At 40.6% G+C, this 72089-nt stretch overlaps 1 protein-coding gene across 1 annotated transcript; it reads left to right on the top strand.

Annotated features, from left to right (window-relative positions):
• The first annotated feature begins 36274 nt into the window (after positions 1–36274).
• On the top strand, positions 36275–65066 carry LOC124595098. The gene is made up of 2 exons (XM_047133692.1): positions 36275–36350; positions 63266–65066. Exon 2 carries the CDS (start codon positions 63266–63268, stop codon positions 64262–64264), a length of 999 nt encoding a protein of 332 aa, XP_046989648.1. The 5' UTR covers positions 36275–36350; the 3' UTR covers positions 64265–65066.
• The last annotated feature ends 7023 nt before the right edge of the window (positions 65067–72089 follow it).

Below are 72089 nucleotides of genomic sequence, written 5' to 3'. Positions count from 1 at the left end.
CATCCATTCTTACAAATGTACTGTTTCTGATGGACACACGTCCAGATCATCCGCTCTCAAAAATCCGCCATCTCACTTCCCCACATCCACCACTGCTGGCGGCTCACTTCCAACTGCGCAACGCTACGCGCTGTTAACAGCCAACTGCCCAACACTGCAATAGCAAATTCCAACAATGCCACCCAGCCACAGACTGCACACAGCACAGCCAGTGATTTTCATACAGAGCTCTAGGTGACGGTGGCGTTACCAATATAAGAACCTAAACAGCCTACTTACACATTTACACACAGACATACAGATTTACACAGACATCCACACTCAAAAGCACTCACAAGCATGCACACGAACACACATAAGCAGTCACACATGCAGCCGTGCCATACATCACACACACAATATGTCAACTATGATAAAAGAGTCATACTGTCAGGTACAAGCTCTCACTCAGCCAGTCACTCACTCACTCACTCACCCTCTCTCATTCACACAGTCGGAATCCCCCACCCCCCTCTCGTGCTTCAGTTACATAGTGTGAGTGCAGGAGGGTTTCGATCCCTTCATCAGAAATGGGTCTTTTATCGTCATTAGGTGGCAATCCGACTTAAGATTGCAGCACTGTGTACACCTTGTGACCTCGCTATCGAATACCACATTTGTGCTCATAAATTAAGGATAATTGCAGAATGTGGTGCCACACAACGTGGCACTACACAAAACTGGCGCTAATGGCATAGGCACATAGGGAACACACACGACACAGATCTGTACGTCCACGGTATTGGTGATAAGTTGAGAAAACCGTCCCGAAACACATGTGCTACAAAACGCCACTGTTTCCTGCGCATGTACCCCGACCTCAATATGGGATATGATCACCATGCACACGTACACAGGCCGCACAACGGGTTGCCATATTCTGTATCAGGTAGTCGAGCAGCTGCTGGGGTATAGCCTCCCATTCTTGCACCAGTGCCTGTCGGAGCTCCTGAAGTGTCGTAGGGCTTTGAAGACGTGCAGCAATACATCGACAGAGAGCATCCCAGACGTGCTCGACGGGGTTTATGTCTGAAGAACAGGCAGGCCACTGCATTCGCCTGATACCTTCTGTTTCAAGGTACTCCTCCACGATGGCAGCTCGGTGTGGCCGTGTGTTATCATCCATCAGGAGGAAGGTGGGACCCACTATGACACTGAAAAGGCGGACATACTGGTGCAATATGACGTCCCGATACACCTGACCTGTTACAGTTCCTCTGTCAAAGACATGTAGAGGTGTACGTGCACCAATCATAATCCCACCCAATACCATCAAACCACGACTTCCATACAGGTCAATTTCAAGGACATTAAGGGGTTGGTATTTGGTTCCTGGTTCACGCCAGATGAAAAGCCGGCGAGAATGTAATGCTCATTATCACCTTCAGAGAAGAGCAGCATGTTTACACGAGATCACGCTCACCTGCGTATTTCGAAAAATGGAATGGTCTAACTATAGTATGCTTGTTCTGCTCATCTGCCTTGCTTTTCTGCTCCTTCTTCAGGCCATAAACGTGAACTGATACTCCGGGATTTTGTGCCTCAAATTTTGGTATGTCCTGAATCTTTATGGGGAACTAGATACTGTCAAAGCTATAACATCCACGAATGTTAAGACCTATTCCGTATCGAAATGTGCGCTCTATATGCTGTTTAATTTTTCTTTCACTAGGCAGGATTGACCATGCTAAACAAGCGTTATTTTTTTCATTTTCAACTTTATTGCAAGCCCGCTGCTTCTTAATATCCTCAGGGAGTTTGATATAACTCGACCCTCCATTTAACAAATCATAGGCATGAATAAGGATGTCGAGGTGCGGTGTTTGGCTGAGTGCTTTAGCTGACCCTCTTACTTCCATCTCGCAAAACTGGGCCACTGTAGCACCGAAGGAGGGTTCACTATACCACTCGGTGATAGATGTACTCCGAGATATAATGCCATTATAACCCCAGATGTAGTGTAAGGTTTTCTCCTCAGCAGCATCCTGCTGTTTGGGCAGGTGGGTCGACTCGCAGCAGAGCACAGCATTACATTTAATGGCAATACATCTCGGATTGTCTAGGGCTTTTAGGAGCTCTGCCTCTAGCACAAGGAGGCACATTTCTATAAACCTGCCTGGGTCACGATACCCTGCAGCCGGATTCTCAATGCTAGTAAATGAGATACGCCACTCAAAGGCCCTAGCAACCGCCGAGTATTCTAGAGGGGTCATGGCGCCACTAACCTGATGTCCTTTGCTATCAGGATGGGATAGAACACAACCGCTAGCCACAGGTTCGTTATCATTAATACTACAGCTAGGTGATGACTGCAACCAGTCGGCAGATGAGGGCGCTGGGGATGAGCCGCCTTCGGGAGCAATGGGTATGTGCCGAGGCACACAAACCTTTTGTTGTTGGCGAGAGCGAGCATCAGGAGCTTGAGTAGTAGGAGGCGGTGGCAGTGACCTCCTGTGGAAGCACCCAGGCTGCGGCGAGGGCGCTGCTTGACGCTCCTGCGTATCTGAGCCTTCACCATTACCAGCCTGGGAGGTGGGAGATCGTTGCTCTGACTGAACCACCCACGGACGGCAGATGGTATGCGTTGCTTCGGGGGTGGGACTGAAGCAGCCGCAGCCGCCTCCCATGCAGCAAAGAGCGGGGCTATGCATGGCGGTGCACGCTGATTGGGTGTGTGTTTGACACCCTCCCCCACAACTACTACTGTAAGTGCACGTGCCACAGAAAGCTCTTGTTGTGGTGGTGTTGGTGTCACCTCTGTAACATACGACTAACGGGAAAAAATGAAGCACAATGCTCATGCATTTTTTTCAAAATATATGCTGTAAACAAACCTGGGGACCCTCCCCAATAACGCTATGGGGGAAGATGCTAACCTTGGAAAACAACTCTGTTGCTGGTGGTAATGACCAACAAAGCGTGCGTTGAGAGTGGCATTGTACAATTGTACACCGATTTCCAGCTGCTGGCTGCCACCCCCCTGACGGAGGCACATATGTGGTCATCGCGGTTGGGTCATAAGGCCACCTGAGAGTTAAGAGCTCGCCCGGCTTTGCACCTTTCGTGTCAGAAGACCCGCAGCTGGTCAGGGGCGGGTGGCAGTGTCCCGCGAAGCGGCCGGGTCGGCAACGAGCCGCTACCTGATGCGAGGGGATGACGGCTGCGAGGAGCCAGCCATGCCAGTATTATACTCGAGACCTGCAGAGCTACATGGTGCGTCTTCATGATTTTGCGATCACAATATACGAAGTGATGAAGAGATCAGAAGTTAAACAAGGATATCCTTGTCCTACTAAATGCTGAGTATGTCATTCTCATAGCACAATTCTCCAATTTCCCGTCTTCTGAATTATATTTTTTCCCGATTTCTACCACCTATCCCCTTTTTATCAACAATTTCCATCAATAATTTCCGTTACTATTATGTCTGCTGAACTGACAATCGATTTGTACAGCGAAAATTTGGGATTCCCGCCAAAATTCGAAATTCCCGCCAAAATTCGAAATTCCCGCCAAAATTCAAAATTTCCACCAATAGAGTAGGCTGGGTGACTGGGAGGGCGGGGAGAGAGGCTAGGGCCCACGTGCAGGCTGAGAAACACGTGTCATCATCCAGGGTGGGGGTGGGAGTGGGAGTGGCTGGGGACGGCGGTTGGCGTGGTCAGTGGGTGATTAATTGATCAATTTAATTAATTTGCATATCAATTTAATATCAAAAGTGGAGTGACGACCCCACTACCCTACTACTGTTGGTAACTATTCTCGTCCGCTCGAATTGCTGAGAGAGTACAAATGTTTCTTTCAGTTTATGCAATGGTTTTTTTAGGCGATCTTCTGTTTTGTCTTCAGATGTCGAATATTCATGGTTCACACGAAATAACTTGGAGTGCTGCCATACAGTGTTGCAGACTAGTTGTTGTGGTAGCTCACTGTCAGCAATAGGCTGTAGTAAGTCCTGGTACTAGTGTCACATTTATAATAGGAATCCTCGCAAAACGTGTACATTTTCTTCCTTCGCGACGTAATCATATTATTGTGAACTCCGTATCTGACGAGTCTTTGCTCATTGTGAATCTGGCACTGACATCTGCTGCCATATGTCCTTCCAGGTGTTTTATCTACAAGAAAGAATATCTTTGACTCCACATAAGTAATATTCTGTTTAGAGTTAATTCGTGATTTTGTATTTCACACATTTGTATGCTGTATTAGAAAAATGATGCAGGTATCACAGACCACCAAAAGATGAGGCGAATTACCTAAAATCCATATATGAGTGTATTAGAATGACAGTCATAAATCCAGTGTGTAGATGCAATTCTGTCCTATTTGACCCAATCTCGTTTTCAAGCAGGCTGTACGTTACACTGCACGAGCACTTCGTACAAAAGGTATATACTCACTGATTGTGAGTTTCAAGTATGATATACGAACTGTTCAAATGTACAAATGTGTGAAATCTGGGACTTAACTACTAAGGTCATCAGTCCATGACCTTACACACTACTTAACCTAAATTCTGCTAATGACAAATACACACACCCATGCCCGAGGGAGGACTCGAACCTCCGCCGGGACCAGCGTACATTCCATGACTGCAGCCCCTAGACCGCTCGGCTAATCCCGCGCGGCATATACGAACTTCTAGTAGCAACTGAAATCAAAGCTTAATAAAGATACTTCCAGAGAAACATAGTCCCCAATCTAGCTATCCTAATAATGTACAATTCTTATATACACTGAAAATCATTTGGCGAGGGACCAAATTGGGTTTAACCCTGTATTTTTTATTTTACATTTTATTTTTTGTTTTTTGTACTTGCTATGCAAGTTTCTCTGTTTTCGTGAGGGACGTCATTTCACCAAACGTCGTATATCAAAGAGTGTAAAATCCTCTGTTGTCTTCTGTTGCCACTTTCTTCTACAAATCCGTGCTTTTATGAAAACAAACGTCGATATCTTTCTTAACTGTTTACCACACGTTTCGTCAGTTTAGCTCTATTTTCAGTTGAGAGTCGCAGAATTCAGATACCACTGCTAAGTTTTGCAATCGATATAGCCCTACCGGCCGGGGTGGCCGAGCGGTTCTATGCGCAACAGTCTGGAACCACGCGACCGCTACGGTCGCAGGTTCGAATCCTGCCTCGGGAATGGATGTGTGTGATGTCCTTAGGTTAGTTAGGTTTAAGTAGTTCTAAGTTCTAGGGGACTGACGACCTCAGAAGTTAAGTCCCATAGTGCTCGGAGCCATTTGAACCTTTTGATATAGCCCTTGTGGCTGGATCGAAGTAAACTTACACCTATTTAACCCTTCCATAGCCAGTGAGATATCTGTGTCCAACGATAGGTTCCCAGAGATTCAGTGGGAATTTTCTGCATGTTATTACCATCCACCATGCCCCAAATTGCTCTGTACAAGAACTGTTTCACACTGTACCACAAATAGGAAGACTGATTTCATTATCGCCGGCCGGAGTGGCCGAGCGGTTCTAGGCGCTTCAACCTGGAACAGCGCGACCGCTACAGTCGCAGGTTCGAATCCCGCCTCGGGCATGGATGTGTCTCATGTCCTAAGGTTAGTTAGGTTTAAGTTGTTCTAAGTTCTAGGGGACTGATGACCTCAGCAGTTAAGTCCCATAGTGCTCAGAGCCATTTGAACCATTTCATTATCAGATGAGACTCCCGAATTTGCATCTGTTGATAAACAGCTTGTGATTTTGAATCAACTACGCAAAACTCAAATATTTGTAATCATTAATAGGACGTAATGGCTTTTACGAAAATACGAGTATGTATAACTCGTGATAATACAGATGATCATTCATTTCATTACTGCAGGAACATATAGGTCTCACGTCATAATACCAATGAGACAGAATTGTCCCACCTCTCCTAGCGTTGGAAAACGAAGATGCGGAAATATTTTTTCGTATTGACACTTCTGACGACAGCATTAACTAAAACCACCCACAATAAATTTTATCATTACGAAAAAAAAATGGTGGTGATGTGACGAAAGGGATGGACTGCATACGTAACATGGAAAATGGCTTAATGATAAAGCATGCAAAGTTGGAACTGATAAGGAACAGAAAAAATTGAATAACGGCTTCCTTAACGTCAGAATAGGGAGCGCCGCAGTAGTGGAGGAAGCGAAAGAATACCACAGTCTAGGGGTCGAGACTAAAACAGCGTGGACAAAGCAAAGCAGGTATTGGAAGTACTGTAGACTTTCATGGGTGAAGAATATTTTCTGAAATAAAAGAGTTCTATACATATGAGATACGAGGGAAATTCAAAAAGTTACACATTATTCTTCTTCTTTTGCCACAGCCTGCGTCCCGCTTTGTGTGCAGGGTCGGCAGGGTTAAGTACGGATTTGGCAAGGTTAATTTTTGAGGGGTGGCCAGATGTCCTTCCTGCCGCCACCCCATACCCCCCGGGATAGAATTAGTATACCCCAGCTGCCTGCATCTAGTGTAAATCATGAAATAGTGCGAACGTGTTTCAAATGTCTGTGAGTCAAGTAAATGAGGCGGAACGTGAGCACCAGCCCAGTATTCACCCAGAAGGATGTGGAAAGCCGCCTAAAAACCACATCCACGCTGGATGGCACACCAACCCTCGTCGTTAATCCGCCAGGCAGATTCGATCCGGATCCGGCTTGCCTACCCGAGTCCAGGAAGCAGCGCATTACCGATCTCGACTAACCTGGCGGGTACAAAGTTACACATTGTTATGGCAGGTTAAATAACTTTTATTGAGTGCTGCACTACACGTCAGAGTGACACAGATACATGACGCTACCTTTCCACAAAATCGGGACATTCCACCAATCGTTCAATTCCTCGACAGCAGAAATCCGCTTCTTGGTCATGAGGCCATTCTAGAACCGCTGCGTGTCAGTCCTCGTCGTTGGAAAATATGGGACTGCTGAGAATCAGTTCCTCGACTGCCTGAATCATCTCTTCTGTGGTCGATATCGATGGACTTCCTTCCCCACCAGCATCACACATGCCTGTGCAGTCTTGGTCAAATCGTTGCACCATTTCACTACGGTTGGATGGGACACTACATTTGGTCCATAAACCACCATAATTTTACGGTGAATCTGTGTGCAATTTAGACATTTTACCCACAAGAATCGTACTGTCGCGCCTACCGCGTCAGCTTTGTGTCAAGTTTCCAGCTGCCGCCTCATTTCAGTGAAACACTGTGATATATCTGTTAACCGCACCACAGCAGAACTCCATATGAAAAAAAAAAAAAAAAAACTTTCTTCTGGCCGAACTGTATCACAGCATTCTAAAACGCAAGTCGTCGGATGTCCACAGAAAAAGAGATGAAAGCATCTGAAGTGTGCTGCTATCGAAGAATGTTAAAAATGAAATGACAGGTGAAGTACAAAATGAAGTAGTACTAACAGGAATATATGAGGAAAGAAGTCTAAGGAAGACTCTTACTAGAAAGGAGGACTGTTAAGTGGGTCATCTACAACGGTGTTCGGGAATAGCGAGCTGTTAAGGTCCAGTGCAGGGAAAAAGAGTAGAGCCAAACAAAGACTACAACAAAGCAGTTTATAGTACAGCGAGTGTATAAGTTTCGTTTAGATTAAAAGATTAGCTAAGGATGGGAAAAACAGTCAAATGACGGACGATAACCAAAAACAGAAAGTGTCTGATGTCCTGAGTAACAGCTTCGTTCTTTAGCAAGGGAAATTTGTGCTTTCCGACCACTGAGACACGAAGTTTTTGTTCTTTTACCTGTCAGGCATCACCAGGATATTGTCACTGATTCAGTAGGCCTGTATAATATCGCGCGTGGAGGTCAAATACTGGAGGCCATGAATGTGTGTGCGATGTGGGCTACAGTAATAATGCATACCTGTTGCAAATGGCAAGCAACTGAAACTGTCGTCCAAAATATACCAGGTAGTGGAGAAAGAAATAGGTGTTAAGTGATTTGTGTAGTTGTAAATTTTATTATCGTAGGCATAGGATGCAGACTGCTATCACGCAAACGATGTTCTGCGACTTGAGAAAATACAGTAGTAGTATCGCTCTAGGGTGTAAAAGCCATCCTCTACAAGTTGAACAACAGAGCGCCACGATGCGAGGTCAACGAACTTTTCTGGTCACTAGGGGTTAATTCCAGCAGCATTCCATCGGCAGCCGGCCACTGAAGGAGGGCAGATTTGAATCAAGACGTATGGGTATCAAGTTCGGAGATCAGTACAGTCGTAGCTTGGAGCGACGTGATCTCTGCTCTGCAAGCTACTAACACAGCTGTGCAAAAAAAAAAAAAAAAAAAAAAAAAAACAAAAAAAAAAAAAAAGGGTGACGTTAGATTTATTTCGTTCTTTACGTGGGCAGAACAAGACACCAAGACACGATCTTTCATTGATTTATATTCAGTTAGATTTTACATTTAATAACTTCTAATTTATCGCCGGCCAGTGTGGCTGAGCGGTTCTAGGCGCTTCAGTCCCGAACCGCGCGACTGCTACGGTCGCAGGTTCGAATCCTGTCCCGGGCATGGATGTGTGTGATGTATTTAGGTTAGTTAGGTTTAATAGTTCTAAGTTCTAGGGGACTGATGACCTCAGATGTTATGTCTCATAGTGCTCAGAGCCATTTAAACCATTCTAATTTATCGAGCATTGCTTGTGTACTGAACAGTCCCATGTCCCTGGAGAAGAGCGTATTCCATCAGCACAGATTCAAGGAAAGTCATGTGTGTGAAATACAGTTTGCTTTATTCTTATGTATAAGATCGTAGCAACGGCAGAAGACTGTATAGGCTTTCCTGGAGACGTGCAGAGGATCAATGATCGGTGTGATAATTGGCAATAAAGTAAACAAATGCAACTTGTTGCGCATAAATAGGCGAAGTACTATACTAGCGTTCGATCACTCTGTTGGTGACATTACACTGGAAATAGTAACTATCGTAAAACAACTAGGAATAACCATAGGGAGAGACCTAAAGTGAAATCAACACATAAAACAAATTGTTGGGAAAGCAGATTCCAGGTGCAAGTGGAAGAATCTCCAGGACAAGTAACTCACCCACGAAAGGAGTGGCTTTCAACGGGTTTCTTAGACCAGTTCTTGAGTACTGCTAGTCAGTTTAGTACCCTTACCATGTTGGATTAACACAAGAGGTAGAGAAAATCCATCAAAGCACTGCGCATTTCGTCAAGGGATGATTTAGCCAATGCGAGAGCGTTACGGAGATGCTCAACATACTCCAATGGCGGCCCCTACAAGCGAGTCGTTCTGCATCGCAGAAAGGTTTAATATTGAAATTCCGAGAGAGTACGTTCCGGAAACAGCCTGACAACATATTACTTCCTCCCACAAGCTTCCAGCGTAATGACCACGACGATAAAGGCCGAGAGATTAGAGATATACGGAGGTTTACCGACAATCATTGTTCCCACGCACCATTCGCGAATGGAACGGATAAGGCGAAAACGTATTGGTACCACATGTTTCCTCCACCACTCACCTCAAGGTAACTTGTGGAGAACCGGATCAAAAGCACTACCATATCCTTCGCTGACAATGCTGTTGGCTACAGGAATGTAACGTCGTTGGACGATTGTATGGGAATGCAGAAAGATTGGAATAAAAATTCCTCTAGGCGTAACGAAGTTAAGCTCCCTTTAAAAGTGGATGAATGCAAGATGTTTGTTGTCGTCGATGTGAGAAAGTAAGGAAGTACGAGCCGATCACATTAACAGAGAATTTGTTTACGTAATTACGACGTTAGTCACGATATTATGCATATGAAGATATGTACAAAGATAAAATGCTCAGGAGTACGATGTACAACGTAGTTGATCTTCCACCTCCTCCAGGGGGGGGGGCCTGGTTGACTTCCAGAGGGACCATCACCTGGACTGACCGGGTAACATCTCTTACATCAGGGGTAACGAGAACGACAGTTCGAGGTACTCCATCTTGACCTGTCCGTAGTTCTTTCACCCTTGCTCTCTTGCGCATGTGGCGGGGAAGTACATCCTCTAGAAGAAGTACAACATCTCGAATCCGGACCTTCAGTCATTTGCTAATGTTCTAACACGCCGGAAGGTCTGAAGGAGCAGTAAATACTCTTTGCTTCATCATTTCCGAAAAGTTGTCAAATATCTTCTGCAGCAGCTTAAATTGCCTTACCAAATCTGTTGTTTTTGGTGACATAGGGCGCGTGCGTAGCGTGGTTTCAAGTCTCCCTTTCACGAGAAAAATAGCCGGTGTGAGCACTTCGTTCTCAGTTTATGTGAGGGTTGCCTGTATGCTCACAATCATAGTTCATAGGCCCGCCTCGCTCATGCTGAAGCGCCCCAGAACCTTGTAAAATGTTTCGTAGGTGTCTCCGTGACAGTTTTGCTGAGTAATGTAATGCGTTAGATGGAGGGTAGGCTTGTGGTGGCAGCCACGCTTTTGCACGATTACAGGGGAATGTTATAGGCACATCTGAGCCAAAATTGAATCTTAGGCGTCGCTATGGGAGGCGATTAAGGGTTTTAGAAAAAGTAAGCTCCTAATTTTGTTGCGCAGTGTACATTAAATAATTTTTCTTTAGCAGTCGACGCGGTCCTAAATACCCTGTGCAACAGATCACTTTAATAAAGTGGTACGTTACACTACACTTGCGGAGGCTTGATCGAAACATTCACTCCGACGATCCTTCCCACTAAGCCAATCGTGCGTGGTGCTATGAACTGTAATGTGACACGCCGCGCGCGCCGAATTGGCGTGTCTTGTTAGCTGAAATGGCAGCCCATATTTCTGTTACACCTCTCGTTTAGCTGCAATGAAAGTTTGGGCCTTGTCCCTACATACAGTATGTGAAATACCACGCCGAGCAACACACCTTTGGATGGCTAACTGGAAGTTGTCCTTTGTCGAGTTGATTGTTAGTTCCATATGTATCACTGTAGTTTCAGCACAGGTGATTAGGGTAATGTAAAAGTTATCGTGATGCCTAATTTTGAGAACAGGGGTGCCGCGAAATCATCTTCCAGAAACTTCAAACAGCTTGTAAGGTTTCATGCTATTAGCTGGTAATGCTTCTGTCTGTTGGCCAATGCTGTTATGTGCATTTTTCCAGGGAAGACAATTATGTAGGAATGTTTTGGTCACACGACGGGAGTGAAGTATCCAGAAGGATTATAGTACAAGGGAACGTTCCCAAGTGTCAATGGAAATGGAAATGAGCGTTTAGCGTCATTGGCCGGGAGGCCCCTTACGGGGCAGGTCCGGCCGCCTTGGTGCAGGTCTTATTACATTCGACGCCACATTGGGCGACCTGCGAGCCGGAAGGGGATGAAACGATGATGAAGTCGACACAACACCCATTCCCTGAGTGGATAAAATCCCCGACCCATCACGCTGACCATTCAGCTATCGGGGCGGACCCCAAGTGCCAATAAAGTATCTTAAATAAACTTGGCGGGTATGTAGAGGGGGAAAAATGGTACAATACTTTTTTTTTTTACTTGTAAGGGTTTCAACGCACCCCGAAAAGCAGCTTGGCATTTTAGGTTTAGAGAGAGTATCTTCGAAACGATGATGTGTAAAAAAATTTTTTAATGTAAAGTTGATATGTAATTGACGTTGTTGAAAACAATTAAACCTAACTAACCTAAGGACATCACACACAGCCACGTCCGAGGCAGGATTCGAACCTGCGACCGTAGCGGTCGCTCGGTTCCAGACTGTAGCGCCTAGAACAGCACGGTCACTCCGGCCGGCGAAAACTGTATAAACACCTTTTGTAATAATCTGAAATTTAGCAAAATACTACATCATTATTAATTAATTTTGAAAACTTTTCGTACAAGGTAAGTTAAATAAGCTTTCAGCTCACATACATCCCTGGTTTTTTGTTTACCTTTCACATGTCTATTTTGTTAATTGAAATAGTAATTAATTCATTATTGTAATAGGAAATAATTATAATAGTGGTAAGATATGCTTAAAACATAACGTTTGAGACCATGTATTTAAGATGAACCAAATTTCTTTGCGTAATATACACGATGGAGAAGAAAATATAAAACAAAATTCAGCAGGATTTCAAATTGTCGCAAGTGATCCACTAAATAACCTGATTAGTATTAGGTGTATTTCAGTACATTGGTAAGCCTTGGCGAGCAGAATTGATTATGTACCAGCACTGCAGCCTGACTGCATTGTTTCTCAGGTAGAACTTGACATCATAAGCATTCAGCAGAACTAGATCTGAAATCGTCTCACAAAGTACTTCCAACATCGAAAGCCGTATTTGCTCCATGAGTGCCATCGAGTCCTTTGGGATAACCAGATGTGTCTTGTCCTCATGTACGATACTCAAGACTGTTTCTTTCACACTGATCACACGCGTTTTCATAGTTTTAAAACAAACTAATGGTGAGTTTGGACCGAGAATTCGAGACTCTTTTTCTGAGGCACCAAATGTCCTTGTGACAGCTACAAACACAAAAGTATGACCAGGTTAAAAGTCATTTGAAAGATATTTTCTTCCCTAGTGACTGAGAAATTTCTCTATTTTGTTCGATTCTTGCTGCGGTCAGTGTGTAAGAACCGTTTAGAGCATGCACCTGAGGACAAGGAAGTTTTTCATTTGGTGATTCCAAAGGGCTCAACAACACAGGTACAGTCGTGGGATGTATACGGCTTTCGACTTTCGAAGAACTTTGTGAGAAGACTTTCAGATCTAGTTCTGCTGAATGATTATGATGTCAATCACCACTTGGGAAACTATATAATCAGACTGCAGTCTCTAGTATCTAATCAGTTCTCTTCGCTGAGGCTTCCTCATGTACTGAAATATACCTGATACAAATCATGGTATTTAGATGATCACCCATAAATTTGAAATCCTGTTGAATTTTGTTTTGTGTTGTCTTCTCCGTCGCACATATTACGCGAAGACATTTCTGTAAATAACGTGGGGAGCAGCTCTCCAACCCATTCTGTTGCAGTTTCTTGAGGTATCAACACGCGAGGTTCAGTGTTCGGCAGTTACCGCCATTTAATCGCTAGTACTTCCACCTGCCTTGGGAACAGCCTGAGTTGGTCGTCCGCGAACCACTCCTGATGTTTAGAGTTACTAAGCACATCGCAATTACAGTGGTTGCAACTGTGCTACTGCTTGGCGCTGCAGATCGACATGTAGCGTGGTAAGCTGTTTTGGCCGACCTCTGTCACTGTTGTCGTAAGGTTGATCCATAGTTAGTTTCTTCTGTTACAGTGATACACGTTATTTCATTTCTGTGCTCTCTCTGTGGACTGGTCTTTATTCTGAAGGCAGTTTTGTTGTGTAAAGTTGTGTGGTTTGTCCTACAGCAAGTCTATTGCTCGCCAGCGGCAAAATTCCGTGAGCTATAATTTATGGAATCTTATGACGTGTTTTCATTTTTGAATGGATCTTCCTCCAGATTATTCCGACATTCATTGTCTGCAGCTTTCCCGCTCTAAATCAGTTAGTTAGTAGGCGATGAAACACCTGCCGTAAGCAACGAAGTCCGACGCCTTGGGCAAAAGATCGGCAAGGGAGTGATCCGCTCTAGTAAACAATGTTAGCCGGCCGGTGTGGCCGTGCGGTTCTAGGCGCTTCAGTCTGGAACCGCGTGTCCGCTACGGTCGCAGGTTCGAATCCTGCCTCGGGCATGGATGTGTGTGGTGTCCTTAGGTTAGTTAGGTTTAAGTAGTTCAAAGTTCTAGGGGACTGATGACCACAGATGTTAAGTCCCATAGTGCTCAGAGCCATTTGGACGATTTTTGAAACAATGTTAGTCTGTGCTTTTTTGTTAATCTTCTATAATTACATCCACCAACACCCAAAGGCTATAGATGTGGCAACCGTGACAGGACCCACCAGGTTTCACAGCCACTATACTTTCTGTTCGTCCCCGTAATTTCTCCCGAGGGCATGCAGCTTTACTGTATGGTTATACATGGAAGAATCCCGGAGATACTAAAAGGTATCAGATAGATTATATAATGGTAAGACAGAGATTTAGGAACCAGGTTTTAAATTGTAAGACATTTCCAGGGGCAGATGTGGACTCTGACCACAATCTATTGGTTATGAACTGCAGATTAAAATTGAAGAAACTGCAAAAAGGTGGGAATTTAAGGAGATGGGACCTGGATAAACTGACTAAACCAGAGGTTGTGCAGAGTTTCAGGGAAAGCATAAGGGAACAATTGACAGCGGTGGAGGAAAGAAGTACAGTAGAAGAAGAATGGGTAGCTCTGAGGGATGAAGTAGTGAAGGCAGCAGAGGATCAAGTAGGTAAAAAGATGAGGGCTAGTAGAAATCCTTGGGTAACAGAAGAAATATTGAATTTAATTGATGAAAGGAGGAAACATAAAAACGCAGTAAACGAAGCAGGCAGAAAGGAATGCAAACGTCTCAAAAATGAGATTGACAGGAAGTGCAAAATGGCTAAGCAGGGATGGCTAGAGGACAAATGTAAGGATGTAGAGGCTTATCTCACTAGGGGTAAGATAGATACTGCCTACAGGAAAATTAAAGAGACCTTTGGAGAAAAGAGAACCACTTGTATGAATATCAAGAGCTGTCAATGGCAAGGAAAGTGTTTTTGAAGAAGAGAAATTTGTTAACATCGATTATAGATTTAAGTGTCAGGAACTCGTTTCTGAAAGTATTTGTATGGAGTGTAGCCATGTATGGAAGTGAAACATGGACAATAAATAGTTTGGACAGGAAGAGAATAGAAGCTTTCGAAATGTGGTGCTACAGAAGAATGCTGAAGATTAGATGGGTAGATCACATAACTAATGAGGTGGTATTGCATAGAATTGGGGAGAAGAGGAGTTTGTGGCACAACTTGACGAGAAGAAGGGACCGGTTGGTAGGACATGTTCTGAGGCATCAAGGGATCACAAATTTAGCATTGGAGGGCAGCGTGGAGAGTAAAAATTGTAGAGGGAGACCAAGAGATGAATACACTAAGCAGATTCAGAAGGATGTAGGCTGCAGTAGGTACTGGGAGATGAAGAAGCTTGCACAGGATAGGGTAGCATGGAGAGCTGCATCAACCCAGTCTCAGGACTGAAGACCACAACAACAACATATACTTTCTGTTCGTCCCGATCGCAAGTTTCAGCCGCTCACCCCAGCTATTTGAGCCAGTCGCTGACAGCGATTGCAAATCAAAGCTCGGGACTGCGCGCACAATTAAGGGAGTTAGACGCACAAAGTGCACAACTGTGCACTTGTTTGAGAACGAAACTTGATTCCCAAAGTGTAGAATTGTGCACTTCATTCAGTCCGAAACCAGACTCTCGAAGTGCAGAATTGCGCATGTCCTTGAGTGCGGAATTGCGCGCATAACACGATAAACTAAGGCAGGCAACTACGATAGCATCACGGATTTACTTCAAACGTTGTACACCTTTAGTAGGCCATTAAAGCAACATAATGTGCAAGCAGTAAGGTACACTAAACTGGCAATTCAGAGAAAATCGCAAAAGTTTTTCGTTTACATTATGTAACTGAAGAACGCTATGTGATCAAAGGTATCCGGACACACCAAAAACATACATTTTTCATATTAGGTGCATTGTGCCGTCACCTACTGCCGGGTACTCCATATCAGCGACGTCAGTAGCCATTAGACTTCGTCAGAGAGCAGAATGAGGCGCTCCGCGGAACTCACGGACTTCGAACGTGATAAAATTTGGAAATTTGTGGTGAGACCTTATGGGACCAAACTGCTGAGGTCATCGGTCCCTAAGCTTACGCACTACTTGAGATAACTTACACTAAGGACAACACACACGTCCATGTCTGCGGGAGGATTCCAACCTCCGCGAGGGGAACCGCCCGGACCGTGACAAGACCGAACGTGGTCAGGTGATTGTGTGTCACTTGTGTCATGCGTCTGTACACGAGATTTCCACACTCCTAGACATCCGTAGGTCCTCTGTTTCCGATGTGATAGTGAAGTGGAAAGATGAAGGGACACATACAGCACAAAAGCGTACAGGCCGACCTCGTCTGTTCACTGACGGCGACTGTCGACAGTTGAAGAAGGTCGTAATGTGTAATAGGCAGACATCTGTCCATACCATCGCACAGGAATTCCAAACTGCATCACGATCAACTGCAAGTACTATGACATTTAGGTGGGAGGTGATAAAACTTGGATTTCGTGGTCGAGCGGCTGCTCATAAGCCACACACCACGCCGGCAAATGAGAAACGACGCCTCGCTTCGTGTAAGGAGCGTAAACATTGGACGATTGAACGGTGGAAAGGAATCAACGATCAACTTGAACGGATATAATGTGACGTCCGCCCAGTGCAAACGCAACAAACAGTACCGAATAACAACAACTGACGCCAACCACATCGAGAAGAGTAGGTATGACCTAACTGCTAAATACGTAGCGAGTATTAAAAAGCTGACTAGGAATACACGTATCTTTCTCAGACTTTTTAATAAGAGGTCAATTATTCCGATGAACCCATCGGCTCCTAGACTTCGTGGTGTAATAAAGCTCCATAAGGAAGGTTTGCCTATCCGACCTATCATTAACTCCAGGAATGGCCCAGGTGTTCAACTTGAGAAGCATTTGGCTGATCATTTGAATAGGAATTGCAAGCATCCATCACATTTCAGTATCTCAAATAGAGAGGAATTGATTAGGAAACTTTTAGCCTTGACAATCCCAAAGGGTACTTCCCGGGTTTCATTTGATGTAAAAAATATGTATGCAAACATCCAAACCCATCAGCTCCACGAAATAATTAGTGACAATTTAAAGAAAAATAGTGGCAATCCATTAGAAGAAATAGAAGAGGTATTGCAGCTTCTCAAATTGGTATTAGGTTTTAACTATTTTAAATTTGGGGATGGTACATATATCCAAAAACAAGGCTTAGCAATGGGATTTCCACTGTCTTATTGCCTTGCCAACATTCTTATGACGTTTTTTGAGCATAATACGATGGTCGACTTAAGCAGGTACTCTGAAAGGTTGATTTTTTGGGCTAGATATGTGGATGACATAATTTTGCTGTATAACGGTTCTTTCCAGGATTGTAACGCTTTCCTAGTGAACTAAACAAAATACAGAAGAGAATCCAATTTACTATGGAACAGAGCATTAATGGCACCTTTCCCTTCTTAGATCTATTGACCAAAATCAGTGGGAACTCGGTTAATTTTGATATTTTCAGAAAACCCGTCACTTCCGACGTCGCGATACATAGATCGTCTAATCATCCTTTTCAATTCAAATAGGCCACATTCAGGGCCTTACTACACAGGATGCATACGGTCCCATTAATCTCAAGAAGCCAGGGATCGGGAATTTAAAGTAATACAGTTTATCGCCTTTTCGAATGTATACGACGTGGATTTTGTTGGAAAGATTAACAGGGATGTATTACGGAAGATAAACATGAAGCATAACACTGCTCGCACCCCACTCACACCTGGAACATTCACTTCCCTAGACCCGGCAAGTAGCGTATTAGCTATTGGGCGTAAATTCCACAGGATACCTTTTTATGGTAACATTTCAAGCAGAATCCGCAAATGCGTAAGTTCTAAGGGAACAAATCCGGCATTTTATATTCCTAAAATCAATGGGCAGAAGTTCAGGCACAAGGAGGCTGCAACATGGAATAGTTTCAAGTCGTCTTGGGTACATAGTACCGCCTGTGATGATTGTGATGCGGAGTACATAGGCCAGACAGGAAGAAGTTTTGAGACCCGCTTTAAGGAGCACATCAGCGACCCAGGCTCAAAATCGGCCGTAGGTGCGCATTTGGGGGAAACGGGTCACCATATCACCGATATCCAGAACAACATGCGGGTGTTACACTCGCCCCTCACTTAGTGCCCAGACCGATCTGAGGCATAAGGGTCTACTAGAAAATTTTTGATTACTTAAACAGGTAGCCTTACCCCTACAGCTTACTTGTTCGCAGGTTCCGTCCTATACAGGGTAGTCCATTGATAGTGACCGGGCCAAATATCTCACGAAATATACATCAAACGAAAAAACTACAAAGAACGAAACTCGTCTAGCTTGAAGGGGGAAATCAAATGGCGCTATGGTTGGCCCGCTAGATGGCGCTGCCATAGGTCAAACGGATATCAACTGCATTTTTTTTTAAGTAGGCACCCCCACATTTTATAACATATTCGTGTAGTACGTAAAGAAATGTGAATGTTTTAGTTGGACCACTTTTTTCGCTTTGTGATAGATGGCGCTCTAATAGCCACAAACGTATAACTACGTGGTATCATGTAACATTCCGCCAGTGCGAACGGTATTTGCTTCGTGATACATTACCCGTGTTAAAATGGACCGTTTACCAATTGCGGAAAAGGTCGATATCGTGTTGATGCATGGATATTGTGATCAGAATACCCAACGGGCGTGTGCCATGTATGCTGCTCGGTATCCTGGACGACATCATCCAAGTTTCTGGACCGTTCGCCGGATAGTTACGTTATTTAAGGAAACAGAAGTGTTCGGTCACATGTGAAACGTCAACCACGACCTGCAACAAATGACGATGCTCAAGTAGGTGTTTTAGCTGCTGTCGCGGCTAATCCGCACATCAGTAGCAGAAAAATCGCGCTAGAATCGGGAATCTCAAAAACGTCGGTGTTGAGAATGCTATATCAACATCGATTGCACCCGTACCATATTTCTATGCATCAGGAATTGCATGGCGACGACTTTGAACGTCGTGTACAGTTCTGCCACTGGGCACAAGAGAAATTACGGGACGATGACAGATTTTTTGCACGCCTTCTATTTAGCGACGAAGCGTCATTCACCAACAGCGGTAACGTAAGCCGGCATAATATCCCCTATTGGGAAACGGAAAATCCACGATGGCTGCGACAAGTGGAACATCACCGGCCTTGGCGGGTTAATGTATGGTGCGGCATTATGGGAGGAAGGATAATTGGGCCCCATTTTATCGATGGCAATCTAAATGGTGCAATGCATGCATATTTTCTGCGTAATGTTGTACCGATGTTACTACAACATGTTTCACTGTATGACAGAATGGCGATGAACTTCCAACATGATGGATGTCCGGCACATAGCTCGCGTGCGGTGGAAGCGGTATTGAATAGCATATTTCATGGCAGGTGGATTGGTCGTCAAAGCACCATACCATGGCCCACAAGTTCACCGGATCTGACGTTCCCGGATTTCTTTCTGTGGGGAATGTTGAAGGATATTTGCTATCGTGATCCACCAACAACGCCTGACAACGTGCGTCAGCGCATTGTCAATGCAAGTGCGAACATTACGGAAGGCGAAATACTCGCTGTTGAGAAGAATGTCGTTACACGTATTGCCAAATGCATTGAGGTTGACGGTCATCATTTTGAGTATTTATTGCATTAATGTGCTATTTACAGGTAATCACGCTGTAACAGCATGCGTTCTCAGAAATGATAAATTCACAAAGGTACACGTATCACATTGGAACAAACGAAATAAAATGTTCAAACGTACTTACGTTCTGTATTTTAATTTAAAAAACCTACCTGTTACCAACTGTTCGTATACAATTGTGAGCCATATATTTGTGACTATTACAGCGCCATCTATCACAAACCGAAAAAAGTGGTCTAACTAAAACATTCATATTTCTTTGGGTACTACACGAATATGTAATAAAAAATGGGGGTTCCTATTTTAAAAAACGCAGTTGATATCCGTTTGACCTATGGCAGCGCCATCTAGCGGGCCAACCATAGCGCCATTTGGTTTCCCCCTTCAAGCTAGACAAGGTTCGTTCTTTGTAGTTTTTTCGTTCGACGCTTATTTCGTGAGATATTTGTCCCGGTCACGATCAGTGGACCACCCTGTACGTGTTTATGTGTACTCCGGGCCTTATGCACTCAGAACCACCACATTTATTATTCTTATGGTTTTAACTAACTGCCATGTTTTATATTGGGCACCTAGTATGGTATTAGACTTGTTAAAAATAGACATAAGGAATTGTTCAGCTCCCCCCACTCTTCACACTTTGTACACGTCATCCGGCTTCTGGCGATCCTCGCGCCACTGCCTGAGCGCTTTCCGGGTTTCGGCCAGTCAGTCAGGTCGTGTCCGCTGCCGCGTGGCTCCTCTCAGCTTGCCCGCTAAGTTCTAATATGTTTACATGGCCCTAATTCCGATGTTTGTTCATGCTAATGTTTGCACTCTTCGTCGTTCGTGTTTAGGGGAGTTTTATCAGCATCGTATTTTACTTTTATTTTCTATGTCATTGCCGCTCCCATCATTTTAAAAAAAATTTAAAAAGATTTTTAAATTTTAACTACCGCTTTCACTAGATGACGGTATATTGGACGTGAATGGTGGGGAGTGGCTACAGGGCAATATTCTACGTTACCATGTTATAAATAGCGTATGTGAGCACTTTCTTGTCTCATTCAAAAAACTGGTTGTTTAAAAGTTCAGTTTATACCTCAGAACTGGGGGATCGAATAGTTTATATGAGCTCTTATTATATTATTTTTTTGCACAGATTGCCTGAGGATGCACCGATAAGTGGCGCGAAACCGGTCGCAGATTTAATAAAAATCATTGATACAGCCAGTGCGTAATTTTCTTTGGAAGAAAAAAATCAGGAGAGTTTGGAACAAGGATTATAAACAAGGCACCGTGCAATACGCAGAATTCGAGTTAAAATTAGTCTACAATGGGTAATAAGATTGCCATTCCAGTGCATGCCTCGGACGAGACAGCTGTTTTCCCACGAAGCGCAGGGGAGGGGAAAGGTACGAGTTCGCTCCGAGCGCGCATTATCAGAAGAGAACTGCATCCTGCCCGTCACACACGCTGAACCTCTCACCCCACACTGTCAGCAGCGGCCGCTATGTAAGAGCACAGGCCACTTTAACACCCTAACTTTTGACACCTTGCGTATTTATTGGTTACTTTTCTTTGAATACTGTTAAACGTGACACAGATGCGTTGATTCGAAATACACGACACTAAATCTGCCCACTGTGCTACATTGCTACTCCTCTAGTCTCTGTGAAACTTGCCGTCATGGCAGCGAGCACATCCTCAGTTGTGCAGGTTTTAAGGGGCCTTCGCGCATGCGCAACTGGCGTGACGTAATTGCCTTACACAGATTTGATAAACAATGTGCACGGTTCACAGTATGCGCAGCTAGTCCCTACCACTCAACTACCAGTTTACAACAAGGCCACTAGGTGGCAGCACAGTGCAGCAAATTATTTTCCTCATTCACCTGGCATGCGGCTTTTCGCGGATGATGCTGTAGTATACAGAGAAGTTGCAGCATTAGCAAATTGTAGCGAAATGCAGGAAGATCTGCAGCGGATAGGCACTTGGTGCAGGGAGTGGCAACTGACCCTTACCATAGACAAATGTAATGTATTGTGAATACATAGAAAGAAGGATCCTTTATTGTATGATTATATGATAGCGGGCCGGCCGAAGTGGCCGTGCGGTTAAAGGCGCTGCAGTCTGGAACCGCAAGACCGCTACGGTCGCAGGTTCGAATCCTGCTTCGGGCATGGATGTTTGTGATGTCCTTAGGTTAGTTAAGTTTAACTAGTTCTAAGTTCTAGGGGACCAATGACCTCAGCAGTTGAGTCCCATAGTGCTCAGAGCCATTTGAACCATTTTTATGATAGCAGAACAAACACTGGTAGCAGTTACTTCTGTAAAATATCTGGGAGTATGCGTGCGGAACGATTTGAAGTGGAATGATCATATAAAATTAATTGTTGGTAAGGCGGGTACCAGGTTGAGATTCATTGGGAGAGTCCTTAGAAAATGTAGTCCATCAACAAAGGAGGTGGCTTAAAAAACACTCGTTCGACCTATGCTTGAGTATTGCTCATCAGTGTGGGATCCGTACCAGATCGGGTTGACGGAGGAGATAGAGAAGATCCAAAGAAGAGCGGCGCGTTTCGTCACAGGGTTATTTGGTAACCGTGATAGCGTTACGGAGATGTTTAGCAAACTCAAGTGGCAGACTGCAAGAGAGGCGCTCTGCATCGCGGTGTAGCTTGCTCGCCAGGTTTCAAGAGGGTGCGTTTCTGGATGAGGTATCGAATATATTGCTTCCCCCTACTTATACCTCCCGAGGAGATCACGAATGTAAAATTAGAGAGATTCGAGCGCGCACGGAGGCTTTCAGACAGTCGCTCTTCCCGCGAACCATACGCGAGCGGCACAGAAAAGGGAGGTAATGACAGCGGTACGTAAAGGGCCCTCCGCCACACACCGTTGGGTGGCTTGCGGAGTATAAATGTGGATGTAGATGTAGAATGTAGATGTAGATGTAGGCATAAACCCCGTGAGGCGGTAGCACATTCCTCAGATATGCCAATTCACCCACTACAAGGTATAATTAGATCGGACAGCAGTATACGTTACAGTTATACTGATAGAAAAACTTATCTATTGGGGTTGTGAAAGAATTATTGTATATTACGTTTTGGATTTTATCGTACAGTGACTCAATTGAGGCGCTGAGAATCATATGGGCCTAAAGCATATCATCGTTGATCGTGAAACTGTAGCATTTATTCCTGCTTCGGACATCTGTTGATCTTATGGCGAGTCAGATTTATCGGTGCTGTAGGGCCACATTGTATACACAAGTGCGAACATTCACGAAAAGCTGTCAGTTTTTCTGATATTCATTTAAATGTGGCATCGAGGACAGTTTGCTTTAGGTTCTTATGGTTCTACAGGTGTTAGGGATCTTGTGCATTTGTCCGAAAAAATAAAAAATGCACGAAAATTGCCACTTACACAAAAATTCGAAATGGAGAGTAGCGAAAGCTTAGACATTATTTCGTTCTTGCCCTAAACTGTACTTAATTACGTACAGAACAACAAAGTCCCACAAAAGTAATTCTCTATATTGTCAAACAAGTAATGCATCTTATGATTATTATTATTACTATGAGTATTATTGTTATTGGCAGAGGATGTAGTTGTATAAATTTGTTCACAAGCATAACTGTTATACAGCAGACGATATTAGTTTCACGCTCTCAGATTCATCTTGAATCTAAAAATTGGTGAACACCTAGAATGCATACTCACGAGCCGCCACTGCACACGGTGTATGATTCCTCGTATCTCGTAAACGGTTTCAGGTATCTTAACAAGATTCTGACAAATGACAGTATTAACAGAGTAGAGTATTTCGCCTTATGATTAATACTCGAAACTTCCGTATCCAATGCAATATTCAAGCGTCTACAGATTTTTTTAAATGTAATGATGCAGTATTTAAGCGCCATCGATAGCTGGTGAAACGAGAATTGCTGTGGTTTTAGAACAACGTATGTGATCTGAGAGATATGAAAACATTTAGATTGGCAAACTCCAGTCAACTGCCTATGAAGGTGTAAACAGATTACCAATATCTTTGACAAACTAAAAGACGTTTGTGGTAATAAGTACAATTCCTCATTCTGCATAGGAATAGGAAAAAATGAGATGCTATGTGCTGTTAACTGTTCCCATGGTTCTTAGATTATTCAGGAATAGTTTCAATCCAAATCAGTCGTTATTAATAACACACGGAGTACATGATTTCACCGAAGTTTCAACCGAAGTGGTGATTTATTTTTCCCAGACTAATCATCACCTTTATTTTTCTTCAGAGCAACGTTATTAGCGACGAGTTTTGAGTAGTATGTAGGACTCCTTGTTGCCATATTAATCGGTTTCTTTCGCCAAAATACAGCTGAGTTTATAAATATTCATCTTACTGACATTCTAAAGCAGTTGAAACTGCGACAGAATCATAAAACAGCAACTGATTTAAAGACATACCAATAGTTTATAAAAATTCCAGTTTTTGCAATGAAAATAAAGTGATTTCTTCACATATAGTGTTCCAAACCCACTGTAATTCTCATTTCACCAGCTGTCGATGGCGCTTAGTTATTAAATCATTTCAATGAAATTATCTGTAGTCGCTTAGTATTGTGATAGATGTGGAACTTTCACACATTAATTATATGGCGAAATACTCTTCTCTTTCGATACTGACATTTGCCAAAATCTTGCTTCTGTATCTGAAGCCATTTATGAGATATGAGGAATTTTGTGAATATTTCATTCCAGCTTTTCCGCTGGCGTGCGAGCTCCGGACGAAGTGGTTTACATACGATCTATTTTCTTGAGATTGGTAATAAATAGCAATATCCTTCAAAGTTTAAGAAAAAATTCAATATTTTAGCTACATTTCACGTGCAGCGACATGACGTAACATACCCCAAACGAAAATTCATAGCAACCTCTACTATTCACTGCAAACTTGCCGAAATTCTTGCAATACTTCATTTAATCCTAAAATATCCCAGTAAATGTGACCTTTAACGTAATGAAGGGCAGTTCGTCATGAGATTGACGAATGAAGCTAGAATGTGTGAGAATCAAACTTTTTACTGAATAGTTTCTCTACAACCGATTGAGAAAGATCACAGGTCGGCGGGCTAGTGCGTGACGTTCTTCTGGTCTCTAGGGTTGACTGGCGTTGTCTCAAGAGTACCCGCCCTGTAGACTGTGACGTCAGCTGGCAAACAGGATTCCTGATTGGCCAGCGCAGGTAGCATGCAGGGGACCTGACTAGGCCTCACAAGAAAAATATCACTGGACCTATCACAGGAAACATTCACAGCTTCCTGCGGGGCAGCCGACCAGCGGACGACAGAGCGCTAAAGGGAGCCATTGCGTGGGTCGGCAAGTAAGATTGGAGCTAATCTTCCTCCGTGTAAGACGGGCTTTAGGTTCTGCTGCCACATTTGTCGACTGCTGCAGGGGCATGCGCACTTCGGTTAGTACCAGTGGCTTTGCCGTTAGGGATGGCTTCTGGGACAGACCGATTGGTTGGTTGGTTTGGGGGGGAGGGGGGGGGGGGAGGGGACCAAACGGCGAGGTCATCGGTCCCATCGGATTAGGGAAGGATGGGGAAGGAAATCGGCCGTGCCCCCTCAAAGGAACCACCCCGACATTTGCCTGGAGTGATTTAGTGAAATCACGGAAAGCCTAAATCAGGATGGTCGGACGCGGGTTTGAACTGTCGTTCTCCTGAATGTGAGTCCAGTGTGCTAACCATTGCGCCACGTCGCTCGGTGACAGACCGATCAAATAACGCTAGATCTATAACTTCCACTGCTCTGGTGGGAGTGCTACGCGCTCTAAAGTTGAAGCAGCATCACAGAGACCACAGATCTGATTAAATAGTATTTATAGACAAGAAAAGATAAATATCGTATGTGTATTTATTGCTAGTTGTAAGACGTCAAACTGTGATGCCTGAAGACTATGAGATGTGATGCCTGAAGACTATGAGAGGACGTTTTACAAACGGGCCACGGTAGCTTGTCTGTGGCCTGCTATTCCCTCAGAGAACGTCGAAAACGCCAAGTCTCCGGCGTGTTTAAGCTATTAACCGGACGGCTTATTACAAAGCGGCGTCAGCACGCCTCTCAAGGTCGCGGGCCAGTAGCGAACTTCGGGTTGAAGCACTGGACTGGTGTTTCAGAGGCACCGACAAAAGGCTGCTGCAACTGTCGTTGGGTGTGGTCAGTGCAGCCGCGACGAGCTGGGCCAGTTGAAGGGCTGACCTACCCACTCGCCGACTGTTCCTCCCGCCAGACGCTGCCTGAAACAACAGGTGGAAGCGAACTCCGTTTACCTGACCGAGTTTTGTTACTGACAGTGTTTAGTGTAAAATTAAAGCGCAATTGGAACTCATATTCAGTGATTCGTCCAGTAAAACTAATGCTTTAATTTACACTGTAGAGCCAAAGAAACTGGTACGCCTGTCTTATATCGTGTAGGGCTCCCGCGAGCACCCAGAAGCGCCGCACCACGACGTGACATGGACTCGACTAAAATCTGAAGTAGCGCTAGAGCGAACTGACACCATGAAACCAGCAGGGCCGTCCATAAATCCGTAAGAGTACAAAGGCGGTGGAGATCTCTTCTGAAAAGCACGTCCCATGGGATCCCAGATATGCTCAATAATGTTCATGTCTTGGGAGTTTGGTGGCCAGCGGAAGTGTTTAAATTCAAATGAGTGTTCTTGGAGCCACTCTGTAGCAATTATCGACTGTGGCACTGAACTGCTGGAATTGCCCAAGTCCGTCGCAATGCAAAATGGACATGAATGGATGCAGGTGATCAGACAGGATGCTTACGTACGTGTCACCTGTCAGAGTCGTATCTAGACATATCAGTGGTCCCATATCACTCCAACTGCACACGCCCTACACCATTACAGAGCCTCCTTAGAGCTTGGCCTTGCCGACATGCAGGGTCCATGGATTCATGAGGTTGTCTTCATACCCTTACACGTCCATCAGCTCGATACAATTTGAAACGTGACTCGTCCGACCATGCAGCATCTTTCCAGTCATCAACAGTCCAGTGCCGGTTTTGACGGGCTCAGGGGAGGCGATAAGCTTTGCATCGTGCGTTCATCAAGGGTACACGAATGGGCCTTCGGCTCCGAAAGCCCGTATCGATTTTGTTTCGTTGAGTTCAGACGCTGACACTTGTTGATGGCCCAGCATTGAAATCTGCAGCAGTTTGCGGAAGGGTTACACTTCTGTCACGTCGAACGATTCTCTTCACTCGTCGTTAGTCCCGTTCTCGCAGGATTTTTTTCCGGTCTCAGCGATGTCGGAAATTTGATGTTTTACCGGATTCCTGATATTCACGGTACGTTAGTGAAATGGTCATACGGCAAAATCCCCACTTCATCGCTATCTCGGAGAAGCTGTGTCCCACCGCTCGTGCGCCGACTATAACACCACGTTCAAACTCACTTAAATCTTTATAACCTGCCATTGTAGCAGTAGTAACCGATCTAACAACTGCGCCAGACACTTGTTGTCTTATATAGGCGTTTCCGACCGCCGCACCGTATTTTGCATGTGTACATATCTCTGTATTTGAATCCGCCTGCCTGTACCAGTCCTTTGGCACTTCATTGTAGTATAGTGAACTGAGTCGAGATAATGAAATACCTGGTAATTACTGGTTATCGGAAGGATCCTTCTTTGGTCCCTCTCTCAATGAAATTAAAATTTGAAAAAATTATATTTAGGCTAAGCTATTATTTTATAGAATTTTTCGTATAGGAGTAGTTCTGTTAGATACTATACATTAAAAAAATTAGTGCTATAAATCAATTCTATTTTTTCAAGTTCTTGCTGTTGATACGTACTGGAGTCGAAGACGACTCTGTTTCTTTTTCGAGGACAACTGTTTCCCAAATCGAATTCTTGAGGGAGCAGCTGTAACGCAGTGACTTTAAGCACAAAATGCACTTGGCAAAGCCACAAAATCCGTTCAGACCAGTCTTCACCACAAAAGAAGAGAGACTAATAATATTTATCCTTTAATTTTGATCACAGATTCTAATTCCAAATAAAATTCCGAATTGACTGATAACTAACTCAGACTAGTCGATTACTTAATTAACAATACATCAAACTTCATTACTCAGTTGACACTACTAAATTAATTTCCCCAAGTCCACAAGCACTACGGAGGTGTTGTCTACATAGATGACCATCAGTTGCAGATTGCAGGACAACTTTAACATTACTCCTTTAATTACTATAGAAAACGTCCAAGATGGCAAAACCTAACTTGGTTTCTGTTCGTTATTTCGAATCGCCGTTGAAGCCAGACGGTGGCGGAGGCACACACAGTTTTCCCGCATTCTGAAAAGTCGCGCCAGTTCATGTCACCCAACTTGCGGGACATAACCCGGCCACTCCTGTTACGTTGGCTACAAGGACCTTTCCGTGTACCACGAAGGTGCACCGCAGCTCATCGTCCTAGTCTTTAAATAACCTGGTGAGCAACTCTACAACTCATTCTGTTGCAGTTTCTGGAGGTGTCAACATCACGAGGTTCCGTGTACTGCAGTTGCCGCCACTCTGTGGCTAGTGCTTCCCACTACCTTGCAAACAGCCTAGGTTAGTCATCCACGGATCACTCAACATGTTTAGAGTTACTTACCGCATCGCAATTACAATGGTTGCGACTGTACTACCGCCACAAGATACTGGCGCTGCAGATATCGACACGCAGCGTGGTAAGCTGTTTCGACCGACCCCTGTTACTGTTACCGTAAGCGTAACCCATAGTTAGTTCTTTTTTTACAATGATACCTGTTATTTCATTTCTATTGTCGCTCTAGGGTCTGGTCTTTATTCTGAAGAAGGTTTCATTGTCCTACAACAAGTCTATTGTTCGCCAACAGCTACATTCTATGATTGACAATTTATGGAAAGTTGTCACAGGGCTAACTCTCTTTTATATGTTCATTTTTAAATATGTGTTTCTCCATACTATCCCAACTTTCGTTGTCTGTAGCTTCCCTACTGCTCCTTTTGTAGATCAATTCCTAACTAAGCGATGAAACATCTGCTGTAAGGAGAGAAGTCTGACGCCTGGGACAGAAGATCCGCAGCTGAGTAATGTGCTAGGGAATAATTTTAGTCGGTGCTTCTTTGCTAATCTGCTACAGCTATATCCACCAACACCTAAAGGCTACAACATGAATGTAAAACGTAAAATAATAATTTAAAATATAAAGCAAATGTAAGTACATTAAATAATTAGAGCAGTAATAATTGTTTAGATATTTTAATTAGGTATGTTGAAATACTCCGACTGCACATTGTGTACACCTTATTTACCAAAAATAGTATTCCAGGATCCAGCTGTATTACACACGAATGTATGTGTAATTTATGTGGCGTGTAAATTACGTTGTAACAACGGTTTTAATTTTTCAGAGTTAATTAATGGTGGTGAGTTATTTTGTAAATTTTCAAATTATTATAAAAGTAGTTTATACGGTTTTAAAAAACATTAATTACATATCTTTTATAGAAAACATTCTTTTATATATCATCGTTTCGAAGGTATTCAATTCACTTTAAATCTACAATGCCAAATTATCTTTCGGGGTGTGTTTTACTCCTTACAAATGAAATTGGGCATAAGCAAAAGAAATATGTATTACAATATTTTGCCCTCTCTACACACCCGCCAAGTTTATCGATATCGCTTATTGACGTTTGGAGATGTTCCCTTGTCATTTGTAAAAGAACCACTCATACTCCGAGATGCTGTAGATTGTTGAAGTAATGGTCTCCTTCCGGAATGATGCGACGTCGTTCTTCTGCAGGCGCTTCGGCGTGTTGCAGGCGACCTCCTACCGTTAAACGTAATAAATCATTATCTAATGTTCAATCATTTTATCCAAAAAAAGGCGAGCTTTTGCTATCTCCTCTTCACTGAGTTCCCCGCACGTGACCATTTTCTGAAGGAGTCTTCTTTTGAAGCGAAAGGCATTGAGCCGGTGCGGCTCGCTATTTAACTTTTTTTTTACTTTTGTTTTGTTTTTGAAATCACCCGCCTTCTCAGTATTCGTCGCGATGTCAATATCGAGATCGGTTTGGAGTCTCTGGTCCCTGCATATCTTTGGCGAGTTGGCTTCCCGCGCCCCGCTAGGCGACAGAACGGGTAAGAAGGGCGTTACGGATAGTTAGCTGGAGGACGAGGCCGCTTTGTCGGTGGGCCCCGCAGAAGCAGTCGATTGCGGACGGATCTCCGTGGGCTCGAAGATCCTAGTGTGGAGGGCCAGTGTTGTCCCGGAGGCGATCATCGTGGGATCATTCAAGGGCTGAGAAGTGATTCCTTGGTTCTGCCCTTCGATTCTAGCGAAGAATTACGGCAAGTTTGGTGTATGACGTGAACATAAGAATTCCGAAAAGGTGCACGTTGGTGCCGCGTATACCAGACTTGTGAGTGGTGTAAGCTTTGCTTCGGTACTGCAGTCACCAGTTAGAGCGCTGCTTGGGAGGAGAGCGTTGATGTTGGCATTGACATCTATTTACCTGCTTTAAAGTAAACGACTGTTTTGAATCGAAGGTGAATCCACGTGAGAGACCGAATCATTGCTTGTGTTATTAAGAAACGTAAGTCGGCCCGCAGCTAGTTAAACTGTTATCTACAGTTATAACGAGTAATTCAACAGACTGGTAGTGTCCACGCGTGAACTTTGAAGGTACTGCTAAGTGTTCGTAGTAATGAAAAGAGTGACTGTGGAGCTTTTCACTCAGACTCTTGTGAATCGTGTTAATTGCAGTTCACTTCTTATGGTAATTTACGGTTCTACTTGTATTGCCAATAGTATTTTCATGATTTAGCTTGAGACGTCATTCAGCGGTTTGGTGTGGCCTTCCCAAGAGTTTAAAACCCCAAATATTTTGTTAATGTTTTTTTCTGGGGTTGCCTTGTAACATTCCTTGATTTGTCACTTGTCTACCCCACCGTACTGCCGTTTGGTGAAACGCGGTATAGTCGAAGTGTTTACTAGTACCGCATCTACTTCCTCGCCCGTTTTAAGATTTGAGAGCCGCTTCCACATCGACATATAATCCCAGTACGCAGTTTGTGTAAGTTGGTTGCGCCCCGTTAACGTTCTGTACATCGTGGAAAATCTTTCCCGTGCCGCACGTGGTCCTGAAGGAGAGCCCTGTGCACAACAGCGCATGACCACGACGAAGTCAAAAGATATGTATTGTATATTTTTTAACAGATATAACCACTGAGATTGAGTTGATTTGTGTCTTATTTTGAAAGAAAGATTTACATACCTGGTTAATTATAACATCTATGCTTAATTATTCGTCATAATTCGTTGCGTGTACTATGCGTCACATGTAGGGAGGTTTATGGTGTAAAGTGTTTAAAAGCAAGGAAAATATTTTGATATGATGAGCATCTCATAGGCTACGGGGTTCGAGTGTACGTTGATAGTAATCAGATTTTATTGTATTTGTTTCAATTAAAATTTTGTGATCAATATTTTATTGCCTTAGTGATCACAGGTGATATTTAGGAAAATTTTGGTACTACCATGTGGTGTTACTCAATTATCTAACTTTGCAATATTCAATTTGTATTTTTTCCTTTGTTTAAAAAGAGATTTGAGTTTTAAGCGTTGCAAATTGATTCTGAGAGCTGTTCTTTGATCTGTTAAAATACTACTTCAGGAACTTTCATTAAGAAACTCTGTTGAAGATCTTGCTGTACATAACGAATGTTGACTTACTATTTTAAGTTAATAAAGTTGTAAAATTTTAAAGGTAAAAAAAAAACTTTTATTAGGGAAACGGTGCCTGCCCGTACTCCACACAACTTCCATGTATTCAGGGTATTGGCCTTCGGGCGTTGTCTGATATTTCACCCCGTATCTATTCCAGCTAACGCCCTCGGGGCCATGTCAGACATAAGGAGTGGTTCGTAACTTTTTTATGATATCCAGCAACTAACGTTATGAGATGCTGAAGTGTAGTTTTTTTGCTCAGTCACCCACAAAAATGTTTATGCACTAGTATTGTAAGATGTGCTTAATTTCAAGTGACGTAGGCGATTTCAGCCGTGAGCTCGGCAGAGTTGGGCGCTTACCTGAGGGGCAGAGGGGTAAGTAGAGTGGCCACTGCGAAGTTACGAGATGTGGAAGGAGGGAATGGTTCATTGTTTATCATCCAGTATTTACAACTCGACAAGCATAAGTGATTCGTACTGCTACTGTATATTTCGAACGAAAGTAACATGCATTCGTGAATGCGCATTATAGAGAAGGTCAAATGCGATAGGCCTACATATTTTATCAAGGAATATCAAATTACATTACAGCTGCTTAATACAGGAACAGCCTAATGTGTAGCAGAAAAATGATATTCAAAACATTTAGTAGGCTTTTGTGATTAAGTCAAATATTGCATAATGCATTTAAATATAAGTAAAATTACTGTTATTAATCATCCGCTCACACAGACAACATTAAAACATTACGTCAAACAGTTAGTGTATTACACCTTTGGGGATGCTGAGGACGGCAGCAATCTGTAAGAGACAACAGTAGACACTAAGTGTTCCGAAAGGTTAATACTGTTAACGATCACTAGTTGGGGGTTCGGCGGCGAACTTACCGCGCCCTTAATGTGGCTTGCGCATTGGGGTCATAACATACTAATTCGTGGGTTGCCAACTATTGATAAAATCGGTCAGTATGCGGCCCATGTCAGTTCTGGCTCTTGAGCAAAGACGTCTGACAACCACCGATGTAACCAATAGGTTGTGACTCGTGGGTTCGTCCCGATCTAGTCCGAGCAGCCAAGTCTTTTCAGACAATTTTTACTACAGTGGATACCGGAGTTACTAATCCCAGAGGATCATGAAGACCGGTTGTTGGTCGCAGTAACTTTCTTTTTGCTGCAATTCTCTGAACATTTTCCAGTGACACGTTGCTGACTCATTCAGAATGTCTTCAGAGGTACATGACATTCTTAGAATCGTGGCTTTCGTTTTGACCTCCCTCCCTTCCACATTTCAAATTGTGGATAATTGTTGCGAATTAGTTGCCCACTTCGACAATTACAATTTTATTTTCTTCATTAGCGAAGACCACTCGTAATACAGCGATGGTATGCTACTTTCCGATTTAGTTCCTGCATCAAAGTCATCCATGTACATGTTCCCATCCAACAACACAGTTGCTGGAGTGAACCTGCACTGATTGTTAGTTCACATATGGTTGCTGAAAGCAGAAACGGGCTGCATCAAGGCCAAAAGGAAGACGTGAGAATCGACAAATTATTCGGTAATTTTAAAGACCCCTTGCTACCGACACATATCGAACACGCGACCTTCATGGCGTGGGATACAGATCTTGTTTACAGCACTGGGAAGAACAGCGATCGAGTGTACGGCTGTCATGGCGCCAGAGATCCATTTTGTAAGCAACGTTGTCAACAACAAGGACAGAAGATGTACCAAAAAGCTGACGCTAATTTAGCTTACCTTATTCGTGATACATATTCTGTCATCGACAATTCCGCGTTTTGTGTACGCAGACGGGAGCAAAACTGTTTCTCCGTTCTCGGGATACATTCTCGCTATATCTTTCACCTAGTTTGACACATGTCTCCCCATGAGAATCCACGCCGTTCCTAAAATTGTGGAGCCCAAACCACTTTCCACCGTACTCAATCTCGAAACTAACTCCTGCCAGATAAGAGCAGAGCACATCAACACTGCGTTGGCTCCACTCATATCAGGATCACTATTGACATTAGAAAATCGGTTGGCAACAACGCTGTAAACAAAATCGGTACCTCGCACCATGACACTCGAGCCGTCTATATCGCTTGCAACAGAACTTGGAAATTACGAACTGCCCTTTGTCTTAATTGTGATCCTCAATCTTGTCTCGCACTAGATGAATCTAGTAAGATCGTTATCATCAGGATGTAGAGGGAGCTACAGAAAAACTTGAACGATGTCGGCAATGACAAGGCATCGCAGACGGAACCTCAATCACTTCAGTTAGGCCCGATTTCTTAAGGGCATTAGGAGAGGGTACACTTTGTTCGTGAGAGCAACCATCAGAGGTCATTCCACATTTTGTGCTCTCCTGTCTCTCACTTGACCACTTGATGAGACAAATAAAATGAATATGCAGATTTTTCTGGAGGAATTAATTCTACTTCGTCGTTTTTAATGTGTTCTGACATTATGTTGTCGTTAACATGTCTTAGATCATAACTTCTGCATAGACTTTTCCTTAAGGCAGCAAAACCTCTCGGCATCGTGAAAGTTGTTAGGTAGAACGGCAGCGGATTTTCGAGGGAGGCTAACTACTCGCTGCTGGTTCATACAGCCATTTATTTGGGCAGCGGCCATTACATTTCGGACGTGGCTACGTCCTATCCAGTCTCCACGACGTTACTTTTCAAAAAGATAACGCACGACCGCATGTTGCCCATGCTGTCTGAACCTATCTCAATACCGACGGTGTTGGACTGCTGACCCGGTCAGTATGTTTACTGTTGTGACTTGGCACGACAGCCAAGTCACTATGAGAGGAAGCCGAAAGGCACGCGCTTAAGCTCACGCAGGCTGGCGCGAGGTCTGGAACAGTTAAGGGAATTAATAGTAGCAAATAAAGTACTTAGTTCATGTAATACTTAACTTTAATCCATAATTGGTGTACATCGCTCTTGTTGATACATGTTTTATAATTTCAATATTAACTGGTAATGGCGCCTTGCTAGGTCGTAGCAAATGACGTAGCTGAAGGCTATGCTAACTATCGTCTCGGCAAATGAGAGCGTATTTGTCAGTGAACCATTGCTATTAACGTCGGCTGTACAACTGGGGCGAGTTCTAGGACGTCTCACTAGACCTGCCGTGTGGTGGCGCTCGGTGTGCAATCACTGACAGTGGCGACACGCAGGTCCGACGTATACTGACGGACCGCGGCCGATTTAAAGGCTACCACCTAGCAAGTGTGGGGTCTGGCGGTGACACCACATTTACCACGTCTCTCACCCATTAAATGCATCTGGTTACGGTTTACCGTCGCTGTCACAGCACCTCTCGCCAGCCACTATGAATGAAGAACTCTGACAAAGACTTGAAGAAGCATGCAGTGATGCACACGCATCTGTCGTCCTAGCTCAGATCGACTAGATGTCTTGTAGATGCCCCGCCAGTGTTGCTTTCAGAGGAGGCAGCTCCGTGTATTAAATTTCGTGCCCTGTACAGGCCCTATACCGCCTACAAATTTGATCATATGGTTTTTCTACTACACCGTATATGCCGACTGGAGTGGCAGAGCGGTTCTAGGCGCTACAGTCTGGAACCGCGCGACCGCTGCGGTCGCAGGTTCGAATCCTGCCTCGGGCATGGATGTGTGTGATGTCCTTAGGTTAGTTAGGTTTAAGTAGTTCTAGGGGACTGATGACCTCAGAAGTTAAGTCCCATAGTGCTCAGAGCCATTTTTGAACACCGTATACGTACAATAATTAAAATTTCGTTATTAGCTGTCCTTTCTGGCCTTAAGACGTGTGTCCACTAGCAGGTAAACTTCTGCAAGTCGCTTGCTGAAGCTACTCCTTCAAGTTATTTGACATGTAAACACCCTCAACAAGTCGACTTCTGCAAGTTTCATCCATTTGTAGAAGCAGCTTCCGCACGTTAGTGGAAACGGTTTCTTGCACCTTGCTGCAAAAACTTGCCGATAATGCCAGTTGCTGGAAGTTTTTCTTAAACTTGCAGTAGTTTTGTGTGTTCAATACCGGTACGACCATGTCAGTGTCTAAAACAAGGCATAAAGACAGATGAACCGAAACAAATATACCATGGCAATTCATAAACGGACGTGGGAAAAAATTAACCGATTACTTTGTTTCACGTAGAACGGTAGTAGAGACGTCTTTAAATTTTAGATGATTTTTAATCTTAGTGTAACATAAATGTTTTACGTTTGTGATAATGTTTATGCAAAAATCGAAGAGTAATTAAAAGGCGAACGCTTGGAGATACAGACTGCAACATTTTTGTATCCTGGTTTCGATTATTTTACTTTACAACGGGCAAGAGATTTTCGAAAATTGCATATGACATTCTCATAATGTTTTTAATCTGGGCGAAGTCCTGATTTTAACTCATTCAGTAGTGTTTCTTGATACACTTCTACATCGATTTCTTCGCCTAAACATTTTTCTTTGAAATCTTTTTGATTTTCGCCACGATTTATCTTCAATAAATAATGCAGCAACGATGGCGGCTGCTCTGGTTTTTAGCACGACGATGTAAACATCCATTTCCCCGTCACACGATGCGTCTCTAGTGGAAACACTTCCGCATGTATTTGCAGCAGATTGCCGAAATTAATTTGTCCAAGCGATTTGCAGAAGGAAACGTGCACAAGTTTTTGGTCAAAGTAAAAACCTCAGCAAGTGCCTTTAGAAGTTAATTGCTTGTGGACACACACCTTTACTGTTTTATTGGGCACAATTGCAGTGTATTGGAAATATTGACTGTAGTCTCAAAACATCCTCAGCGTATTCCATATTTAGCGCCTTTAGCCTTTTCTTTTTGCCCATCGATTATAACTGCTTTCATCTTCTGTTTTAGATTTAAATGTACAATTGTTTATCCAGTCGGTTGCACATGTACATTTTAATTCTCGTTTCTATAGTTGCTTATGTCTTGGTAAAAAATCTCCTTAAATGTGTTGTCGTACGACTGCCACCCAGCAAGTTAGACAGCGGGGGGAAACGCGAGGGATGGAGATAAGAGGAGGAAAACTCAAGGTTCAACGTGAGCAGCAGGCGTGCCACCATCACAGCTGTCATCACACGTTCTGTTGAAGGCCGCTGTGGAAGACGCACAGGTAAGCTTTCGCTAACGACGTACTCTTGTGATGTTGCTAGGAATGTCAAGAATTCGTATTACGCATTGCTTTTAACGTGAGCATCACACACTGAATGCTTCCCAAAGAATACGCTTGTCGCATCTCGTTAATGGCTTATGGTTTAAATCAGGGACGATTTTAACCATACGGGCGAACTAAACAGCAGCCTAGAGCATGGAAATTTAGTAGACAGCTAAATTCCAGGCTGAAATCCAAAATTTTCAAATAACTGTTTTCTCTGAGCGCTTACATTGCCAGTGCTTTTAGATTTAGATCAGTACTTAATAAAAGCATTACTGTTATGGTCTTCAAGCAGCAGCGATGTTGCAGCCCCATAAGCTTAAGTTTCCTATAGGCCAACGAAAACAAGGTACGTTTTAGAGCTGCTATGCACTAATTGAAAGTAGGTCGCGTAGATTGTCTATTCAGTTTCAACAACTGATACCGGTACTTAGTTCTCATAAGCTTACCTAGGTAGTCTGAAAACCATTGTGAAGTGCACGGCAGGGGGCACTTGGCTTTGTCGCACATATTAGGGATTCTTCCCGTACCAGGCACGTATGGAGCGCGGATAGTATGACTCCGTAAATGACACCGTGCGCACTTAATTGGTCTAGTATTGTCTTGGCGGTCCCTGCCGAAGCGACCACAGGGGGCGGGGGGGGGGGGGGGGAAATCTAGGCGAATTATGAATTGCGTGATTATTGTCGGCGCCGGTGTCGGCGAATGAGTGGTTAATGCGTCGTCTTCTTCTATGCATATTCATACGCTCAAATGCACCTGAGGTCGGTGATTTTTAACTCCTTCTCATGGTGTGTGACGTAAAAATACAGCTTTTAAAAGACTTTTGTAATATTTTTGGGTATCCTAAGATTGCTGCTGGTGGCGTGGATGTAAAAACTGACGGGAATGGGGCCGCTAAGCTTTCACACGGTACCAGACAGCCAACCAGTAGCATTATAATCGTTTCCTGCCTTACCTTCATTCTGACATTTAGTTAATTTGCAATTGTTCAGCTGTTCTTGTTTTTCATAGTTGAATCTCGTGAAATTAACCAATTTCTGGTGCGTTGTAGTTGTTTATTGCACATCTTAACAAAGTGAGACTGCATTCTGAAATTTTTTCGAGGTAAAATGTAGCACAATACTTAGTCGGAAATAGTGATGCTGATGTGTGTCCTACTGAAGGATGATTCGTTTCTGTACCTTACCGCCAGGGTTTCTAAACACAGTTAAGTAGCTCGCAATGGAAAATATGTAGTATTTCACGGCCTGTCGACATCGAGGTCATTATTGCTCAGGCTGGTCAAGTAATCGTTCGCAATCCTGCTTGAGAAACCATACCATCATTCGCCTCAAGTGATTTAAGAAACCAAAGGAAAACATAAATCAGAATGACAAGACGAGGATTTTAACTTCATTCATCCCTCGAGAATTAGACTCCTCTGTCTCAACCACTTGCCACCTGATGTGGAGGTGCTTAATGTTTCCTTTGCTTGTACTGTACCGGTACCTCAAGGAGCAGACCGCAAAATACAGCGTATCACGATTCTTGTATTTCTATAACTTAGTCTTGTCACGTCATGCTGTACTGCCTTTGCTGTGATTGAGGCTACAACTGGCTTTCCATGACTACCCATAATTTACCGAACACTTCGGCTTCGGTTCGAGTAAGGAAAGTTTACATCTTCCCACATATCCTACCTGACAGACTACGACAAATTTCGGAACTCACATGCGCTTGCGATTCTCGCTATTCCGAATAATTATAACAACGCATATTATTTGTTACGAAACGTACAACCACTTGGAAAACAATGATAGTGCGTGTCTTTGATTCCGACTAAAGCCTGAAAGCTACTTTCAATTACTGTAATTAAAAATTGTTTCTAGATTCATTTTTGCACGCTATGGGTCCATTAGAAAATATTTTTAAGCTCGTTACTGCATGCATGACGATAAATGGAATTTTGGTTGCTGAATTTAGGACGAATTCCGGCTGTACAAACAAATTAGGGAATAGAGTACTGTCGATAGCCTAGAATTCTAGTGAAATTACTGTACTGATTGCGCATTGTTTACGGTTTTTGTTAGTGGAATGGAGGGAAGCCCTAAAATGAAAAATATTGATCTGTTAATTGAAAGAGCTTTGGGAAGCCGGAAAAAAGTGAAACGAAGCGTTTGAGATTTGGTGTTACAGAAGTATAAATGTGTTCGCAACATCACCTGTGCGAGGGAATGACTCGAACGCAGATTTTCCGCTTTGCGCGAGTAGTCGCCTTAACCACTTTTGCCATCCATGCACGACGCACGACACCATTCAGAATTCCATATGTCGTCGTTCCTGCATCACGACTGGTTCTCGTAATTCTCGTAATTCCCGTACAGGAGAGGACATTTTAATTGAAAATCTCTGTCCGGTATCGGCGGATAAAAACGATACTCTAGTGCCTGTGTTGTTAAGAACGAGCAATGTTTCTTCGGAGATGTATGCTTGTCCGCAGGGACATTGCATCGCTCTCCTAACAACGCGGGCACTGTCATATCGTACTTATCTGCCGATTCCAGGCAGCGGCATTCAATTAAAGTGTCCTCCCATGTCCGGGAATTACATAATTTGTGTAAGAGTACCTGTTTTGATGCAGGAACGACGACATATGGAAGGTTGGATCTGGCCGTGCATGGATACGTAGCCAAAGCGACGGCTCGCGTGAAGTGGGAAATTTGGGTTCGAGTCCCACTCCGGCACAAATTTTCATTCACGTCATTCCCTCATATAGCTGATGGTTGTTAGTATTCGCAACTGTGAACACATTTCATGTATTTCATAACGACTGTACTCACTGCAGTGCCTGTTCCTTGGGATACATGTCTGAAGGAATATTGCATCTTTGAGAACATGCAGCGTTCTGGAACCCGCAGCAGTACATACGCCCAATGAATTGAAATAACTCCTAACGTGGGCTGCAATTGGGCACTGAAATGAATTCAATGGTGACAATTGAAAATGCGTGCCGGATGGGGTCTCGAACCTGCAGTTCCCACTCTACGAGAGCGCTCACGTTAGCTGCTTCGAGTATCCGAGCACATTTACTGCCCTATTCAGATTCTCAACTTGTCGCACACTACGTACGTAGTGCCCCCTGTCGACCTCGGGTAAAGAGGGAAATCCACGTTTGAGTCCCGTTCTGCCATGAATTTTCACTTGTCGGCTCTGGTTCATTTCAATGCCCAAAATGCAGCCTATGTCCGAATTTTTCATTTCATTATAGAAGTACGCTGAAATTTAAGTGGACTGGTAACACAAGAAATAGGGAATGTTCTCCAGAATCTGCAAGGATAGCAAATTTAGAAAGCAGTAGGCCTACCTTAATGGTAGCTAGGACATGAGACAGGATGTTAATACACGTTTGAAAGAATGCTAATATACACACTTTTCTTTCTGTTCCTCAGTCCCTGCTTTTAAGCGTATAGGTTAACAGTACACTTTTCCCATTGTACAAAACCAAAATGTGCATGTTAATTCCATGTTTGTGATATACTGCAGCTGATTACGTGATAAGCCCTTCAAAGTGGTTGCAGAGTATAAATGTAGAGGTAGATTTAGTCATCCACAAGGGAGGAGGGGGGCAAGAGGGGTCGACTGAGTCAACTGCTACACTTCCTCCCCTTCTGGGAATCAGGATTACGGGCCTTTTATTTATACTTTCAAACTAATAAAAAGTATCTGGACACCACTGTGTAATTTGGAACTGATACCGAGATACCAACCCGCCAGCATAAAGAGAGGCAGAGTATATAGTGTTGTTAGTTGAGCTCAGTGACTTCGAATGTGGACTAACCATTCAGTAACAAATCCATTAGGCACACTTCATCCCTTCTAAAGCTGTCCAATTCGACTCTTGGTGATGTGATTGTGAAGTGAAGACATAAAGCAACAATGACAGCTAAGCCAAGACCAGACAGGCCTCATTTACTAACGGACAGGAAGCACTATGGAGGGTGGCTGTAAAAAAATTGCATGAAATCAGCGGAACGGATCACAGGTGAGTTCAAACGGGCTATCAGCAGTCCAGGTTGAATAGTGTCTGTGCGAAGAGACTTACTAAGAATGGGGTACAATTGTCAAACAGCTCCTCATAACTCACACGTTTCTGTAGTCAATGCTAAGTGATACTTTCAATGGACAGGGGATGAATGGAAACAAATGATTCGGAGTGATGAACAAAGCTGTATCCCGTGGTAATCCAATGGAAGCATTTGGATTTGGTGAATGTTTCGAAAATGCTAGTTGCCATCATATGTAGTGCAACAGTGAAGCATGGAGGAAGCATGGGAATGTTTTCATGGTGAGGGTGTGGTCCCATTATTACACCTCCAAAAATGCTAATTGTGAAGGGATATCTACACATTTTTGAGCATTGTGTAGTACACACAGTAGAAACACTCCAGAGACCATGACTTTTTGTATCAACATGACAGTGCACCCCGTCATAAAGCATTACCTATGAGGTGATGGTTTAGGGACAATAACATTACTGAAATGGTCTGGTCTGCCCAGAGTCCTGACCTGAACCCAGTGGCACACCTTTGAGATGAGTTAGAACCTCGATTTCGCTCCATACCCCAGCACCAGACATCACTATCTATTCTGGTTTCAGCTCTTAAGAAACAATGGGCTGCCATTCCTCATTTTATCCTAACTAGCAAGTTCTGGTCTTATACCCCAGGATCCTGGGCATCCCTCATTCACCCCCCCCCCCCCCCCCAACCCCATATGACATTCCTCAGAAATGTTTTACAGACATCCATGATTGATTTATCAATTTCACTGTATTAACAGGGTAACAATTATTGAACTGTACGAAAAAATGTAAATTAGTTACAAACTACAGTGTGCACTCACTTTATTCAATATGTAAACATCACTGCAGATATTCAGATTTATGTTATGACATGTTTGATATGCCTGCCATCTTTGGCGATGATGTGCCACAGACGAATAGCAAAATTCTGCATGACCCACAGAAGTTTCAGAACATCAATGCTGTCGATTACCTCCTGAATGGCTGTTTTCAGCACAGAAATAGTTTTGGGGTTGTTTCTGTACACTCTTTCTTTAATATAGCCCCACAAAAAGGAGTTGCAAGTGTTCAGAACTAGATAATATGGCAGAATGCGGTCCCAAAAGAGCTCCTCCAGGACATCAAACACTCTGCTGCTTTGCTTAGGTTGAGCTCCAACTTGCATGAACCACATCTTGTCAAAATCAGGGTCACTTTGGATAATGGGGAAGAAATTACCTTCCAGAACCTTCACATACCATTTCGTAGTCAATGTGGCATCAAGGAATACCACACCGATTATTCCATGACTGGACATTGCACACCACACAGTAACCCATTGGGAGAGAAGAGACTTCTCGATCATGATAAGCAGATTCTCAGTCCCCCAAATGTGCCAACTTTGCTTATTGATGAGCCCACCCAAATGAAAACAGGCTTCATTGCTAAACCAAACCATGCATGCACATACTAATCCCTATCATGCTCCACAGATAACCATGCAGTTTGAATGTCCTAGCACAAACTGTTCTGAACTTATGATGATTTTTATTTCATATAGTTCAATAATTGTCTCTGTACAGAGACATGCATCTGAACCAACAGTGATTTCCTACATGTAGTGTAGTGTAGTATGGGCCTACTGTATTGCGTATGTTTAGCATCTGGATCACAAAGTGATTGTTATAGGATTTCATAGACATTTCATCCCAAAATAAACTGACAGTAACTTCGGCACTTAACAGTCTGTGGATATTGTAGTCCAAAAATGAACAATGATGTTCTTATTAACAGTGAATGCTACACAAGTATTAGTTAATAGTTCTATGAACATACAGAGTTAATAGAGAATTCATAATTTATGCAATATGTGGAATACGTACAGAGTGAAATTTTAGTATATTCCATAGCTCATTGTAAATCATTACCATAGCCGTACATCACCCCGTATCATCATTTTCAATCATAGACACATAGACAAATCTTGCCAGATATTTTAGTACCGATAACAGTATCAGGTCCATTGCACGTGTTTGTATACTCCCTCAAATTATTTCTTGATGTCTGATGGAATCTGTCAACAACAAAAGAAGAGCTGTGATATAGTGAAAAACTTTCTATCTCACTAATTCACATGTTCAAAGATTATTAAGATATAATATAATAATACTTCCACAGTCTTTCACAATGTTTTATATCCTGAAGCAGAGACAATAACAATGAGTTCCTTCATTGATTGTAACTTGATGAAAACAAATTTGCAAGAATGTTAGTTCTGTCAGTTGGTGTTCTTCTCACTCTAATCTCATTCTCCTTAATGAGTTGATGAATATATTGAAACTGTCTCCATGTATTTATGATCCTGATCCACTAATAAATCTTCTAGTACTTTGTTTACCTAATCTGAAATTACAAACTGAAGACTGTAACTTCTTTTGACAGCTAATAAAAGTACTTAAACATAAACTTTAATTTTGTAGCAAAATCCCACCATTTTTGAAACAACTTGTTTATTTTGCCTGTTTTAACTATTCAATATTTCATTCTTCTTCAGAAAATTTACTTCTTGTTCCACAGCTTTTCTTCAATTATCAGAGTATTTCAGCTATCTCACTCCTGTGTAATTTCTTGGTGCCTTATGTTGAAGCACCATTCTTGGTTTATGTGCTGAATGTTCACTGCAATGTAATAATTTCTTGAAGCTGTATCACTCACATAAATTGTGGGTTCCTTTGCCTTCATTCTTTACTATTAAATTGTTCTCATACTGTTCTTTAGTGTCACTCAAGTGGTTATTGAAACAGGTATTGGACACATACAGGATAATGGAGTACTCTTGACTAATATGTTCAAAACTAATAATTTCATAGCCATTATCTACAAACTCATTTTTTCCTTCTATGTCTGATGTATGAACAACCTTTCCAGAAAAATGATTCATTGAATTATGTAATTGTTTGGATTTCAATTTTATTTGTCTCGGTATATGCCATTTATTTTTGTGATCAAAATTTTCATTTACATCTACATCTATATTCTGCAAATGACTGAGTTGCATTGCAGAGGGTATGTCTCACTGTACAAGTTATTAGGGCTTCTTCTCATTCCGTTCTTATATGGAGCACAGGAATAGTGATTGTTTTAATTCCTCTGTGCATGCAGTATTTATTCTAATCTTACTCTCATGATCCCTATGTGAGCAAAATGTAAGGGACTGAATTATATTCCTAGAGTCACCACTTAAGGCCAGTTCTTGAAACTATGTTAACAGATTTTCTCAGGCTACTTTACATCTACCTTCAAGAGTTTCCCAGTTCAGTTCCTTCAGTATCTCTGTGACACTCTCCCATGCATTAAACAAACCTGTGACCATTCATGCTGCCCTTCTCTGTATACGTTCAATATTTCCCGTTAGTCCTATTTGGTATGGGTCCAACACAATTGAGCAGTATTCTAAAACCAGTGACATGAGTGATTTTTTAAGCAGTCTCCTTTGTAGTCTGATTGCATTTTCTCAGTATTCTATCAATAAACCAAAGTCTACTAGCTGCTTAATCCATGACTGGACTGTGTGAACATTCCATTTCATATCCCTACAAAGAGTTACACCCAAAAATTTGTAAGAGTTGGCCAATTCCAACATTGCTTCATTGACATTATAGTCATAGGATACTTAATTTTTTTATTTTGTGAAGTTTGTAGTTTTATATTTTGCAACATTTAAAGAAAGTTGCCAATCTTTGCATCACTTTGAAGTATAATCAAGATCTGACTGAATATTTATACAGCTTCATTCAGATTATACTTCATTACAGATAACTGTATCATCTGCAAAAAGTTGAGGCTACTTTTCATATTGTCTGCAAGGTCATTAATATACAACATGGACAGCAAGGGTCCCAACGCACTTTATCCAAGATAACATGCTGTGTCCTCCTTACCAAAAAGTCCTCAATCCAGTCACACATTTCACATGATGCCCCATATAATTATACTTTTGACAATAATCAAAGGTGTGGTACTGAGTGAAATGTTTTTTGGAAATCAAGAAATACTGTATCTGTCTGACTGCCTTGATCCAAAGCTTTCAGTATGTTATGTGAGAAAAGTGTGACTTGGGTTTCACATGATCATTGTTTTGGGAATCTATGCTGGTTGGCATTGAGGAGGTCATTCCGTTCAAGATATATCATTACATTGACATGCTTCTTTGTAGTATGTCATCAGTTTCATAAAAAATGCAGGCCTTTACCTGATGAACAGCGTTCACAGATAAATGATCAAGCTCATTTTCATCATTGGACAGCAACATCAGTTCCAGCTTTATTCTTAAACAATACCCATACTTAACTATCATTTTCAACTATTTTCTTGATTCCATTTGCCCAAATTTCTTGGCAGAAATTAAGTTATGAACTCAAACTGGAATAAACCAAATATCTTCAAAATATTATACTGCCCATATCTTTCTCTTAAACATCACTTCTGTTATATCCTAGCCAGTAATGCCACCCGAGCCCGCTGCCAAAAGGTTGGCAGCATCAAAGTCCGGACACCGTCCGCATAAGCAGCGCCAGCGAGACAGGAAATCACCGCAAGTCTGTGCGCGCCACCGCTGGCTTCTGGTTACTTAAGCGCTGGAGTCGCGAGCGCTAGGACAGTTCTGTATTCGACGCTCAGTTGTATACTCGCCACCGAATTGTGTACTTGCTAGTCAGTTGTGTGTTCATCGCAGCAGAGTTGTTGTTTGTCGTCAGCCGACGCTGACCTAGCCGCTCCGACTCGAACTAGACAGATTACTGTAGATACGGAGTTCACAACTGTGTTTCTGTATCTTCGTTAATAAAGATAAGTACCGACTTTTATTTAATCAGAGTGTTTGGGTTTTCATCTTTCTGTTCACTGTTCCAGCAGACCGGTCGGCCTGCTATTAAAAGTGTGGCGGTGACTTCGTAAGCCGTTTCTACAGCGAATTGTTTGTCGCTACGAACACCGCCACAAAAACTTCAGTTTTATCTATGTCAAATACTTCAATTACATCAATTGTAACATGATATTATGTGCCAATATCAATGTATCTTTCATAACAGTGGAGTTTATATCCAAAAACAAATTATAGTTATCATTAAAAACTTTCCTTTCACTTTTGTACATCTTTGTGTTTTTATCATTTCTTGAACTTTCTATAGACTTTTCACAAGCTAACAGTATTTCACAACAATTTCTTTTATTAAAACTAGGAATCTCATTTGACTAATGACTTACTCCCTTACTTTGACAACAAATCAAACAAGTTTTACAATTCTTATTATTTTTTTTTTATTCTTAAAATTTAACATTTTTGGTAGATCATCTTGAGCTGTTGCTTAATTGTGCCTTTGTAGCTGTTCAGTTTGAGTACATAAAATGTTGATTTTTGACACCACTGCTGGAGCACCAACAGTAGCATCAAGACCTGTTGTTCACATTTTAAACATTGTTTCTGTAATTTATTGCATGTTTTATCATCACAGGTAAGTTGTGCCATGTATCATAAACGCATTTAACTTTTTGGGCTAAAATTGCAAAAATTGTGCAGAAAGGTCACCACACCAATTGGCTTCTTTAACATAGAAAGCTTCATATGTATTTAACTGGATTTCTGTAAATGATCTTGCATACTACCAGATGTTTTCCATCTGATGGTATGAAAGAGATGTTGAAGTAGACCAAAGTTTTCTACTGAGTGAGCATAACAGATTTTATACTGTTTCTTGTAAATAACTTTAATAATATATGGTCACTGTTAATATAGCCTGCCAGGTCATTAACAGACAGTAGGAACAGAAAGGGTTTCCTGAGGCATTTGTTCATGCATTCACTCACACATTCACCATGTTCTGTACATCACATAAAGAATGAGAACCTTCTGTGATGTGCAATGGGTAAAGGTATTCATTAATAAGACTTGCAAATCATAGAAATGTAATCTGTGTACCATGTTGACAATGAACTATCACTATCACGCTTCATGCTATCCACAGTTATCCCAATAAAACTTAATCAAGTAAATTATAAAGAAAGTTGTTACTTCTATAAAGAAAGCTGTTACATCATCATTTGTGATACAGAGCTGTTTAGCTGTTATTAGTATCTTGATATCTACTTGATCACAGTGGCACTTTTCAAAAAAACTATGCACCTAAAATTGCAAATAATGACTCCTGCTTCTGGTACATCACTACAGACCAGTGTGGCTTCAGCTGACAGAGACGACAGTGGTCAAGTTATTGTGAGTTGTGTTCCTGTGAATGTGGGCATGTACATTTTCTAATTCAGAAGAAGGCCTTTTGGCCAAAAGCTAACTTGTTTAGGAGTCTTTTTGTTGTGCCTAACTGCGACTCAGCATCTCCACTAGATGGCGAGTAGCAACCTATCCTTTTCATAACATTGACGTTGATGTAGTATTATTTAAACTGGTTTTTGGGAACCATCCACTTGGCTGCCTTGACTCATGGCTTCCATGATGTCATGCAGGATAAACATGAGTTTCCTATGATAAATGTCTTTCGAATCCATGCTGGCTGGCATTGTGTAGGTCGTTCTGTTATGTTTGAGCTCAGACTCTGTTCTAGGATTCTACAACAGATGAATGTCAACAGATGGCTGAATGGTAGTTTTGTGGATCACTTTTTCAACCTCTGGAGCCTTGTTTAATTTTAGTGATTTTGTTGTTTCTCAGTGCCATTGACAATTATATTTGTATCAGTCATCATTGCAGTGGTATGAGATTTAAAGTGGGGCAGTACCTCTGTAACTTCTTTTGTAACTAAATATTTGAAAATTGAGGTCTTCATTTCTGATTCTGTTTTACTGCTCTCAATTTCAGTTCATGTGTCATCAGTATGTGTCTGCTCACTAACTTTGGTCCCACTGTCAGCCTTTACATATGAGCAGAATTTCTTTGAATTTTGTGTAAAATCTTTTGATAAGATTTTTGATGTTACAACTGTGGTAGTAACTGAAGACTTCACTCACTGCCTTCTCGAGAGCCAAACACATTTCATTCAGCGTGTCCCTATCTACGTCTCCACAGTTTGACACCTATGATACAGAAGTTAGTGTTTCTTTAGAAGTTTCTCTACTGTGAATATGTACCATGAAAGATTCTTCCATCACAAATTGTTCTGCTAGGTACATATCAGTCCAGTGGTTGCTCAACCATTCTTTTGAACTTGATCCATAGTTCTTTTATGTGTTCTTGCTCAGAGGTAAATTTTCTGAGTTATTCTTGCGGATATAACATTGCTACCTTCTTTATGAACTTGCTGAAAATGTAAATCTTTCTACTTGTTTTAGTTGCCCTTTATATTTGTGCAATCATTGCTGTTACAACTGTCACATGCTCACCAATACCAGCTGCAATATAGAAAACCTCTAAACCCAGTCTATTTGTTGTCATTAGATCCAATACAAATATACTTCCATTATAAGTGACCTTCTGAAGCATTTGTTTCATGTAGTTTTCAGGGAAAGCAATTAGTATTATTTTGCAGAATTTCTTGACATCCTCTTCACTTACAAAACTGTAATCATCCCAACTGATTTTTGGATGATGGTTTGATTTGGAGACATGTACAAGAAGTTGAAGGTTTCTCCAAAGTTTATGATTACATCTGAGGATGAGTCTGGTGGTCAGCAGAAGGACAGAATTATAAGTTTATCCTCACCCTCAAAACTGAATCTTATCCAAACAATCTAACATGCAGCTTCTATTCCTGTCTCACAATGGATTTGTTTATTGCACTATTGCAACAAACATGCCACTTCCATTTCCTATTGACCTATCATTTTAATACACACGTAGATTTACTGAAAAATATCACTGCTGTCAAATTTGGGTTTTATACAGATATCTTTCCTAACATTATACACAGATAAGCCACAACATTTTGCCCACTGCCCACCATGACATTGGATGCCACCTGGTGACGTGGACAGGTGATGTCATAATAAAAGTGTGTAAGGAGAGCAGACACAGACAGAGATCACACTAGTGAAGATATGGGCTGCAAATTGGGATATTCATTGACATAAGCAACTTTGACAAAGGATGGATTATTATTACACAGAACCTATGAACAAGTATCTCAAAAATAGGGAATCTGGTTGAATGTTCACCTGTTACTTTCATGAGAATCTATGGAAATGGCTAGGAGGACAGCCATGGCTCTTCACAGAACATGGAGTTTAGAAGTTTGCTTGGTCTGTAAAGTATGGTGATCTGTGGCATCTCTGCCAAAAGAGCACAACGCTGGTGCATGCACATGTGTTTCAGAGCACATCATTCATCATACAGTGTTGAACATGTAGCGCAGTGGCAGACCATCCATATGCATCCACATGTTGTCCTGATGATATCATCAGTTATGATTGCAGTGGGCATGCAACCATTGGGATTTGACAGTTGGTAATTGGAAATATTTCAGCTCTTGGTGAATAACATTTTTGGTACACTGTGTCAATGGTAATCTCCGCAAATGCCACCATCAAGGTGAACGGCAGCTTGAAACATACAGTCCACAATGGACACAGACTGACGCGAGTAGCATTATGCTGTGGGAGACATTCTTATATACTTGCATGGGACTGTGGTAGGAATCAGAGACATGCTGATAGCTCCGAACCAACCTTATCCCTACAACCAAGATGTCTTCCATGACAGCAATGTCATTTTTCAGAATTACAACTGTCCATGTCTTAGAGCCAGATCTGTGCCACAGTGGTTTGAGGAGTATTGTAATGAACTCACATTAATGTCTGGGCACCCAAATTCACTTGATGTAAAGCCTCTGGATCCCATCTGTGTCGCTTTTGGGTGCCAATACTGCATACACAAATCAGCAGCCAGTTATTTACGTGAATTACCTGTCCTGTGCATAGACATCAAATGCCACATACCTCCACAAACCTACCGACAAACTGTTGGATCCCTGATACACAGAATCAGTGATGTATTTTGTTCCAAAGATGGACAAACAAGCTATTAAGCAGGTGTCATAAAGTTTTGGCTCATCATTGTATGAGCTCCACTATCATTTAGGACTGTTTGAAACTCTGGAATTTTGTTGTAGATGGTTTAGCAGCTGATCACTAGAATTACAGTCACTGCATTTGAAGGGCATTTCTTTGTGTCTTACACTTCAAATTCTTATAGCTATCATTATGTGGAAATGGACAGAATCACCAAAGCACTTTATAAGTGACTTGCAAGAAGCAGCTATGGTTCATCATCTGTCTACACATGGATAGTGGCTGCAAAAATCAATGGCCTATGTTACCAAAGTGGTCAGCAATGAAAGGCACCTGTTCCCATATTACATGGCCTGTTAAAACCTATCTGGCAGTTTGACCACAAGTGACTTCCCATGAAGCAGTTAACATACTTCCTAATTTACTTTCAGCCCAGGTATGATGGTAATGCTGGACAGAAAAGAGAAAAGTATTCCAGGCTGCAATCAAGCCTTCATCATTGGAAACCATGACACAACTTCTTGCATAAGTTCTAATAAAAAACATTTGCTAGGAACATTGAACATCAACACTTTACTAAATACTGGGAAACTTAAACAATTGATGAATGTATTAAACACATGTAGTATACTCACATTAGCACTTCAGGGAACCAAATATGAATATGAGAATGCATCTAAATGAGAGAGTTACAAGATTTATAAAGGGAAACTGGGCATAAAAAATAAACAGAAACTCATTGCGCTTGGAATATCTTTCATGGCCAAACAGAATCTGACAGAATTCATAATGTATTTTACATCTCCATTAGTGTGAATACGACTTCAGATCAGCAGTTAATAACAGCTATGCCATCATAAACTCATTCACACCTGCAAACAAGGTCAATTGGAAAAATCCAGAAGGTCAAACAATATTGGGAAAAATTAGAAAACAAGACATCAAAAACACTGAAGCATCACAAAAAATTACTCATAGATGTCTTCATACAAATCAGCAGAGAAGTGAAATACAAGGCAGTAGCATGAAATTTACATCTACAAGAACAGAGAAGGGCTTACCAACTTCTGCAGACAATTCAACTTAAAACTGTCAACCTGTTTCAGAAAATTGCCAGGGAGAGAGAAAATTTTTTCTTCTTGTAATACACATTAGGCTCATATCAACTCGCACAGAAATAACCAAACTAAACCATAGAGAAATTATGAATGTACTGTTCAGAAGATGGCTAGTCATGAACCCAATAATTTTTATCAGAAATTAAGGAAAATTTCAACATAAAAGACGAAACCCCAAAATTAAAAAATTCCATAGTACTGACACAAAATTTCTGGCAACAGGGACAAATTTGTTAAAAAGCTTCACATGAAGAAGGTAGGAAATTGGGATGAGACTAGAGAAGTAATGATAGAAAGGGTGAAAGAACTCGAATGACAGCCAAGAAGACAAAAACATAAATGGTGGAACAAGGTATGTGATGAAGCAATGGAATGTAGAATAACAGCTTCAAAAATGAAAGAGACTGGAACATGTCCACTGAGATCAGCAGACAGACATCGGACATTATTAGAGGAGAGGAACAGAAATATGAGGAAAATGACTAGAGAAGTAATGATAGAAAGGGTGAAAGAACTCGAATGACAACCAAGAAGACAAAAACATAAATGGTGGAACAAGGTATGTGATGAAGCAATGGAATGTAGAATAACAGCTTCAAAAATGAAAGAGACTGGAACATGTCCACTGAGATCAGCAGACAGACATCGGACATTATTAGAGGAGACGAACAGAAATATGAGGAAAATGATTAGAAGGAACAGATATACATTTCAGACAGAGCAACCTGATGGATATGAAGAGTATTTTCAGATAGTAAATAATAGGGTGCAAGACAGCGGACCTTCACTTCGGAGATTCAATAATCAAACTGATTACAAACAAAAAGAACTGCAAGTCACTAACAAAATATACACATAAAAAAAGTTTTGCATAACCTCAGTTCCGAGATTCTGGAACCTGTACAGATAATTGGAATAGAGATCAACATAGACATCATTTCTGCCCTCTTTATTGCACACGAAAACCACACATTGCATATTGTACCACCATATAGTGAGACCTTCAGAGGTGGTGGTCCAGATTGCTGTACACACCGGTACCTCTAGTACCCAGTAGCATGTCCGTTAGCATTGATGCATGCCTGTATTCATCATGGCATACTATCCACAAAATCATCAAGGCACTGTTGGTCCAGACTGTCCCTCTCCTCAATGGCGATTCAGCATAGATCCTTCAGAGTGGTTGGTGGGCAATGTCGACCACAAACAGCCCTTTTCAATCTATCCCAGGGATGTCTAGGGAACATGCTGGCCACTCCAGTCAAGTGATGTCATTATTACAAAGCAAGTCATTCACAAGATGTGCACAATTGGGGTGCAAATTGTCATCCATGGAGACAAATGCCTCGCCTAAATGCTGCCAATATGGTTGCACTATCGGTCGGAGGATGGTATTCACATATCATACAGCTGTTACGGTGCCTTCCAAGACCACAGTCAGCATATGTCAGCCCCACATAATGCCACCTAAAACAGCATGGAACCTCCACCTTGCTGCCTCGCTGGACAATGGTTTTTAAGGTGTTTAGCCTGACCGGGTTGCCTCCAAACACGTCTCCGACGATTTTCTGGTGGAAGGCATATGCGACATTCATTGGTGAACAAAACATGATGCCAATCATGAGCAGTCCATTAGGCATGTTGTTGGGCCCATCTGTACTGCACTGCATGGTGTCATGGTTGTAAAGATGCACCTCACCATGGATATCAGGTGCAAAGTTGTGCATCATGCAGCCTGTTGCACACAATTTGAGTCATAACATGACGTCCTGTGGCTGCATGAAAAGCATTATTCAACATGTTGGCATTGCTGTCAGGGTTCCTCTGAGCCATAATCTGCAGGTAGTGGTCATGTGCTGCAGTGGTAGCCCTTGGGCGGCCTGAGTGAGGCATGTAATCAACAGTTCCTGTCTCTCTGTATCTCCTCCATGGCCAAACAACATCGCTTTGGTTCACTCCAAGACACCTGGACACTGCCCTTGTTGAGAGCCTTTTCTCACACAAAGTAACAATGTGGATGCGATTGAATTGCGGTATTGACCATCTAGGCATGGTTGAATTACAGACAACATGAGCAGTGTACCTTTCTCCTGGCTCAATGACTACAACTGATAATTTGTCAGACCCCCTAAGTGTAATACGCACGCTCATGCATGATTGTTTACATCTTTGGGTGGGTTTAGTGACATCTCTGAACAATCAAAGGGACTGTGTTTGTGATAAAATATCCACAGTCAATGTCCATCTTCAGGAGGTCAGGGAACCAGGGTGATGCAAAACTTTTTTTTTTATGTGTGTACTCTAAGAATCTTCTAAGCTGTGAGGAGCTGATGTGATGACTAATTTTCAGACAATCTCAAAAAGAAAGCCCATCTTCAGTGCCATTGCCACTGCATCAAATTGAACAATACACTGGCCCTCTGAAAAATAATACACTGCAATATGGAGATGGAATATTAGCTAAGATGTGGAAACTTAGGAAGAAGTAGGTACCTGAAACCATTTATGAGGTTATTAAAGAAATCTGGGAGGAAGGAAGAACACCAGATGATTGGAAACAAGCCATAATCCATCCACTGTATAGGAAGAGAAGTAGGAAAGAAACCAACAATCAGCAAGGCATACTTCTACTTCCAGTTACTGACAAAATTATATCCTAAGTTTTACAGAGTAATATAGGAGCCCAAGAAGAATACACACCGGGTGAGTACCAAGATGGTGCCAGAGCAAATTTTTAACTGGAAAAGAATCCTCAGGATCAGAAAAATATGGAACCTTAACACAGTTATCGCTTTCATTGATTTCAAAAAGCCTGTGATTACATAGATGGACAATATTTCTACTACTGGAAGAATCAAGCATTAGCAAAACCACCAGACAGCACCAGACAGTTGAACAGTTGCAGACACAGTTTCAACAGTTAAATTTCTAGGTAAAGTTTTTGAACTTTTCAGAATTAACACAGGAATTCAGGAGGGTGATGAATTCTGATCCATTCTCTTACGAGGAAGTAAGACAAATACCTACAAGAGAAAAACATCAAAGAAATTCATCTGGGACAAAAAAGGGGGAAGGATTGAGGTGAAATGTCTCACTTCTACTGATCATGTTACAATAATTTCTAAGAACAAATCAGATGCAAAGATAATCACAAAAACACTTCAAAAAATTGCAGCTAAAACCATATTACAAATATTGCTTGAGAAAACAGAATACATTGAACATAAGCACAATAGAGAAATTTTATATAAGCACAACACAGAAATATCAATAGTTGACAAGTTTAAGTATTTGGGAAAATATAGCCTATACAATAAAATGGATTAGATAACACAAGTAAAGGAAAAACTAAAGAAATTTTATTTAGCATAAAAACCAAACCAAAACCAATATAATAAAAGATCATTTATGCTCCATTGCAACAATAATTAAATCAGAAGCACTGTACAGATTTGAGTGCCTTACACTGAATAAAAGAGATGAACAAGAAGAAATGGAAAAGAAAGAAAGGGAAATATTCAAATAATTTTAGTACTACAAAAGAACGAAGATAACAGCTGGATGAAGAGGAGAAATGAGATTCATACAGAAACAGAAACGATCACAGACACAGTAAGGAAGAGGAGATTAAAGCTTCACAGTTCCATTTACAGAATGAATTACAGCAGGCTCACCAAGACAATTTTGGATTCCATTTCCAAATTAAAAAACTCTTTGAGATGGCTTGAAGATACAGGAAGTGATTTGAGAAGACTCAACTCCATAGAAGAAACCATACAGGGCAAAGAAAATTTTAGGCTACCAATCGGTACAGCAAAATTTCCTATCCAACAACAAAAACCACAACCTATATGAGAGTCATAAGGAGCAGAGGTAGACAAGCAGCTAATGCATTAAAGAGTTCTACAAAGATAATAAAAATACTACATCATAGTTTTAGGTTCCAAGCAGTCTAGAATTGGCCAAACTCTGTAATAAGAACAATAAATGCTCCACACACAAGCAGCTACCTAGAGAGCAGCCCCTCAGTTTAGTGCACCCTTGACCTATTTAATGGGACACTACAACTCTCTGCCTAATGCCACAAGTACAGGAAGTCATGATTAGAGAACCTTCAAAGTTTCTGGTTCAGCCTTCTTTTCAGCTCAAGATCTGAGGCCCCCTTAATTTTGGAGACAATGGTGCAGATTGCGAACTTTGTTGAAGCTTGATGAGCAACATTCTTTGCCTGCCACTTTTATGAATGAAGTAGGGCCTTGGAGACTAGACAACAAACATCATTTATTTCATAGTGTGCCACAATCTGCAGCTCGTAGTACCCTGTTCCCTCAAACAGCCTATTTAACCCTTAACTTGTGATGTTAGGTCTCCTGCACTAACTCATAATTTTAAATTTGTATCCTCACATCTTGTTTTGCAGTTGCACGCTCCCACTACTGTCTGCCTTATGCTCTAATGGCCTTGAACATTGTTGAGGTTAGTTTATTCCCAGCTGTTACTGAGTGAGAATTGCAGCTTTATTATTAGGACACGCCCTCTGAGAGACATGCCTCACAACAAGGCTTCAATTCTGTAATATGATACAGTTAAATGATGCAAGTGATGTTGACAAGTGTGAGGAAGACTTATGCCTGGACGCGTGTGAAGATAATTCAGATTCTGGAATGCCTGGTGACGAAAGAGAAGATGTTGCAGTAAGCAATGTTCACAATAAGGTTCATTAGGGAACGAAATGGGTTCAAGTGGTGTTGTAACCTTTGTATCATAAGGAGACTATAAAGGGTCAAGCATGTGCACTAGGAAATACAGCTTTACAAAACACTGCTGTTGTCCATCTTCAGTAACAAATACTTGCAATACTGTCAACATCTAAAAACTGTACTACATTGTATATCCAGCTTTTAATTGTTCAGTTGCACTTGTTCATCTCAAAATATGTGATCAATTACTTAATGTTTTTACTAATCTATTTAGTACAAAGGATAGAATCAATTTGAGTAATACTCTTAATTTTTTAAGTTAAATTAGAACAAGTTGTATAGAGCATACATACAATGACTTCATCAATGTGCAGTATTTTATTAGTTGTCGATAGTTGCTAAGTACTATTTTGTACAGTCAGGATATCAGATTTCTTAAATCAGAGGGAAAGATAAAGCAAAATGTTTTGAGTAGACCTCATCTCATGTCTCAACATAAGCACCTCACAAGTTAAGGGTTAACATGTTGAATGAGACAGTCTGGTGCACACACAGAATACATAATGTGATACTTCCCATCCCTTGCTGACTTTTCCCTAAGACATATTATTATTCTCTGTATGTTTGAGAGTCCAACGATCAATACACATCTATCTTTTGCACTTACTTCCCCTTGATACAGAGTACAGCAAGCTTCCCAAGACATGAATATATTATTTCTGCTGTTCGCAACTTTTCATTTCACTCAACAATAGTGTTTGCAGTAACAGCAGATGCAATCACATTTGTCTCCCAGAGAAAATTAACTATTGAAAACTCATTGGAGTGTACCAAGAGTAGCAAACAATTAATGAAACTGATGTTTACAATACACTTCCTTAATTCTTCCCACACTAATGAGATGGCAGATATAGACTGCTTGAAAAGCGTGTATGATAATATTCTGTTCCTTCTCTTGACTAAAAGAAGAAGAATTCCTGTTCTTTATTATTAATCTCTAACAGAACTTTTACATAGTCAAGACAAACAAGAAACTAAGCTCCACACTTTGGTATGTATGAACCAATCAGGGCTGACTGACAATCAGGTTACCCAATGATGTAGTCTGGAGGGGGCTGAGTGAGCACACAACTCTCCTGGCTGTTGCCAGCTTTCTAGACCTTAGAGCTGCTACTTCTCATTCAAGTAAACCCTCAGTTGGTATCACAAGGCTGAATGTACTCCATTACAGCTCTGTCACGAATGAAACACACACATGGTAGTATCAGGAACTGAATCTGGGTCCTTCACATAGTAACCAGACATACTGACCATTGCCTATGGAGGTGGACTTGCATAGCCAAGAGCCTCAGAAAAAAGTAATTACTTTAGTGGGCTGTCCTTCGGTGTATGAAATGTGGAACATAAAATGTGTAGAATGTGATTTATTAGTCTCATTATGTACATTGTACAGATCATATGATCTGTTGTACAGGGGACACACAAGTTTAGCAAAAATATAATGTATAATTATTTACAGAAATTCTTTTTACACTGTTTTAAGAGTAATGCCAATAAATATAACAGTACAATATTTATTATAAGTCAACAGTTTACCAGTTCCCTTTATTGTACATGGACAACACTGCAAAATTAGCTATAGATTTTTATTGTTATAGTCTTTCATGAATTCTTCAGAGGTGTAGTAACATTTTTCTACTAAAATATTTTGGAGTAAACTTTTCAGCAAATCAAAGTCCATTCTTAATATGTTTCTTCCTTTTGTTATAGATGTACAGATGTATAGATGTACAGTGGTGTCTGTGCATAAAACTTTAAGTGATATGAAACGCAATTTGAAGTTTTCCTTGTGACGAGTACCATAGCTATGCTTAAAATGGAACTTTTCAAGATTATTTTGATTATTATATACAAAAATCAAAATTTCAAAAATGTGCAATGAAGTAGTTGTTAGAATATTTAATATCGTGAACAATGGGTGACATGACTCATTTTTGTGGGCAGCACGCATGTTTCTAATGATTTTCTTCTGAAGAATTAGTAGCCTTGTACTGCTTCTAGAGTTTCTCCAGAAAATTATCCCATACCAAGTAACAGATTCAAAATAACTGGTAGACTGTCTTTCTTGTGTCCATATGAATGGCACCAGACAAAATAAACATTGAAAAAGCTAGGGAAATTAATTTATTTGCCAGGAAGTCTATATATGTCTTCCAGTTTAAACTTTTATTAAGGTTTAGGCCCAAGAATTTGATATGGCTAATGCCTGTCATCAGTTGATTATTATGGGCTATTTGTACAGGACATATTGCTGACAATTCAGAGACAAATTTCATTATCTGGGTCTTAATGACATTGAGCTGTAGTACATTTTTAAGGAACCAGGATTCCAGTTTCCCCAGACCATTTTCTGTACTATCTGGAATCTTTTGCATTGTATCATTTTCTATCAGGACTGAGGTGTCATCTGTGAACAAGGCTGAATGAGCATTGACATTTAATGGTAAATCATTTATATACAACAAGAACAGGTAAGCACCCAGTATTGAACACTATGGAAATCCTTAGAAAATTCTTTTCCATTCAGAGTGGTAGTTAACTGAATTTGATGTTAAAATAACTCTTTGTTTCTTTTCTGTAAGATAAGAGATGAACCACTATAACACAGTATCTTGGATCTGATAGCTCTTCAGTTTGTGAAGTAATAATGAGTGGTCCACCGAGTCAGAGGCTTTCATTGGATCACAGAATATTGCTGACACTTTTGTATGGTGACCTAGTGACATGTTTTTTTTTCTGTACATTCTCTGATGGTATTTATGGTGCTTTTTCCTCTTTGAAAAACAAACAGATTTTTACAAAAAAAGTCATTTACTGTAAGGAAATTTTCTAGTTGTTTTGCCACAAGTTTTTCAAATATTTTAGAAAAAAGAGGATGGAGAGAGATAGGCCGGTAGTTTCCCATATCTTCTGGTGATCCCTTTTTAACTAATGGCTTAATCTCTGCATCTTTTAGAACATATGGGAAAGACTCGTGTTCAAGGACAGGTTTAAAATAAGTCTGTGGGTATGAAATAATATGGCGTACTGCCTTGATTACCATGGAAGGTATCCCAACCAATCCAGCTGAATTTTTGTTTGTTAATGATAATATTCTGACTACCACATCTTTCTGAGTGATTTTTCTGAATTTTTTAAAACAAATATTTTTTTATGTCATCTCTAAGCCTGAAAATCATATTTTCCTGGTGGACTGTCATGTCTAGGTCAGATTTTGCTGTATTGACAAAGAAATCATTGAAGCAGTTTCAAATTTGTACATAATTTACAATAATATCACCCTGAAACCTAATTTGAGAAATTTCTTGACTTTTAACATTGACTCCCAACTCTAATTTCACAATAGACCAGACTGCCTTTGCTTTATTCCTTTGTTTGTTTATGAATATACTATTTGCCATTTTTTTTTTTTTGCTGCCACTATCACTTTTTTGAATATTGTCTTATAGCACTTAACATAAGTTACAAAATTAGAGTTTCTATTTACTTTGAGCTCATTGTGCAGCTGTATTTTTCTGGTACTTGAAATTTTTATGCCTGGTGTAACCCAATTTTGTTTATTCCTGACTCTCTTTTAATAATATTTTGGGGGAAATGTATCACTGAATACATCCAAAAACAATTTAGAAATTTATCAAAATTTTTGTTGCTTGAATCACAATGTTCTAAAGGCCAGCTTATAACACTTAACTTAGCACAAAACAACCGTGTAATGATTTGATTATTGAAATCTGGAGCAAATCATCATCTCAAAAATATTAGACAATGATGCAAATGGTAAAATAAGGTAGTATTGTACTTGTCAAATTCTCTGGAACTACTCTTTTTATAGAGCAATGCCAAGTTTCTGGCTGTCTGGGAAATGGTCAGCAGCCACTTGTGCTTTTTTTTTTTTTTTTTTTTTAAATGGAGTTATTCTGAACTGTTGTTAGATAACCTTTGTATCTATCATTTATGTCAGAGGAAAGAAATCTTTCAATGAGTGTCTTCCCCTTAATGTACAGCGGTATAATGACCAACTGACTTTTGCACATAATATGTGTTGTTTCTTCTGCCTGCATAGAGTAAAAGTGGCAGCATTAATGTCTTTAATCAATTCTTCAATGTAAAATTGATACATATGGTCTAAAAGTTCATTTTGTATAAAGTGTGAATATATTTACAAATGGAGGTACTAGAGCTATCAAAGTGGTCATCTAAAAGATTGACAAGATTTACTTGAAGAGACAAGAAATCTAAGAAATTTCCACAGTTAGCTGAATCTTTAGTGTTAACTCATGAGTTCCACAAAATGTTAAGCACTCTGCTACTTCATGTAATGTGTGTTTGTCCTCCATAATTAACTCATTATGCTTATGAATTTCTGTTCATGTTTCACATGCTTAATCGGTCTGAGGAGCAATGTTAATGGTGTCAAACATTTTGTATTTACAGGCATTTTATAAATGCTCTTCACTTGCCTCATGTGTCTTAAACTATTCATTTAAATGCTTTAGATCCTTACAGAAAAATGTTGCCCACAATCCTTCACTGCCAAAATAATTTTTCTTTCTCTCCACTGACTGTTAACTGCTACTTTTTGAAGAACCATGTATTGCAGAAAGCTGTGTTCTTCCTTCCATCAGGTTGAGACATTAAGAAACTTTTTGGTTGATGTGCATGTTACAGCTGGATTTATAGCTTCTCTTTTATATTTAATAAATTAAAGTTTTTTTTTAGCGAACAATTTACTTTATTAATTTTGAAATTGCTGTAAGAGTACTTCAGTTTCAGCCTCCAGGATAAGGAACACTACTGAGAGATGGCTACTTTTGTTGTTAATGACACTTTCCATTGACCTAGAAAGGTGTGTTAAGTGATGTCGGTGAAAATTCGGGTTACGGGCCCAATCTGGCTGGCCCAGACACTGTGTATAGGTGCAGATGGGTGGGAGAGTGGTAATTTGACAGACAGCAGGGTTTGATGGGGTGAGGGAAAGAGGGGTATGCATGAGGCTGTCCATCTGCTGGGCCCATACGATTTGGTCCCAAGCTACGCCATGGTAATGGGTGAGGTAGAGCAAGATAAACTACAACTGCAGTTTACCAACTCAAAGGTGTGGAGGGATTAAGGGCCACAAGGTGCTGGCCCTCAGCTGAATAGAGTAGGGAAAGGAAAACATATCCATTGCTATGGGATGATGGGCTGAGGGAAAGGGTGAGAGAGAAGTAGCGGGAGACATGGCCCCACTCAGAGTAACATGAGTAACATCATATATTTCTGGAACATATTAGTGGAAACTGTTCCTCATTACCTCTGGTCTCTTGTCATCTGTACTACACTACAATCATGTCATTCTCAAACTGTTTAATATAATACTGGAAAATGTGCAGAATAAAACTATATTCCAAAATTCTGGTGGGACCTGACCCCTCTTGCTATTACAAATGAGCCACTCTTCTGAATTACTGATGTTTCATGTCTAAAACAAAGAATATTATACATTGCAAGTCCTTCATCTTTTTCTCACCCCTCCCCCCCCCCCCCCCCCCCTCTCTCTGTCTCCCCCCCACCCCCACCACTCTTTTCCACTCATTTGCTACCTTGTGCTTATGTAGTGGTATGATTGGCCAGTAAGTCACCATTTCCAGTGTACTCACAAGTGGTGTAAGTTTCGAACTTGATGAATTGGCTCCTTCTGGTATTCTGCTGGAAATATTACTACTTCCATTAAAATTTTTATTTCTTAATGAGTTGACAATTTTCTCACTTCATAGGGGAACAGGGAGAGAGTTAAACCTCATTATGTCTTCAAGGTATTACATCAATGTACTACTTTATCATTATGTTTGCACATAAGAAATTGCCTAATACACTTCAAAAATGTAGATATTAAAACTATCTGCTACAGACCTCTGAAATTTATAGTGTCTTGGTTTTCCTGACTAGAAACATTGTTGTCTTTTGTTATTACCCATGTCTGACATTCTATCTCTGTCAGAGACCATAGTTTCCTATTTGTGACACAAAAGTACTTTTTGGTCTTCATTACTGTTTTAACCTACAGTCATGTGTCCTGTGTACCTGTCTGTCTTGATTAAAGAACTTCTTCCAATCCATGGTGGTCTGATAAAGCAAGCAGTGGTAACAATATGAAAGAACAAACAGCCTTGGTTGCAAAACTGGACTTTTTATTTTATTTAGCCTCCATCTTAGTTGTAAAACTGAATCTTTTATTTTATTTGACATTCAGTGGAAAATAAATAAAAAGAACCCAGTTTTGCTGCCAAGATTGTTTGCTGTTTCATATCTCTTGATTAAGCTTCTCTTTCCTGGCAATGGAGTTTCTAAAAGGTTTACAACAGATGTCATACTTGAAATGAAAAATGCTAATCAATGCCCAAATAAATTAGCATAATTTATGTGCTGTTTTCCCCACTAAATTACATAAATATGTTGCTTGAGGAACTAAAAACTTCTGTTATAACTGCAACGAATACATGCACTGCAAAATTTCTATTCAATCTTCTAGAGTGCATATAATCAACTGTATTTTCTGTCAGTACCATCACACATACATATCAGTGATCATGCACCAACCTTACACTGTTTCTCCATCAAGGATAATCTTGTATACTTAGGATACAGTTCTCACAGACACTCAGCTGCTCAAGGTCCTCCCATCACTTCCTTGGTCATCCAGCTGGACAGTTTCCAACAGGTTTCCCCATAAGCTCAGCTTTGAACTGGCACATGTCTGGCCTCCTGGCAATGTGGCCTGCCAGGCTTATGCTCTGTACTTTCGTTTTCTGCACAGTGTTCCATTGCTTCACCAGATCACACAGTTTCTGTTTCTTCCTATATCTCTAGGTGTTCTCTTTGCAGATTTGTCTGAAGATCTTTCTTGTGATTTTTGATTCAAAGATCTACAGGTTCTCCTAATCTTTTTGTGGTGCTTCTGTGCATTGGTTACAAGAAAGATACATATGGTGTAGTTACTTCCGAAGATATCCCTACCATCAATTTGTAGGAAACACCAGTGACAGGGTGGATTAGGTGGTGGTAGGCAGCTGTATGGGACAGCTCTTGCACCTGATTCTTCCAAACAGCTATGATCCATGGGGCAGCTGGGTGAAAGTAACAATGACAAAGGAATGATTATGAATATTGTGGAAATATGTTGGTCAGAGGAATGCCACTTTAAAATGAATGAGAAATATTTGGATAAAATTTTTCTAATTTCAGGATCCTTTGGAGGTAGGTAAAGACCTGGTTCAGAGTATAATTTAGTTGTTCTATTCATGGATAATAATGTATGAGAGATGAAAGTGATGCTTCTTTGTTCCTGAATAGAAGGTGTAAGGAGATCCTAGGAGATCTGAAGTTAGGTATGAGAGATTCACTTCTAGATATTGGTTTACAGAGACATTGACAATATCACCATATTGGGAGATGAATTGCATGTCATTATAAATGTGACAACTGCCAATAATTATGGAAGGTTTCAAGGAGTGGGAGGATATAGGAAAGAAACATGTGGTGTGAGACTGAAGATTTAAAAATTCTTGGAAAGTCATCAGAAGATAGGTGGAAATGGATGAGTTTCATCGTTCACTTGCAATAGCAGCTCAGTGAGATGGTTCAATGTTTGCTTTGTGATTTTTCTAGTCTGTTGAAAAGGTGGTAAAAAGGTGTTTCCTACATTTTCCCCACTATTTTCCTGATCATACAATGAAAAATTAGCATGATTCATTCGACCATCATATGGACAGGTTCCTTTGCAATTTTTGGCATTTCTGACTCAGTATTATGTTTAATGATCCAATTGCTGAAAACATTGCCTAAAGTTGTGACTTTTGTCTAAATTCTAGTTATTTATAAGGTTTACATTTCTCATTTTACATACATACATGGTCTACCTTGTAATTAATATCTTATACACAACCTTTGTGTTTGTTTCAGATGCATGGAAGGATGCAGAAACTGCTGTACCAGACTTTGTTACTGTTTCTGTTATGCTTCCATTGTGGTGCTAATAATTTTTTCCATAAAAGGCATTTCCAAAGCCATACATACTCAGAAATAAAGGATACAGTAAATTCTAAGCATGCAAGCAATTGTGCACATCTGCAAATAGAGACAAGTAATAAACAAACACAAGCAGAATTAACAGATTTGGAAAACCATGAGTCTGGGTCCAGCGTTCCAGTTCAGACCAATGAAGCCCAAAACAGTTACGGCACAAAACATAATGGAGACTTATTATACATAGATAAGAAAAAAATGTATCAAAGGAAGAAAATGGTTGATTTTTCTTCTAAAAACTCAAATTCAGTACTGTACGGTGATACAAATAAATTGACATTATCCAAGGAATCATCACTAGAAACACTTGTAGATTTTGCTATAGATATGCTCAATCAGAAGATAAAAAGAGAGGGAAATAGTAAAATAAAAATACCTGACATAAATGAAACATTTTATGAACAGGTTGGTCCTTTGAAAGTTAAAGGAGAATTCTGTGCCAGAATGGGTTGGTTCCTCTCATTGTCTACTTTGTACCGCACAGATCAAATATATGTATCACGAGGAGGAAATATTCTTACTTTGCTTATTAGTGTTGGTTTAAAGGAAATGTTCATTGATTATGATGACTACAAGTTTAAGTTTATGGAAGTAGGTCCTACAGGGAAAATTGAAGCTCAAGTTGTAAATAACTCCATTGAAATGATTTTAACTGTTGATATTAGTGGTTCAGGATGCAAAATAAAACTCGCTGATATCAAAATTACAACATTCAGTGGCCTCAAAATGCATGTAACTGGTCTTGGCAGATTAAGTTTTTTTGTATCTAAAGTAACAACATGGATTATTGAACTATTCCATGAAGAAATTAAAGAAAAAGCTGAAAGAATACTGGCAAGAGCTTTGGAAGGTGTTCTAGATAATATAAAATGTTAAAGTTTTGAAATTTCAGGGTTTTTGTTTTCCATACATGTTATCACATAATTTCTTTAACAATAAAATTTTAAAGTATGGATTACATTTACTATTAACCATTTTGTTATTTTGTCTCTCTCACTGTGCATGCAACCATCTTATATCATACATAGGGACATCAGAAAATAAGTTAAAAGTAAGTTACACATACTGTCCCATGCTCAGACCATTGCAAAACAATGGTTGGGCATTGTCATAAGAGAGTACATATTTCTAGTTCTCTGCAAACACAGTTTTGCTGCAATATGGGTAGCAGACACATCACAGTATGTGACTAACATTGTGCAGCGACTGGAAATAGTCTCTAAAGTGTAAGTACATGGGACAGTACTATTCTTGTGGGCAAACTATCTAAATTGCACACAGATTCACCATGAAATTTTGCAGGTATATGGATCAAATGCAGTGTCACATTCAGCCATAGTGAAATGGTGCCAACAATTAGACCAAGGAATGCCAGACATTGGTGACATAATCAGGAAAGAAGGCTACCGACATACACCAAAGGCAGTTGTTTTGGCAAACTGAAAGAACATCTGTGCAAAAGAGGTTTTCCAATAATGAGGGCGTTCACACAGTGGTTCTCTAATGGCTTCATGGCCAATGAGCACATTTCTAACACTGACAGATTCAACAATATGTAGAACTTCCCAACCGATGTTTACAGAGACTTGGCAACTTTGTTGAAAAATAGTGTCATGCACTTGTGTCACACTGAAGTATATTGCAGTATTCAATAAAAATTAGTTGCCCTGCACAATAATGTGTCACTTATTTTTTGAGATCCCTTTATACAAAACATATCAAAAACTTCAGATTAATCAAGGAGTAAAAGTAGTCAGTAGAGACCATAAATGAAGTTTGTATACATGCTACAAACCTGCCAGCAGCTTGAGTTCTAGTGGCCTGTTTGCTTGTAAGTAAGTACCAAAGTTTGGATGCACTGCACATACAGTGAAAATGATATATTGCAGTTTGTTTTGTTATTCACTATGCCTTATAGTCTTGAAAACATAAATCCTGAGCTCTACACAAAATGTGAAGAATGGCAAATAACTGAAAGTGAAGAAGATAATAGTGTGTAAGCTACACTTGGCTTTGTTGTATGGGATTTGTAAATGCTCTCTTAGATCACCAGGTTCACACATCAAAATCTAATGCTTCAAGATGGCTGGGTTACTACAAGTATAAAATTTCAGTACTTATCTTTAGTTACCCTATATTCTTCAAGTTGCATTGTGTTTCCCAGAATCAGAGTTCCATGTAGCTTTTGTGTATTAATGGATTTGGTGTCTCTTAAATCAATAAAATGCCATTATGCTGTCAGACATCTTGATTTATTCACTGGTAGGTTGATTGCTACCCATTATGTACAGTCCAAAACTTTCACCGGTGTCATGCAATAGTTAAATTTACAGAGAAACGTTCATTTACATCTAACCTCTAGCATAGGTTACATTTACCTCAGAAAAGTTTGAGGTCTTTGGAAAAGTAACATTGTCATATAATCTCTTTCAGTATTACTTCCATACATAAATGTTTATCAGAAACCTATACTGGTGTTAAAATTAGAACAGATATTAAAGGTTCCATTTCATTAATTAAACGTTGTAATTATAGCACTTAAATACAGTAGTATGATTTTACAGTTATGTTTGTTAATAGTATAGGCAGCAATGCCTAAATGTGAAACAGAAAGTCATTGCTCACAATGGGATACTTAAGAAACTGATTGGCAACAGCTGAAGAGCCAACCTGCACCTCCTAATGACTTCTGCACTTGCGCTCTGTGTATCAGCCGCTGAGTATGCTGCTCCTGTGTGCTATGCTTTGGCTCTTGCTAAGCAAGTCGATATTGAAATCAATGATACTGCAAGGATCATCTCAGGATGCTTGAAGCCAACATCAGTGCAGAAATTGTATCCGATTGTTGAAATAGCCACACCCAAAATCTTGAGGGCCACTGCTGCAGACAATGAGAGAACAAAGCAGGAGAATGACCACCGACATCCTCTGTACACTCATCAGGCAGTGAGATCCTGCCTTAAATCATGCAAGAGTTGCCTTGTTATGACTGTGCCATTGGAGGGAGCACCAGAGGCAATTCGTCTTGGAAGCTGGAAGAGCTCACTGCCCATGGACGTCTCAGCAAAAGAAGAACTAGCACCTGGCGCAAACCTACCCTGTATACAGGTCCCTCAACCACCTAAGAGTGGCATTCCCTGATTCAAGACCAACCTGAAGAAATGGGGAATCCTTCCAGCGAGTGCAGACACTGTGCACAGACATTATGTGCAGACAGTCTTTGACTGTGGGGCTGAAGAAGATCTAAGCCACCTACTTGTATGCCCCACCTGGACAACTCGTGCACAATACAAGATGTTTATGAAGGAAATGACAAAGCTATTGCAGCTGCTATTTTTTGGAAATGCTGACCAGACATGGAAATGATGAGTACATGTAATTTGAACAGAGGGTGAAATTTGGTGCTAGCTCATAAATATCATAATTTAAACTTATTCTCTTTAAAGCTGTGACTTTTATTAGTGGTTTTATTTATTTAACAGTATTAATAATAAGTGGAATTTTGGTGTTGACACTGAGACTAATCAGCTGAATTTTGAATAGATGTTATGTACAATGCAATATAATTTTTCTTATTTCAAAAAAGCTCAGTCCACCAAATTTGAGGGAAAGTGGATGTTTTTCTGGATCCTCTGTCACCTGAGCTTTCTAGTGGGATATACATTTTGAAAATGGAAATAGTTTCTGTATTATGAAATTTTGTAAATTATGTGTTTCTTGAATTTCAATGTTAATTTTGTATTCTGATAATTTTGAAGGTTAATTATGAGTTGTGGCTAACAACAAAGAAGTTTGATAATCATTGTTAATTAAAGTGTTTTACAGTGCTTTTCATTAATATTATTTTATTACATAGTTTCAGTCATGGTCAGAACTGTGGGTTTTCAACAAACATTGCTAAGTGGAAGACATTAATTCATCTATCATGTTAGTAAGTACATGTCATCTCCATGGATAGCATAGAGAGTTACTATTCCACTTACAAGTATTAATCTTTCACTCATAGTGAAAAAACAACAATAAAACTTATTGATATCTTGGCTAATGAGTTTTGTTACTTGGATACCAATCTGACTGCAAAGCGAAATGTTTGATACCGTCAAAAATTGTTACAAGTGTTACCAAAGAATTATCACTCCAGAGAAATCTTTGAACTCATATGGCATATTAATGATCCAGAGCATCCATTATCATTAGAGGAACTTAATGTTGTAGAACTCAACATCATCTTGATGGAGAACACCAAGAACAAAGCAGATGTGCAGTTCACTGCAACTATTTCATACTGCAGCATGACAACAATCACAGGATTTTCTTTAATGCTACAATTGTTGTATGCATTAACTCCCAGGCTTAAAGTCAGTGTAGAGACTGGACCTGGCACCACCCCCAGATCTATGGTATTTCTGAACGGGGGCAAAAACTTGATAGTGGCACTCTTCCCTCCCCCTCCTCCACTACCAATTTGTCGATTACTTGCAATAGGAAGTAAAAAAAAAAAAAATCAGTTCTTAAAAAATATGTCAATTTTGTAGCAGACATCTTTCTGGATAGTTTGATATATAAAACATATATATGCTGGAGGAAATTTAATACATGTCATTTGGTCTTAAGTATGTCAAAGTGCTGTACCATGCCTCTTCACACAGCATTCTTCTATGGCATGTCACTCTCCTTTGCTCTGTGGAATTCAAACTGTATGTTTTGTAATGGAAGCCATCAAACCTATATTTAAGATGATGGTAATTAAAATGCCCTGTGATGCCTCTCCTGCTCCCAATCAGCCAATCTGACATCCTACCCCCTCCTCCCCCCTTAAACAAACTCTCACTTAATAATACTAAATGGGATTATTGGTGACCGGAAGAATAAGAAGCCTTAAGAAAATTTGCACTCTTTATTACCTGTTAGCTAGTAACTTTCTCTTTTGTGTGGCATAAAATTAACTATAGAAACACAAAACCAGTAAAGACAAGAGACAAGCAAGATGATACATATTTCTACAATCCAATCCTTAGGTCCCAGCATTTTTTTCTCTCTCATCTTCCTACATTTTTACATGGCATGATTTTCTTTCTGCAAAAGACACTATTGCCTCATCAGAGTTGGTCGAACATTTTGCTACATGAAAAATCAAAATGTTCTTGCCTAATACTGAAAAAGCTGTTAATATGAATAGTACCCAAGATGATTATTTTGTCATTGTCTGCTAGATAAAATGAAATAGGTGTTTTTAATATTACATCAGTTCTAACACATGCTAAATAAGTGAGATTGTTTCAGCACAAATGGTCATTTGCAATATAAAATGCCTATTAGGCTTACTACAAGCAAAAATTTTATCTTAGGAAATAGTTTCACATTTTATTCATATGCTCCAGTTTCTCAAGCATGAAATCAAAAGTTAGTAGTATGAAATTTTTATGTAAATTTGGAATTGTCATAGTCTTCCATATAATTTGTGTCATGTTCCCATTTCTTTTTCTTCCGCGTTCTAACAAACAATCTTGTCATCTCCAATTTTGTAACTTCTCCTGCCATTGTCAAAACTTATTCTTTGTTTAACTTCATTAACCCTATCAGAATCACTGGTTTGATTATCCTGCCTTTATTCTCTGGTTAGGCCTTATTATGTGTTGTACAACATGTTTTCTGTGCTGTTCCGAGAAAACAACTTAAGTGGCTGCTAACCGGGGACTCTTCTTGTCCAAACTATTTATTGTCCATGTTTCACTTCCATACATGGCTACACTCCATACAACACCCACACCTGTCTGAAGTCATTAATCAGCGCATCATTACTGAGAGTAATGTATGAACAATGAGGAGGTATTGAATAGGATTGGGGAGAAGAGAAGTTAGTGGCACAACTTGACTAGAAGAAGGGATTGGCTGGTAGGACATGTCCTGAGGCATCAAGGGATCACAAATTTAGCATTGGAGGCAGCGTGGAGGGTAAAAATCATAGAGGGAGACCAAGAGATGAATACACTAAGCAGATTCAGAAGGATGTAGGTTACAGTAGGTACTGGGAGATGAAGGAGCATGCACAGGATAGATTAGCATGGAGAGCTGCATCAAACAAGTCTCAGGACTGAAGACAACAACAACAACAACAACAACAACAACAACAACCGGGGACTGTACAACTACCCCTTACTAGTGTCTGTCAAAATTTCATTTTCTTGGGTACAAGATAATACATAATCTTTCTTACCTGTTATTTGTGTTACTCATTTACTTCCACTCTTGTAGTCTGAATCTATGGATTTCACTAATAATTATAACAATGCTGATCATTGCACACCCAATCAGCACATAAATAAACAGTGATTGGCATTCACCTGTTTGAGTTTATTCGGTGCAGCTTGCACAGGTCGGACCCCTTCTGTCTGCAGGAAAGTTTCTATTTTTAGATGTACCAGAGATTCCACTGCCAGAGACATAACATACACTATGCACGCATTCAGAAATGAATGTATGATTCTTTCAGAAATCAACTTAGAATGTGTTCTAAACTGTTCAAAAACAAACTGTGATGCGTTTCAAAATCATATGAATAATCGAAAGACCAATGTATGCCAAATGCTAGGCACTTTGCAAAATAAAGTTTTTCTTCAAGAATATGAATTTGGTCCTCCCCTGAAATCACTGCCCAGGGCAGATATCATGGGTTGCCCCCCACCCCCATATCCGGGTGTGCCTGGTACAAATGCTTCAGAATCAGCTGTTTAGAAACAGCTAACCAATAAGGAGAGAGTTTTGTCTCCACCGAAGAGCCCACACCTGACTGAAGTCATTAATCAGTGCATCATTACTGAGAGTAATGTATGAACAAAGACTTTTTATATGGATATGTAAGATGTACCATAAATATATCTTGATACTATTGTATATTTAACTCTTATGATTTATTATTATTATTATCATTTCTTTTCTTTCTCAGACATTATGTCTGGCTAAAAATGGAAAGTGATGCAGACCTTGAGCAAGCGTGACTTCCTTGTAACTGTACGGTATATGTTACATTGCATTTGGGAACTTTCGGGTAATTGAACAAGTATCAATAATTACAGATTTGTGTAGTTGTATATATAAATTTGGATGTAGCTGTATTGCGTTGATGTACTGGTGGATATTGTGTGGTATGTGTTAGATGATACGGGTGCTTGCCATGTAGTGTTTTCTTTTTGCAATTTACTTTCTTCGTATCTGTTGATGTTATGTGATCTAAAGGGTTGTAGAGGTGGTTATGAAATTGTAGTGGTGTAGCCGATGTATTTATATGAGTGATTGCTTTGTGTATTTTGCTAGTTTCTGCTCATTCTATAAAGAATTTTCTTAATTTGTCTACCTGTCCATAATGTAGGTTTTTTATGTCGATAAATCCCCTTCCTCCTTCCTTTCTGCTTAATGTGAATCTTTCTGTTGCTGAATGTATGTGATGTATTCTATATTTGTGGCATTGTGATCGTGTAAGTGTATTGAGTGCTTCTAGGTCTGTGTTACTCCATTTCACTACTCCAAATGAGTAGGTCAATATTGGTATAGCATAGGTATTTATAGCTTTTGTCTTGTTTCTTGCTGTCAATTCTGTTTTCAGTATTTTTGTTAGTCTTTGTCTATATTTTTCTTTTAGTTCTTCTTTAATATTTGTATTATCTATTCCTATTTTTTGTCTGTATCCTAGATATTTACAGGCATCTGTTTTTTCCATTGCTTCTATGCAGTCGCTGTAGTTATCCAATATATAATCTTCTTGTTTAGTGTGTTTTCCCTTGACTATGCTATTTTTCTTACATTTGTCTGTTCCAAAAGCCATATTTATATCATTGTTGAATACTTCTGTTATCTTTAGTAATTGGTTGAGTTGCTGATTTGTTGCTGCCAGTAGTTTTAGATCATCCATGTATAGCAAATGTGTGATTTTGTGTTGGTATGTTCCAGTAATATTGTATCCGTAATTTGTACTATTTAGCGTGTTGGATAGTGGGTTCAGAGCAAGGCAGAACCAGAAAGGACTTAATGAGTCTCCTTGGTATATTCCACACTTAATCTGTATTGGCTATGATGTGATATTTTTTGAATTTGTTTGGATATTAAGTGTGGTTTTCCAATTTTTCATTACTATGTTTAGGAACTGTATCAATTTAGGATCTACTCTGTATATTTCCAATTTTTTAGTAACCATGAGTGGGGTACACTATCAAAAGCTTTTTGGTAATCAAATGTATGCGTAGTGTAGCGACCTTTGTTTAGTTTTAGCTTGGTATGTCACTTCTGCATCTATTATCGGTTGCTCTTTACATCCTTGTGCTCCTTTGCAACAGCCTTTTTGTTCTTCATTTATAATTTTGTTCTGTGTTGTATGTGTCACTAATTTCTGTGTAATGACTGAAGTTAATATTTTGTATATTGTTGGTAGGCATGTTATGGGGCGATATTTAGCTGGGTTTGCTGTGTCTGCTTGATCTTTAGGTTTCAGATAAGTTATTCCATGTGTAAGTGTATCAGGGAATGTGTATGGGTCTGCAATGTAACTGTTAAACAATTTAGTTAGATGTGAATGTGTTGAGGTGGACTTCTTTTCCAGGGGCTTTCCAATTGTGAGTAGAATTAATTGCTTGGGTGGCTTCATGTTGCAAAATTATCATTTCAGGCATTTGTGGTATCATCTTGTATGTGTCTGTTTCTGCTTGTA

This window comes from Schistocerca americana, chromosome 2 (assembly GCF_021461395.2).
Source record: "Schistocerca americana isolate TAMUIC-IGC-003095 chromosome 2, iqSchAmer2.1, whole genome shotgun sequence".
NCBI classification, from domain to species: Eukaryota; Metazoa; Arthropoda; class Insecta; order Orthoptera; family Acrididae; genus Schistocerca; species Schistocerca americana.
This window is presented reverse-complemented; position numbering and strand designations above follow the sequence as displayed.

Bases quoted from the DNA above. Each gene is read 5' to 3' on its own strand.
- LOC124595098 (XM_047133692.1), top strand. From the start codon at position 63,266: ATGCATGGAAGGATGCAGAAACTGCTGTACCAGACTTTGTTACTGTTT.